This window comes from Chionomys nivalis, chromosome 3, assembly GCF_950005125.1.
Source record: "Chionomys nivalis chromosome 3, mChiNiv1.1, whole genome shotgun sequence".
In the NCBI taxonomy this organism is placed as follows: Eukaryota; Metazoa; Chordata; class Mammalia; order Rodentia; family Cricetidae; genus Chionomys; species Chionomys nivalis.
This window is the reverse complement of record NC_080088.1, coordinates 47,241,808-47,313,896: the sequence shown is the minus strand read 5'-3', so window position 1 is coordinate 47,313,896 and position 72,089 is coordinate 47,241,808. Positions and strand designations below refer to the sequence as shown.

The 72,089-nt window shown below is 39.9% G+C and overlaps 1 protein-coding gene and 1 pseudogene across 1 annotated transcript; both read right to left on the bottom strand.

The window, feature by feature from the left end:
• Window positions 1–17,061: 17,061 nt before the first annotated feature.
• On the bottom strand, window positions 17,062–23,707 carry LOC130870974 (cell surface glycoprotein CD200 receptor 2-like; annotated as a pseudogene).
• A 22,368-nt stretch (window positions 23,708–46,075) lies between these two features.
• Window positions 46,076–68,852, bottom strand: LOC130870973 (cell surface glycoprotein CD200 receptor 2-like). Its single transcript, XM_057763984.1, has 6 exons — window positions 68,620–68,852; window positions 62,653–62,852; window positions 60,803–61,120; window positions 60,441–60,689; window positions 54,876–54,990; window positions 46,076–46,253 (listed from the first exon to the last, which is right to left on the bottom strand). The coding sequence occupies exons 1-6, from the start codon at window positions 68,850–68,852 to the stop codon at window positions 46,076–46,078; spliced, it is 1,293 nt and encodes a 430-aa protein (XP_057619967.1).
• Window positions 68,853–72,089: the final 3,237 nt, after the last annotated feature.

Genomic DNA, 72,089 nt, shown 5'->3' with positions numbered 1-72,089 from the left:
TTCAGTGAAGGTCATAACAAAGCTAATAACTGTTGTATTTCTGACACAAAAACCAGAGATCAGAAACCAAATCAATTTGTTCAAAACTATCTTCTGGAAAGTGATGGAACTTTTCTGTACCCCATTGTCTTGACCACTCTTTTTGAAGCAGTACAAATTAGACATAGTTATCCAGATGGAATCAATGGTAGTTGGCACTAGACAGCCAAGAAATAAACGGAGAGCGGCTAAGTCAGACAACAGCTGTAGTCTGTCTTCATCCCAGATGCCCAGTCTATGCTTTGTTTGCCCAGCACTAGGAAGCTCACTGAGTACCACCTTCTCCAGAAGGGTGAGGAGCACAATTCCAAAAACACAAAACGAGGGGTGGGGGCAAGAGATTTGGGTTTGAATTCTATCTTAACCTTGAATTCTTTGTTTATTAGACAAAACTGACAAGACAACAAGATAATCCTTTCAGTGGAAGACAAATCATTCTGGTTTCTTCATGTGAGCCACCTGATATGCAGGAAGCTCTTACACACAGAAAATCAGGATTTTTTGTAAATCACCAGGCTAAAAGCGTCTGTTCTGATGCACTTTCTTGCTTTCTATTTCTCAGATATCTGCCACTTTTACATTTGTCCAGCTATTAAATATTTTCATTCAATTTGTTTTCCTGCAACATATGCAATGCCTAGTTTCTTCTTCTTTCTTTCTTTCTGATTCTTTCTGAACTTAAAAATCAAAATAAAAGAGTGTATTCTATTTAGCAATGATTCTTTCTTCCTCAGAAGCATGAGTTGTAGTGGGGAGACCATTACCTCAGCATGCTCAGACATTATTAAATTACTCAGGTCAGTAAAAGGGGTGCAGAAAAGGGGGTGGGCTGAGAAGACGTGAAAGAATGGACCTTTTGTTGGCTCACATATGACATTATTTAGAAACAGTTTATTTTGCTAATGTGACCAGATGACTCCCAGCCATATATAAAAACATCCGAAATCATAGCTATTTGCTTGACAAATGTCCTAAGACCAGTTAACCCAGACTGAAAGGTGTGTGTGTATCTGAGGGCAAACTTCGCTTGAGGGCTTCATTGTCTGCTGAAAGGAAGCAGCCCCTGGTGTTGGTGAAATTCCAACCTTAAGAGGAAAGGCAGTTGGTCGAGCTGGAAGTTAATAGGTTTGAATTTTTACTCTATTACTTCCTGAGAGGCGAAAGGAGCAGAGACCTTCAGCCCTTCATTTGACCAGCAGGCGTCATCACTCGGAGTTCTGAGAGGATCTAAGAAAATAGGAAAGAATACGGAACAGAACCAGATGTTTGGAAAAGTAAATATTAGGCAACATCTCAGCTGACTCAGTACATGAACTTGTGCATAGCTTGAAACTTCAGACCTTCATTTAAGAGGACAGATCATAAGAGAATAAAAGGAGGTGTTAGCCTTGACGTAAAGAGACATCTTCAGACGAATTTCACAACTCATTTCTTTTAAATTTTCATGTATGTATTTATTTTCTCTGTGTTTATTTATTTATTCAGAGACGGGGGCTGGCAGAGAGTGTATGTACACAACTGCTCCCCTTCCACCAGGTCAGCCCAAGGATAGAACTCAGGTCCCCTCACATGGTAGCAATCACCTTTACTCACTGAGCCGTCTCACTGGCCTTGATTCTTACTTTCTTGATATGCAGAATATCTTCCCCTTTCTACTTTTAGGTGTCACTATGTGTCATCAACTTTCATATTCTGTTTCTTTTTTTCCTGTTGTTAAAAATAGCAGTCATAGTTAAGCTGGTGTTTGTGTTTTCTGCAGTTGCTAACTCCTCATGGGAGGGATAGACTTCGAAGCGTATCCCAGTGAAAGAACTATAGCCAGGCTCTGCAGCTGTAGTCTGCTCTGTGCAAGGACAAACAGCAGCTCCCCAGGAGAGTGACAATCATTATAAGGTGATTATCTGTTCCTGGGAAAGTGTCACTACCTTCTCAGACCTTGTGCTTTTAAGTTTATTGAAATGGAAGACTGATGCCCCTGTTTAACTCCTAACTACCTTCACTTGAAAAGAGTGTGAGACATAATTTCTGAACACTTGAGACATGGAAGAATTTCAAGGCCTATTGCTTCCATTGGTACATAAATTAAATGATAAGGCTCAGAAAAGCCGGAGTTCTTCAGGGCTTCAAATCAATCATCTGGGTGATATTCCAGCACATGGGATATACAGTATACACAGAGCTTACATAGCATAGTCCATAAGAAAATATCTCAGATTTCAACTTCATTGAAGAGTAAATGCTTGAAGTAATTTTCCTTATCATCTTCAATTACTAAAAAATAAAGAAACAATTATGTCTAAAACATCACACAGTCTCTTCAAATTTTTGCTATTTGTGTGTGTGTGTGTGTGTGTGTGTGTGTGTGTGTGAGAGAGAGAGAGAGAGAGAGAGAGAGAGAGAGAGAGAGAGAGGAGAGGAGAGGTGTGGAAAATGTCTAAGGGTCAATGAAGGTACATGTGTGGTATGGTGCTTGTGTAGAGGTCAGACAAATTTTAGGTATCTGTTCTCTCCTTCTACCCGAGACAAGGTCTTCCTCATTTCCTTCATGTTGCGTACTCCAGGTTGGGTGACCCATGAACCTCTGTGAAATTCTCCTGTCCTTTTTCCATCTTCCTAGGTGTGCTGGGATTACAGGTGTCACCACCACACACACCTTTTACATGGATGCTGGGAATCAAGTTGGGTCATCACGTTTGTACAAGTGCCTTTACCCACAGAGCCATCTTGCTGGTCCCATAAATACATTCTTATTAAAAAATTTTAATACTACAGATAAATCTTAAGTCCTCTTCATCCCATCTCCTGGCAGGAAAGTCTGAACTGAAAGATAATGAGTTTTAGATTTGATTTTCATAGCTGGGGATGGTGATACACTGATATAATCTCCAAGGGAGACAGATAGAATTTAAAGCTAGCTTCTCAAAGGTAATTACTGCTATCAGTTAATTGGGAATCCTCCAGAATGTTTTCTTCCAATACACATAATATAAGCTATCCTAATTTTATTCAGGTTTCACAAAAGCTTAGAACTTCAGAGAAGAAGTGACTTAGGTAAGAATTATCTAGTCTAAACTGCACTTTATAGACTAAGGAGTGTCCCTGAAGCACAGTTTTAGAACAGCCTTCAGAATTCGGTTGAGTTATCTGGGTTTCATAAACAAATTCTAGTGTTTTCCCTGATAATCTACTAACAGGAAAAGAATGTAGAATTACTTTCAAACCATTGTAAAAGCTTCAATTTTTTTATTCATAAATAAAAGGCAATAAATGGTAAAAGTTTAGGACTATATATACTAAATTGAGAGATCTTCATATTTATACTATGTTATGAGACAACATAAAGGGAATTAAAATATCCTGAGGTAAATAATATATTATCAATACTTACTGTTCACCTTTTAGGTATACAAGTATTTCATGGAAGGTCATGTATGGTTTGGGTCTAAATGTACGTTTAAAGGCCCATAGCCTAAATGCTTAGGTTCCAGCCTGTGGAGACATTGGAAGGTGATACAACATTTAAAAGGTAGAGTATGTTGGATTCAGGATGGGTACCTGAAGAGGAATTGGAGATTCCTGTGTCCATTCATACCTACCTCCCTTCCTAGCTGACATAAATACACAGTCTTTCTTCACCACAAGGTTCCATTATCATGATGTATGATACTGTCACAGGCCCAAATCAACAGGATCAGTGGCTGTGGAACCCTCTGATACTGGGATCCCAAACAAAATACTGCTCTATTAAGTTGATCTTCTTAAGGATTTTGTCACTGCTACAGAAAATTAAAAAACACAGATGGCATTGCATTGCTAAGCATGGAAAAACAAGCAGGTTTGCATTGAGCCATGGTGACTATCAAAAGCCCTTCTCTTTTTTGACTGGCATTGTTTTGCAACGTAGTTGCAAAAGCTAAGCATCACTTGAGCACTGCATTTTAATAGTCATTCCGTTTTGCCCACCAGCACTTTTCTTAGCCAGCACAAAGGACTGAAAGGTTTACCTGTGTCATAAACTTCAACAAACAAGATTTTTCGCTACTCCTGGAAAGACAAGGATGGTAGTCAACCTGGGCTTAGGTGTCTTCAGAATTTAGAGCCAAAAGCGGAAAGGGGGTGGGGTTGGGGGCTAAACATTCTAACAAGACTTGGCAGCATAGTCTTAGTGCCTCTCTGGGTAAGTTACACGGCAAGAAGAGTCCACTGTGCAGTCATGAACTACATAGCCTCATGGAATAATCCATAGTTATCCTTGGTCTGAAGTTTGGTCACCTTGCAGCCTGCATGTGTTCGATTACAGTTCTTAGACAAATTCTTTAAGGTTTTTGGTTGCATTTTTCTATTTCAGTTTGTTAGAACTACTCAGCCAGACCACATGACTTGAATATCCTAAGACATGAAACATATGCTCACAATGAGGCCACAGAGGTTGACTCGCAGAGCCAATGCCAATTCTTTCTTGTAGGGAAGACTTTAGATGTCTGTGCAATATATTTATCTAAAAAGTAGCTGTTCATCCTGCACATCAGGCTGTCATGAGACAAATTAAAGGAGAGGGACAACCTTTTCCCTACTAGGATCATGTGACACCATCCCTCAGTTCCCTTGCTTCATGCCAGGGGAGTGCCATTTTAAAGAATTAAAGGTTCAAAAGAGGGCATAGGAATAAAGTATAGTTTTAAAAGGAACATACTTTCCCCTTTTCTCAAAGGGAAGAGGAATCGTCATCAGGTTTCTTTCAGCCTCCTCACAATACTGCAGGGTATCTACATAAGCAGTCAACTATATATGGTGGTTCGGAAAATTATTCTTTGTTTTCTACAAGACTGTAGCTATCCCCTGTTATCCCATAGCAGACTTCCTGGGACTATGGAAACTAGCCAGGAAGAAGGAAGCTTCCAGCATAGTTCCAGGCAGCTTTCCTTGTACTGAGCATTTGAACTGTGCTGTGCCTTCAGAAAAGGGGTCTTATAATTTATGAACTTTATTTCTTTCTCCCCTGTTTGTGAAGTCACTTTCCTGTTCCTTCTGGAGATTTACAATTCCTCAACAATTCTACTTCCTCCTTCTCATTCCCTTCCCAATAAAAAAATCTAGAAGGCAACAGTATTGTGGTGAGACTTTGGAATATAGTCCATTATCTGCCACTTCTGTTGGAACTTTGGTGTTCTTGAATGAAAACAGATGAAAATATCCATGTAGTATCTGACCTCATCAGATTAATGAGGTGATTAAGGAATATGAAATGGGTCTCCATGAGTATTGGCTTCTGTCTCCTTTTCCTAATTATCATTAAGGTTGTAGATCATCTAATTCTGGTCTGTAGTCACATGTCATTTGGAAGTGACAATTCTCTCTGTTCTGAGTTCTGAGTTCTCTTTGTTCTTTTTTCAAAGTTGGGCTAAGCCGTTCTGTCTCTGGATAAAGCTCAAAGTTCCCCCATCATTCCCATTACCATGGACATACTGTGAAGTCTACCACAGTAGACTATTTCCTGGAATCTCCATCATGAAAGGTCCAGGTCTCACATGATGTGTTGATCATCTGCCTTTTTTATCAGGACAGCTGGATACAGAGCTCTGCTATCTCAATATAATTATCACTACCATGTCCTACTTCCAGCTACCAATGATTTAATAAGTTCAAGGCTTACCTAAATACTTAATAATAAACCCCACATGCTAGCAAGAGTACCTCATAGCATATGACTGGTGAAAGTTCCAGTTCAGTCACTTTTCTATTGGTTCAAAGGGGTCTCCATGTATCTATAACGACCATGACATTTCACAGCACACTCTAGCACATCCTGTGTTCAGCATTAGGGATACTCCTGATTTATAACTGATTTGAGGTGCTCAAATGTTTGGCATGCCCTGATCTCAGTAAATCCCCTTCCCTTGTTGGACGAGCAAACAAGTCTGTCTGCTGATTCAGCTGGTATCCAGTCTGTGCCATGAAAGACTGATATTTGGGAAACGTTTTCTTTCTTTCTTTCTTTCTTTCTTTCTTTCTTTCTTTCTTTCTTCCTTCCTTCCTTCCTTCCTTCCTTCCTTCCTTCCTTCCTTTCCTTTCCTTTCCTTCTTTCTTTCTTCTTATATCAGATGCAATATTACATATTTAAACCCCCAAAAGTGTGTACTATAGACTGTGTTGTCCCCAAATTTATGTTAATATCTTAACCCTGAAGGTGATAGTAATAGGAAAAAGGCATTTAGAAATTGATTAAGTCATAAAGGTAGAGAGAGAGAGAGAGAGAGAGAGAGAGAGAGAGAGAGAGAGAGAGAGAGAGAAAGGAGAGAGAGATTCCGGAGAGCTTCTTGACTCCCTGAACTGTAATAACTAGGGATTTTCTGTGACAGGAGCCCAAATGGACTACATAGAAAAAATTCACACAAACTGTCTTCCTACTCCACTGATTTTATGACAGCAATAGAATTAATAGTGACTCAGTTACGCACAATGGAGTTAAATAAGAAAACAAAGTGAAGATGCATCTGAGACCGTGAAGAACAATGGTCTTTGTCTTCTATAACATATGTCTCGAACTGCATGACTCTTTTTAATTCTAAGCAAAAAGAATCTAGTTTTTTTTAAAGATTACTGATCAGACAAATAATACTGTAAATCTTAATTTTCTAATTTTTCATTTCATTATGACAACTCTGGAAGAGTCATAAAAAGCACATTTCAATGAAGAAATTCCAAATTGGCTTTAATTGAAAGAGATTCCTGAATTACTTGATATTATTAGAATTTCTTGGATTTGTTTAATGATTCAAGCTTAATATATTCAGCAAGCTCTTTGGGCTTCAAATGATTACCTCATCCCAAGTGAGTATACCTATCTCAGAAACAAATTGCTAGTAGCCCTACTTGACATTATGACTATGAAATCAACTTCTCACACCCAAGTTTCTTTTAAAAAATATTATTATTATTATTATTAATTATTATTTTGGTGTTTTAAGATAGAGTATGTAAGGGTAGATTTGTCTGTCCTGAAACTTGTTCTGGAGATCAGGTTGGCCTCAAATTCAAAGATCCATCTGCCTCTGCCCCTACGTGTTCAGATTAAAGGCATGCACCAGCATCGCTTGGCCTCAAACCCAAGTTTCTATCCAGTTTAAATTCCACTGTTGATGTCCCAGTGTGGTCCTGTCCAGCACTGACCAGTACCAAGGTGTACACCTGCAGAAATGTCAGTGAAGACATTGCAGCATCTGCTCTACTCACCACTGGGTCTTAAATGCTACCATGCCTCCAAGCCATGTGGGCCTGAGAAGAAGGACACATGGGAGGGAGCACAGTTCCCTACTGCTCAGCAGGTGAGTGTGCCATCTTCAGAGCTGGTCCTGAAGCCATGTTATGACTTCATATGACTGCAGCTGACCTCTTAATTAGGGGAGCTCAGAACCATCCCGTTCAGATCCAAGAACTCCTCAACCTGTGTGAAGTAATAAATCTGTTTTTGTATTAATTCACTAAATGTAGGGCTATGCTGTTATTCAACAATAGAAAACTGATATGCTCAGGTAAGAAAATTAAAGTCAGGATTTAGCGGGTTGCTGTTTACACGTCTTTCAGAATCATGAGTTCAAAAATATTGTGCTTTAATCCCTAATATGACAGACATCATTGGGATTTTAAGAGTTCTTGGCCTCTGAATGTTCCTTCTCTGTTTAGGAGGAGGGGAAGCTACTTGGTTCTGGTAAGAGGTAGATCCAAGACAGTTAAGACAATTGCTTATTTTGTACATGTCTCTGACAGCTGGGCTTTGAACAAGTGCTCCAGGCACTTGCCCATCTAGGGTCCTGAGTCAAGAGCTACGGATGCAGCTGAGGAGCTGAGGGGAGGTTTCCAAAACCCAGGGGCACCATGGTAACACTGTAACCTATGGAATTCCCTGTGGTTCAGGACTTGTGATATTAGTGCCTTTCCTTGGTAGATTGCTTCTTTCTCCTCATCTCCTGAGACTGAATTTCCAGCCACAGAGATCTTATGAGATATCAAATATTCCTCAATGAGCATCTTTATGGCTTAAACAGACTATTATTGTAAGCATACTGCATCATGGCAGGTGCAACAAAAGTCTCATGGGAAGAATCGGAGACATGAAAATATCTGAATTCAACAGGATGTGTCTCATTCTGGCTGACTGGATCTGTCTTCTAAACCACAGCTTAAAGGACAAAACGCCGAGTCGTGTTATGCAAAGACAAAGTCCAAAGGGCCAGACTCTAATCCATTATAAGTAAGCATCAATAGGTTTGAGCAGCTTGGGGTCTCAAACGGTAGTTGTGGGTTTCCTCTTTCCCCCAAGGGAAAGATGGAGCCACAGAAAGCTGTGGCAGCCCATGAGTACTGATGGAGATAGACCTCTGGGAGACAGATTTCAGTGAATCAGCTCAATTTTATTCCAGAGTGCAAGGAATATATAGGATTGGAGAGCCTGGGGGCAAACCGTAATTTCCATTAAGTGGCATGCTCCTGTCACAAAGCTTGGTATGTGGCAGCAGGGTCCTATAGCAGAGCCCCTTGCACAAGCCCTTTCAGCAGAGATCTGGGCCAAAGGTCAAGCTAAAGATGAATCAGGCTTCTGGTTTTAGAGACAGCTTTTAGATAAGGTCAGTTCTACAGTCCCAGGGACATTCTCCAGATGAGGCCAGGAGGCTTTGCTAGAGGGAGAGAACTCTGTTTTACTGAGCTTATTGAGATAAACTGTTAGGTCATGAGGAGGCAGAAACCTCCAGTAAGTCAGCAATGTCTTCCAACAGTTAGTGGCTTAAAAATGAAATGACCCTCTGGCCAGATGCTTCCCTTTCAATAACCTTATATGTAAATGTTTATTATCATTCTAAAGATAATTTTAAACTTTTTTCTGAACTTTGAGAAACAGAAGCATCTAGAGAAGAAAAGAAAATTTAATTGTAAAGCCTTCTCAGCTAAAGAAGGGACACACTATGACGTGCTTGGAATCAAAACTAGATATAAAAGTAAGAGCTAGTCATAAATATCGGACTTTATATTGTTTTCCAAAATAATTGAGGAGATGTATCCAGGACAGAGCTTGGATGCAATGCTTCGTTCTTCCTCTCATATGCTTTTAATTAATTCTTAAGTTACAAACTTTCATAAGTTCTGGTGGTGTTAGGATGCTAAATAAATCTGTAGGCAGGCCAGAAAATGACTTATGTGGAAAAAAATGAAGTAAGATCATGGCTTCTTGCAGGTTGCATTGGTCAGTAGGATCAGCTAGGTCTGAGTCTGCCTTTGGTAGCCCCTTTGCATGGTTTTCCTCCTTCTGCTGTTTTATGCTGTGCATTTCCCTGGGACATGTGAATGGCTGTATTCAGTACGCACTGAAGACAGAACTGATAGCCCAGGCATGCAAACCGCTCTCTGTTGTCTCAGCCTGTATTTCTATCAGATGCTGCTTGTCCTGTTCCCTCTCTCAACCATAGATTCCATCAGAAGGTTTAGTAGTATAATTTTATTTATGAAAATGACATCTTTAAAACTGCCACTGCCTTGATAATTAATGTGTAGGCTGAATATTATTTCACATGTGTTGGGCATGTATCGTTCCTATCTTGTAAAATTGGGCCTTGCCGGTTTTGCCTTTTTTTTCTTTTCTTTTTAATGGAAAGGGATGCGCCACTTTGTCCCGCATCAGTCAGTACCATCCGCTGACAGGTGGTTGGGAGGTAATGGGATTGGTGGCCTTAGCTGTGAGGGAACGGTAGAAAATGTTGCCAACAAGTGGCCTCCTTCACCTCTGCTGGCGTGGCTGCCTTTCCGTGCACATTTTACGACGCGTGGGGGAAATGACAGAAGACAGATGCTTCTTGCTGGCCTGGGAGCTGTTGAATCATTCTTTCTAGCCCCAAGACATTCACTGTAGCTTTTTGGAGCTGGTATCTTGGGCTGCTGCTTAGTTTTCACTGTCTTGTAAAGGATGTTGTAATTTTCCATTCCATGGACCAGGCAGATCTGTGGGAGGGTTTCTTCAAAGGCGATATGTTGTGAATGATATCCTCAGGCCAAGAGCTTTAAAAATTGGAAATGAAGAAATTTGGGGTTTGTAAATAAACTATGGGGTCTTGCAAGAAAAAAAAATACACAACCTTGCCTGACTCCTAGGTCCCACACAGCTGTTGACAGAGGTTTCTGTTCTACTCAGTCCTTCAGTTGTTCAGTCCCATAGAAATCACACAGAGGTCTGCATTTAATTATAAACTGATTGGCCTAGTATCTCAGGCTTCTTATTAACTCTTATAACTTATATTAGTCCACAATTCTTGTCCGTGTTAACCACATGGCTTGGTACCTTTTGTGCAGAGGCAGTCACATCTTGGCTTCCTCTTCATCTAGGTGATGACTGCAGACTGAAACTTCCCTCTTCCCAGAATTCTCATTGCCCTGCCTTTATTTCCTGCCTGGCTACTGGCCAATCAGTGTTTTATTAAAAATAATACAAGTGACAGGATAAAAGACCATTGTCCCACAGTGCACAGCCTCGCTTGGGTCTATAGAGGTGCTAATGTCCTTTTAAAGGCTGGACAGCCATATCATATTCGTTTTCCTTATAGTTTCTGTGGCTGCCTTGGAACCTCAGAAGGCTGCATAGAAGACAAGTTACCTTTCAGAAGGATGGTAAATCTCATCTTAACCACAGATCACTCTCCTCCAGAGGCCTCTGGCACTCTGTTTTCAGAAAAGAAACTGAAAAGTGTGTTGTACTCAAGCATTTTCTTCAAATTATTACAAAACAGCGTATGATCGGTCTCTCACATACAGCTGTCTCCCAGTCAGGATCCTTCTCTTACTCACAAGCAAACCATCCCAGCAGTTTGGAAGGTGATTTATTTTCTCTTTCCCTAAAATCCCTAATATTTAGTTGAACTTCACAATTCCCCTGTTTTGATATATTGTGTTCCCTTTACTGTTGATAAATATGAGTCTGTGGATGCTTTCTCTCTTCCTCTGGTTAGAGTTGTAGATACTCTTGATTCACCCGAGAGCTTCCCTCTGCAATGCTGGCCACCAGCTTCTTCTCTCTCTCATGATTACTAAGTCACTAGAGCAACAAAGTGGAAGGATGTACTGGCCATGAGAGCCTATCTATTTCTATCCATGTGTGAGCTCTCAGAGTCTCACGAAGGGGGGAAGGCAAGAGTAGCGGGGAACCATGCACTGAACGCTTTCCTGGGTGCTTGTGCAGACATGAGGTCCCTTTGGGAGCTGATAGGCTGAAAGATAAGATTTTTCAGCGTCCTTTGCAGAATCATTAATAACCAGATAGAGATGATCTTCAAAACCCTCTCTTCAGCTGGCCTAATAGTAAGAATTGTATTCTTATTTCATGGTGGGGGCAATACCGGCGTCATCAGTTCAGAGACAAAGGCCCACCTCTCCATCAACCTCACCCAGCAGAACCCCTGCCTGTCGCAGCCCTGTTTGGGCTCTCCGCTACATATGAGCCAGTGGTCTAGGTTCCTCGTTTGATCTTCAGATTAATGTTGGATGAATCGGTTAGAAGATTTGGACATTCTGTTCAGAGAACTTTATAAATAATTTATCGAGATTAGCTGGATTTGCAGAACATGACTGGCGTTCTCAAAAACTGTCTTCTGCTCCCAAATGATCCCGATGGAGACCCACCCTGACCCGCCCAGGCCCTCCTCTCATCCTGCGATGCCTTTCTTTCCCCGTCACCACCTTCATCAGCAAGGCCTCACACACATCCTCCAGTTCTGTCTTTTGCAGGTTGCCGTAGGTCTCTACGTGCTGCTCTCCCACAAGGACCTGTGCCTGGTAAAAGATTGATCTAAAACCTAGCTGGGCACCGCCCCGCCTGGCCCCGCCCAGTTCCACCCAGCTCCACAAAAGGTCTGAACAGATAAGTATCTTCCCCTTTTGTTTTCCGGGGATTAGATAACAAGTTATCACATGAACTGGGCCAATCAGACAAGAGAGATGAGGCAGGTGGGGGTATTCGGGCCTCACGAGTAAGAGGTGACGGCCAGTTCCCCGCCTCTGCGAGTGCCCTTGTCTGGCGTGGCCTCGGAAAGTAGCCGATAAGGCAGGGCAGCTGACTTCTTAGTAACACCGCATGACCACTGAATCTGAGAGTCTCGGTTTCCTCTTTTAGCAAATGAGGAAGTTGACCTAATTTATCTGCAGCTTCCTTCCAGCGTCAGAATACCATATGTGCCTCTAGATATGATGGGGGAGAGCCTAGGCAGTGGGAAAGGAGAGCTAATTTTACCCGAAGCCATTGACTCTAGCAAGCCGTTCTCTCCCATCTGAAGCAATGAGTACTAATCTTGGCTCAACTGAGAAGACAGTTTAACGACCCTCCTCCCCTCAAGTGTGAATATCCACTCCCAACTCATTTGGTAAGCAAGCCGCGTCTACTACAATTAAGAGAAAAGAGCAGTTCACCTTTAGGAACTTTTCTTCTTAAGTAGAAGTTTAGCGCCTCCTCTTCTTGTAGCTATTCCATGTGCCACCCAAGAAAAGCTACAGAGTTAATGAGGTGTAGGCTTGTTGTATGAAACAATAAAGAAATACAGGACGACTTTCCTGAGGCAAAGTTCACTTTATTTTGCTGTAAAATGGTAAAAAGAATTAAGCCGAAGCACCACCTAGTGGTTCTCAACTGGGTTGTACTTCCAGTTTTCCTCAGTCTGAGACCATATTGATTTTTGCGTAAGATAGTGTTGTGATAGGACTGGCCTGACCTGAGTGACAACATACTGTATAAAACAGGAGTTTACAAGGCCAGGCCTTACCCCGAGGGACTCCATTGCACAAGAGCATCAGACTCCTTGTGGGTGCAAGTGCAGAAGCAGGGCCAGCTAAACACCACCACCTGTCCAGTGACACTCAGGAGGCACAGGCTGATACTCAAGCCAGTCCCAAAAGTAAGAGTCACACCACCCTACACATTTATTAAAGCCAATGGGGATTACATGCAAATATTAGAGTCACATCAGGAAAATGAGGCCCAAGGACATATTGAATGGACCAGAATGAGGGAAGATTAAGACAACCTCAGAAGGAGACACCTAGCACTGTGATGGCAACACCCTCACCAACCTGTCATCCGATTACCCTGTGTGGGACTCAAGGAAACAACAGGCACAAAATTTCTGACTGTGAAAGGGGCTGCAGCTTGGCTTGGTCCTCGCTGCGGATGTGGCCTACTGTAACTGCCACCAGTCAGTCCATCCACCATTCGTCTATCTGGACCATTTGGCTCTGATTCCTCCCTGGTCTGCACCTGGCTATACAGCTTGACTCAACTCTCAGACAGCTGAACTCCGCCCCTGCAACTTGACTCTACAGTAGTAAAGGCAGTATATCTGACAGGCTTTCGATGGTTAGTTATTCAACCCTTCTTCTCCCTGAAGACTCTTCTAGCAATCCCTATCAGTTTCTGTTTGCGCCTCATAGTTAGGCCTCTTTGGAGCATCTTAGTCTGCTACAGCCTTTTTATCCCTTTGTACACATTCTGTAACCTTCACAGGTAAATAATAGAAAATGATGATGGATAGATAGATAGATAGATAGATAGATAGATAGATAGATAATAGATAGATTGATAGACAAATGATAGGTAGGTAGATAGATAAATAGATATATGGATGGATGATAGACAGATGATAATGATAAAGGTAGATGCATACATATACACACATACATATATGGATACATAGACATTTTCAGTGTGATATGTAAAATATGATCTGACAGTGAATATTAATAGTTAAGATTGGAACAAAAAATAGTAGGTTGCCTCAATCAGCTATCAAGGGACTTGGAACTACCTGGCAAATTGCTATCAATGGAACAGCATACTTTATGAATTTATTTAGTAAATTCTAATAATTTGGAAACACATGAGCAAGTTCATCTAGTTTCTGACATGGGGGCATCACAATATACAAACATTCATGAGCATGTACTCATATACACATATCTGTGTATATGTGTATGCGTGGCCAACAAAGGAAACTTTTCACATCTGTGTAGAGATAGGAAGATGAGGGGGTTGGATCAGGTGGCTGTGTGGTGTTCAGCTAACAACACATTGAAAACTGTGGCAGTGGGTGTTGAGTAGAGAAGCCACATTTGCTATTCTGACAAGTGATGAGTCCAGTCTATTTCAATTCCTTCCCACCCCAACCCCCTCCCCCCACCTGCTCAGATCCTTCCTGGGATCCCATGGCAGTTTTTATTCTCCCCAATTCTGCAACACAGACATGTCCTCAAATGTCTGGAGATTGACCAACTACTGGATCATCTTCTCACATCCGCAGATTTCAAACACTTTCCCACCACAAGCCTTCCTTATACAAGTGACACTTCTTCTAAGATTGCCCTGGAGATGACTCTCTGATCTACCATCCTTATCTTTCAAAACTATTACTCCATTACCTTTATGGGAAGAGCACAAATGATCCAGGACATGCACATGAGTAGAACACAACTAATTTTAATGGTAGTAAACTTCCCAAGTGACCAACTAAGTATTTATTTCTATTAGAATTAATCTCAGCTATGTATGAAGTAAAACTACAAAAACCAAATAGCAGTGCTATGAAAAACATGGCTTAGTCTCTATTACATAAAAGAACAATTGGATAGTCTAGGGCTGGTGGGGTTAAATCTATGGTCATCAGGCCCAAGCTCTTGCCTGTTCTGTTTTTCCTCTTTGATTAGTAGCTTCCATCCTTAGCATTATCCACGGATCAAGTAGTTCTGGGACCTCCAGGCATCACACCAGTACTGCAGTTCCATAGAGACACTGAAAAGCAAGAAAGTCCTTCCTTTTCTTTAAAGGAATGTCCTAAAAATAGCACACATCTCATTTGCTAGAGCTAATGGTCAGTCTCAGATGCAGAAGAAACTAAAAGAGACAGCTATGCCTGTCCTTACGAAATTGGAGTTATGTTATTGAGCAATATATGAGTTACTTATAAAATTGGAGTTACGTTTGAGCAATGTACGAGTTACTTATAAAATTGGAGTTGGGTTATTGAGCAATGTATGAGTTACTTAATGCCACAAGTGTGCTGCCTGGCAAAGAACCACAGGAACTCTATGGCCATAACTGTTCATTTGTCCAGGATCAGCATGGCCTCATATCTGATGATCTTGATTGGGCTTGCTCAAGGGTCTGAGAGAACACTAATTCCTGGATCCCTGAGCTGGCCTCAACAGAGAAATGAAAGGTTTGACTAGCATGGACCAACTGTGTTCTATTCTCATCCTCCAGTGTAACATGAATGGGGTGCCTGTTTGTTGGGGTTTTTGTCCCGCCCCCCCCAGCTGTTTAGTCCCAGAGAAAAATCACACAGAGATCTCTATAAGTTATAAAGCTGATTGGCCCATTAGCTCTAGCCTCTCACTGGCTAACTCTCACATCTTGATTAACCCATTTTCCTGATCTATGTTAGCCATGTGGCTCAGTACCTTTTTCAGTGGAGCAGATCACATCCTGCTGCTTCAGTGATCTGGGCAGGAGTGGGAGGAATCAGCTTCCTCCTTCCCAGAATTCTCCTGTTCTCATTACATCATTTCTACTTCCTGTCTGGTTTTTCCACCTATACTTTCTGCCTGGCCAGTCAGCATTTATTTAAAACATGATTGACAGATTACAGACAATTCTCCTGAACCACTCCAGTGGGTAGGTCACCCAATTTCCCATAGAATAAAAAGTAGAAACACTCAGGACCTTTTGAGACCTAAACTCAAAATTAAAGAACAGCCATTTCTGTATCTTTTTATTGGCTAGAGAAAACTACTTGGAGTGAGTAACCAGAGCCACGAACTTTGAGGTCTAGTACAAAACATGTCGGAGAGGTTGAATGAAGATAGAATCAGGAAGAGAATTGTCTTCACAAGTAGAACAGGGAAGAGAGATAATGAGCCAACCTACTTTCAATCTCTGCCCTGTGTTTTCTAGTCTGTTACAGAATTATATCTCTTTCCTTTTTCTATCCTGACTTAAACATGAAGACATTGCAATGAAAGAGGAGATAAAAAGAGCACATTCCTTAGATGTGTTTGACAATAATGAATTTATTTACTGCTTAATGCATGGTAATTTCCTACTATTAAAGTAGACAATAATCTTGATAGCATTCTTCTACTCTTTATTGTGTGCAGAGATTTTCTAATCTCAAGCCTCATCTTGTAGTGATGAGGCAAGCAGACCTGCTTTTCATTCCGCCCTGTTCCTGCAAAGCTAGCTTAGCCTCAGAATAATTACACAGAAACTGTATTCATTAAACACTGCCTGGCCCATTAGTTTTAGCCTCTTATTGGCTAATTCTCACATTTTGCTTTAACCCATATTTAGTAATCTGTGTAGCACCACGAGGTGATGACTTACCAGGAAAGATCCTAACCTGTGTCCGTCTTGGATAGGAGAATCATGGCATCTGCCTGACTCTGCTTTCTTTCTCCCAGCATTCTGTTCTGTCTTCCCTGCCTACCTATGTTCTGACCTATCAGGCCAAGCAGTTTTCTTTATTAACCAATGAAAGCAACAGATAGATAGAAGATCTTCCTACATCATCATCTTTTTCTTCTTGATGTACAGCTATTAGTGTTTACCAGTATCTTACCCTTACCCATATTGATCCATCCTAATCTCTGTGTAAGTCACAATGCAGACAGCAAGGGGAATTGAGACAATGGGGCTCAAAATAGTAAGGGGATTTTCAGTGTTATCTTCATTATACTGGTAGTACCTTCCCTGGGTCCAACTTTTAAAATGCAGAGATACTGCTAAAAAAATGGCTCCTAGCTAGCTATTTAATGATTATTACAAAAGGCAACTGTCTAGCTACTTGGTAGCAAGCAAGCAAAGAAGGCCAGTTAGTGGACTGACTTGAAGATGTTGCTTCTCACAGCACCTGAAAGTGTAACATTTATGATCACATAAAATGAATCTAGGAACAGGAAGTTGGTGGAAGCCATTCATGGAGGATGTGGGTGAAGGAAATACACTCAGCACTGTTGTTGACCTTTTGCTAAGCCATCTTCTTCTTCAGCCTGAGAAATGGGGAAGGTAGAGAGTAGATAGTAGTTCATAGCATGTATGATGATAAGCACTAATATTTTGCCTGTATAGTCATACTGCATAACTGCCATCATCACATGACTTCTAACAAATGTGAAGACATTAGGAACATGTAAGCTGGATGTCAACAAAGGTGACTGCAGATGGTTGTTTTCTTGCATTGTGTCATCAGATTTATGGGCTTCAGAAATTTGGATTTTCACTTTCTAGAAATAAACAAAAGTAAACAACAAAAATACAATTAAACAAAAATAAACAGAAACTCATAGATAGCAAGAAACTTGTAAATAAGCTCATAAAAGTTTTAGAAACTTCATTTCTACCTCTGATTCCTGAGAGAGAGGGTTAGGCTAAGTCCCTCCTCAGTTTAAACTGTGGCAAGGCAGACGCTCTTGCCAGTGCTGTGGGTACTTATGCCTGAGCTTTATTATTTAAAGATAGCCTGGTGCTGAAGAAGAGTAGAAGGAAAAACCACACTGGGGTCATATAACGTATTTTTCCAGTTCACTGTAAACATAAACTTATGACAATGTTTTTTTTTTCCTAATTAGTCTTACTATTTCAGTTTTCTGTTCCAACCTGAAATAATTTCTCCTCTGGAAGAAAGCAAATCCTAGGATGAGCAGAATAATCCCCAGGAGGGAAAGTTTCACATAGAAAATGGTCAGCAGGGAAGGCAGCGTGCTGGTGACACCTGTAACTACAGGCAAGGGTAAAGGACAAGTCAGTTCAATGATGGTTATAATCAAGGAATTGAGATTGAACAGCTGTAAAATCACTTACAGTAATCATATTGTTTTATGGAATGTCAAAATCAGAAAACCTTATCAACTATAATTCAAATACTACTTGTATATCATTATTTCAAGATCAAATTTAGAAATCAAGTCCAGATTTTGTGATTGATAGACACTAATATTTGACAGTGAATAGTATTGCTAATACTTCCCATAATTTATATAAAAGAAAAAGTTCCCATGTAAACTTTATTTTTATAAAAATATAATTGTATCCTTTCTACCCATTCCTCTTTCTTCTTCCAAACTCCTCTATTTGTACCCACCGCCCAATGTTCCCTCTCAACTGCTAAGCTCTTCTAAATTGTTATTGTTGCATATTTATACATAATATATAATACAGTCTGCTGAGTCCATTCGGTGTTATTTGCATGTACATGATTTCATGACTGACTACTTGGGATTGGATATAGGGCCATCTCTGAGGGAAGACTATTTCTTCCCCTTCTCAGACCCCTTAGTTAACTGTAGATCTTTGTTTAGGGGTGAGGCTGCATGACATTTTCCCCTTCCAGGTTTGTATATTTATTGTTGGTTTATTTGTTCAGACCTTGTTTAGGCAGCCATATTATTAAAGTTTCATGGGTAAAGCTTTCCAGTCATTTCCAGGAGACACAACATTATAGTTGATTTCCTGGTCCTATGACTCTTATAATGTTTCTGCATCCTCTTCTACGATGCTTCCTGATCATTAAGTGTAGGAATTCTGTTGTAGATGTATCCATGGGGACTGAACATCCCATGATTAACATTCTCTGCATTTTCACCATTTACAGCATTCTATAATGGTTTCTGCCTATTATAAGAAAGCTTCTTTGATAAGGGTTACAAACCACACTTATTGGTGGATAAAAGTTTATTAGAACTATTATGATAGTTTAATGAAGAATTGTAGTAGATTAATCTCTAAGATCAAAGACCTCACTTTCAGTAGCTGGCTAGGTTTTCAGTATGAGGCATGCTTTTCCTTCTGTTGAGTGGGACTCAAATATAATTAGACAGCTATTGATTGCTGCCAAGATGTGACTGTCACTATTGTTGGTCATTTTTGTGGTTCATAAGTTTCTTAGTTAGGTGGTACTAACAGGTGGTTCCCCTTTGAGTCAACTTGTACAGAACCTTTGTTGATACAAAAGTTAGTCCTCAGGGAGGATATTGTCAGGTCAAATCTAGTTTAGATCCTTAGTCCTCTTTCTGAGGTATATCCCATGCAAATTTTAGTTTTTTTTAAAAGGCATTATTCTTTTTTATTTAAAACAATATCTTTGAGAATTTCATACAATGTGTCTTGATCATATTCAACTACAACTCCTCCTTCTAACTCCTACAAGATCCATATCCCATGTTGTTACCCCACCAATTGTGTCTCTCACTTTTTTTTTTTGATAACCCACTGAGGTTTTTTTGTTGTCAGGATTGTTTTAGATGACTTACAAGACTTCAAACAGTGCTAATTGAGGATGACATGCTCTATACATCTGAAGAATCAAACTGGTTACTCAGCACTAGCTTCAGGTCAGGGATAGATGGGATTAGGATAGAACCATGTTGATCTACTAAAGGAAAGAAGTTAAAGGAGAACTTCTCAGGGAAAGGGAGCGACCTGAAAAACCACCTTAGAATGAATTAACCTGAATTCTATTGGGATCACAGAAGGAAAATGTGGAGATCAGATGATGATCAAATTACAAATTACAAAACCCAATTACAGGTGTTTACATCAGGTGATGTGTCAGGCTTCGACAATGCACAACTGAGCAACATAGTTCTTACTTTTATGAAGAGCTTATTATACTGAAGACAAAGACATGGCTTTTTGAGGTACATTGAAAAATACAAAGTCAGTGTGGTGGCTCATACTTTTAGTCCCAGCATTGAAGAGGCAGAAGAAGGTAGATCTCTGTGAGTTCCAGGTTGGCCTGGTCTACAGTGTGACTTCTAGGTCAGCTAAAACTATGTAGAGACACCATACTTCAGAAAAATAAATACATAGAAATAAAAATGAAATAATAGATGGTCTTCTCCATTTATTGAAACATAACTTCTGGAAGAATTGTCACCATAAATTAAAAATATCTTTGGTGTGCCAGGAAGATGATAGATTTCCTGAAGCTCTTAGAGAGCTTCATCGAGGAAACTATCACCAGAAAGATCACTTTGTGATTAGAGAGTTGGGACTTGGGGTCAGAAACTACTACCACCACCACCATTGAACCTCTTGTGAAAGAAGAGAGGCAGAGATTGAGTTAATCACCAATGCTCGATGAAAAGCCATCATGACCATGTAACAAAAGCTTATTAGCAATCATAAACATCACTGTTTAAAAAGTGTCTGTATGGGGAACTAGAAAAACAGAAATCTTTGAGATAGCATGAAGTTCTAAGCTCCATCCTCCATAGAGGGCCCTGAGAATCTCTTCAATTTGTCTGCCCCTGTGTTGCAGCCTTCATAATAAACCAGTAAAATAGCAAAGTGTATTTTCAGTTCTGTGAACCGTTCTACCATATCACTTACCCTGATAAATAGATTATGGAAACATCCTGAATTTGTAGCTTAATGATAAGAACTGCAGGTGATAGTTAACTGAAAACTTGTTAGTGGTGTCTTAAGTGGGTCTGTTGTCCTATTTAGCTTTAATTGTCCACTTCACACAGCCTAAAGCCACTTAAGAGACCAGTATATGGGTGGCACCATTCCTGTGAAGAATAGTTAGATAGAAGATAGATAGATAGATAGATAGATAGATAGATAGATAGATAGATAGATAGATCAAGCTTAGCATGGATCTGAGTAACTAACAAGCAGCTAGCTAGCCCATGTTTTCTACTTCAAGATTATGATTGAGTTGTCTTGACTTTCCTCTTTCCTCCCTTAAGTGACTTTTGGCCACATTTATCACAGATAGAAGGAACTTCAAATATTTGTCTTTCATGGAAAAATAAGTTAAATAAATTATGTTTTTCTCGTTAAACAAGAAAAGGGTACTTACATTGATTCAGTGCTATGGGCATAAGCTTGCTGCCAGTCAGATAGGAGACAAAACAGAAGACACCAGACACATTGTTGTGCTCCATTGGCATGTACTCCTGACAGTCGCAGTGCCATTGCTGTGTGATGCAGTCACCATTTTACAATCCCCATCTGGAGTCCAAAAGATCTGTGCAACTGGCTTGCCTGCAATTGCCTCACAAACTGTAGTTCTGTTTTCCCCTTGAACTAGGATTACTTCTGGGGGGATTGTGGGGGATAGAAGGGAAAAAATTCAGCCTTGTCACAAATTACAAAGGCATTTGTTTCTATCTAAAATCTGGTGACCTAAAATACCACAATATGTAACATTGTGACTTACCTATCACATGGAAGCTATATTCTTGTTGGAAATTCTTCATGAGTGTGTGTATTTGACATGAATAAAGCCCGTCATGACCGAGGGCCACTGCATTGATCTGAAGGTCAGGACTCTGGTCAGGAGTGGAGGCCCAGGTGATTCTCTCATCAGTGCAGCCTTTACTGGTCTCGTTGTTTTCTACTCTGTAGGATATTTTGCAGGGAGGCTGACTTATGAGAGCTATTTCCCATATTATAAATTTTGCCTTTTTTGATGGAGTTCGAGGGCAGTGCAGTATAGCCTTTGTGCCTATCTGTACAGACACTGTAGTGCTACCTAGATACACACACACACACACACACAGGGAGAGAAAGAGAGACAGACAGACAGACAGACAGACAGAGAGAGAGAGAGAGAAAGAGAGAGAGAGTAAGAGAGAGAGAAACAAAGACAGCTCTTAATAAAAGACTTGGAGTGTTATATTTACCTAAAATTAATTACATGAATTTGTATTAGAATGTCTTTTGTTCTGGCAACCATATCCTAAAAACAGTATAATTACAGTTCAAAATATGCATTATTTTTAAAACAAATCCAAATACTAGCCAACTGTGCCATCTGATACACATTTCTGGTGGATCAGTGTGTATGTAAAGTATTTGAAGTTAACACAATAGTTTTGCTATAAATCAGAAACAGAAAATTGCTTCTCAGTCTCAGCTACAGTCAAGTTAGTCAGTCAGTCATAAAAACACAATAAATTTGCATTAAATTACAAAAATTTTGGTGGTAGACAATATTGATGTCATCATACAATTCATGATCCTCATGAAACAAATCTTGTGCTTGTCTCCTAAGTTTTGATCAGTACCAAAACAATCAGCAAGCCTCCTCCTAAGGACTGAGATAAGCATTAATGTGGAAAATATGAAGACACTGTCATTAAAAGTAATTCATGTCAGTTACATTAAAGTAGTTAGAAATTTTTGTTTATTTTTATTTACAGATTACAAATAAGCTAAATCAATTGATTTTAAAACATTTTATACAACTTCCCCAGCCTGACCATCTCATGAAAACTAAAATAATAAACAGTAGAAATAAAAAGTTGTTATAAATATTTGCTTCCAGTGAAAAGGTATGAATGTTTTTAAAAACATAAAAAATTTATAATTTTATTGAAAATGTGTAAAATTATCAGACATAATACTTAGATATGTTATCCTTCCTATTAGATAAGTATAAATTCACAGACAGGTCAGCTCTAATTTTTGCCCATAGATTTTGTTTCTATAGTCTATGAGAATTAAATATGCAAGCTGACTATTGTGCTCACGTATAGAAAGTTTAAATTAAACTTCAGAACCTGTAAGCTTCTCCTGCTTTGGAACTCATGCAGTTCATACATTGGCAAAAGGCAACATGACTGATAAATTTACTGAAGGGTGTTTATTCCATCAGAGCATCTGTTCCAGCTCACCTGCAACAACTGTGGGAGTCAGGACGACCTCACTTTAACGTAATCAGAAATGATGGAGGAGCTTTTTACATGAAGGAGTCTTAGCTTTGCTAAAAGCTTTCCCCTTTCTTGTTGTTCAGTCACTTGCCTCCTGAGGCAAGACAAAGCAAACCTCACATCTTATGACCAAATAAAAGCCACATAACCAAATAAGAAAAAAGTGGGACTTTAACACAGATGTGAGAGGAAATTTAACCCATGGTGGAGGTTTGAATGGGAATGGCCCCACAGGCTCATATGCTTGAATGCTTAATTACTAGGGAATGGAACTGTTTGAACGGTTGTGGATTCGATGTGCTTTATTCGGGCGAGCATGGCCTTGTTGAAGGAAGTATGTCATCAGGGGTGGACTTTGAGCTTCAAAATCCCATGCCAGGTCCAGTTAACCTCTTCCATCTCTCTCTGATAGTGGATCAGGATGTAGCTGCCAACTACTTCCTCAACAATATGAGTGCCACCATGGCCCCACCCTGATGATACTGGACTAAACTTCTGAACTATAAGCAAGTCCTCAATTAAATACTTTCTTTTGTAGGTGTTGCCGTGGCCATTGTGTCTCTTCACAGCAAAAGAACAGTGACTAAGACACCCATGGTCTTTCCATCGCTGCAAGTTTACAAAGATTTAGAGGCACACAAGGATGCGCCTTGCTAGGGAAACAATGAGCAGTCCAATTACTCCAGACCCGTGACAGCACAGTACTTGGACCACTAGATGCTTTTACTAAGAGGAAGGCTGGAATACTACAGCCAGGGTGTCAGCTACTTCCTAATCAAGACCCACTCTCTATCTCCTCAATGACGGCTACTACATAAGGAAGAATATTACCAAATGGAATAAGATATGGATCATCCTGTGGCTCCTGATGGTGATTATACTGTGGATCCTGATGCTGATAAGCCAGTGATTCCTGCCATTTTCCTGCCATAATTGAATGACTTGACTCTAGAAAATATTTAAAGAAGAGAACATCTGTTTTGTATTTTCCTGTAGAGTAAAAGTCTTCTTTCTCAATAAAGTCATATTCAACACAATAGATACCCATTAACCTTCACTAAAATTACTCACCAAAAAAATCACTTTAAAACATTAGATGTTCCCAAATTGGAGCAATGGTCTGAGCTCTTAAGGTCCAAATGAGGAGCAGAAGGAGGGAGAACATGACCAAGGAAATCAGGACCACGAGGCGTGCACCCACCCACTGTGACAGTGGAACTGATCTATTGGGAGCTCTTCAAGGCCAGCTGGACTGGGACTGAATAAGCATGGGTTGAAACTGGACTCTCTGAACATGGCGGACAATGAAGGCTGATGAGAAGCCAAGGACAATGGCACTAGGTTTCGATCCTAATACATGAACTGGCTTTGTGGGAGCTTAGCCTGTTTTGTTGATCACCTTCCTGGGCCTGGATGGAAGTGGGAGGACCTTGGTCTTCCTGTAGGGCAGGGAATTTGGACTGCTCTTCAGTATCGAGAGGGAGGGGGAATGGACTGGGGGGAGGAGAAGAGGAGTGGGGATGGGGGAGGGGAGTGGGGGGAGGGGGCAATGTGTGGGAGGAGGGGAGGGAAATGGGAAACGGGGAGCAGTTGGAAATTTTAATTAAAAAAGAAAAAAAAACATTAGATGTTATAACATCTGAGGATGAAAGTATATTAACATTTTGAAATTCAAAATTGCAAGATATTAATTGTTTCCCACATGTAAGATAACTTATTTAACCAACAGTATTTTATAAGGGAACCCTCCCCTTTTCCCATGTACCAACCAAATCTCCAAGAACAGCCTTAGTCAGAGTTGAGTATCATCCTCATCCAAAATAGGTTACAACTTTTCTCCATATTCCAAATTCTAATTAATTTTGTTTGATCATATGGTAAGCATCTTACCTAGGCTATGTGTAGTTTTTTTCCCCAATAAATTTAGAATCAGGATTAATAATGATTCATCTATTATCTTCCTTCCTTCATTTTAGTTGATTTGCAGTTACTACCTACTTTTTCTCTATTTTTGGACAACAAAGATGTCATGGCCTCTGCTACTTTGGTAGACACGCTAATACCTCAGAACTCCACACCCTTTCTACTCTTGTTGAAAATTCTATCTTTTGAGAAACCATTCCTCTTTCATTCTCGAATGTTTGAGTATGATGGAAGATGAATTTCAAATTCTGTGCTAATAGCAACCCAAAGGTGGATAATTATATTAATTTTAAATAAATAAAATTTGAGATCAAGAAAAGATATCAAGGATAAAGGTGGGCCTTGTAGAAAGATGCACCACCAATTCTCCTCCAAGAACAAATCCCAATCATTAGCTTGTAGGTACATAACAACAGAGAGTTGAGCTGAAAAAGCCAAACCTGTTATAAGCTGTTAGAAGAAAGAGGGAAATTCAGTTTTGTAGCTTAGAGATTTTAACATCCCTCTATTAGAAAGGGAGAAACCAACAATAGGCACAAAATCAGACAGATGTAACTGAACATAGCAACTCTGTCACCAGCTCAGTATAACTTATGTCTCTACAGAAGACTTCCTATAGTAGAATATATCTTTCCACAAGCTCATATGGAGCTTTCAAGAACATAGATTATATCCTGAGCCACAACACATAATACAGTTTTTTATTTGTTTTATATGTATGGGTATATTGCTTGTATGGGTCTATGTACAACATTTACATACCTGGTGCCATCAAAAGCCAGAAAAGGACTTTAGATCCCCTGGAACTAGAGTCACAATTAGATTATACTATTATATAGCATAATATTATACTATATTGGAGTCACAATTAGATTATACTATTATTAGACAATTAGAGCATACTGGAAATCAAACCCAAGTCCTTTGAAAGAACAGCCAGTGCTGAAAAACACTGATGCATCTTTCAAACTCAACATATTAGCACATTTTAAAGAATGGGATCATACCATGACTGCTCCTTGACTATAGTGGAATTAAAATAGAAATCAACAATAGTAAATGGACCCCACAAGTATTATGGAGATGATGTCATACCAATTTTTTAAATAATGATTTCAAAAGAAGAAATCTTGAAAAATTTTTAAGTATTTTGAGCTAAATAAAAATAGAAGTTATCAAAACTTGTAGAATACTAAAAGCAGTGCTTAGAGGGTAAGTTTTATCCTTGACTGCTTATACTAGAGAAGAAAAATTTATCTAAAAATCAATAATTTAAACTCCAACTTCCAGAAACTTGAGAACTAAGCAGAAGAAAAATTAGAGTCAAAAGTCAGTAAACATAGGAGAATAGAGGATATCAACAAAGCTAAAGCTGATTCTTTCAAGGGATCAATAAAGTTAACAATCAACTTGCAAGACTAGTTAAGAAAATCAATCAACTAGCCAAACTAGAGGGTAAAATATCAGAAGATATGTATTACTAACATCAAATAACAAAAACAACAATATTTGAATTACAACGGACACTAAGAGAAAAGTTGGAGACTACTATAAAGAATTGTATTACAAGAAATTGGATGATCTAGATAAAACAGACAAAATCTTTTAATGACACAATCTTCTGAAATTTATACAAAGAGAAACAGGGGAAAGAAGGAAAGGGGAAAAGAGAGGGAAAAGTGAAGAAAGGAACTAGAGTCTATATTAATAACAGAAAGATTCTTCAAAAACAAAGAATGTTACTAGAAACTTTTAAAACTGTAAAATCTTAATTGTCATCATGAAGTACATACCTAGTAGCAGAGCTTAAAACCACATAAAGCAAAATTTAATTTAATTAAAGAGATGTAGATGGGTTCACAGTCATAAATGGAGGTGCTGACACTTTGTCCTCAGAAATGATGGACAATCAGAAGTGTTCATACCACTAAGTGCCTATCTAAAGAAAGCAGAGAAATCTCACACTAGAGACTTAAAAGCCCACATGAAAACTCTTGAACAAAAGATGCAGACTCATTCAGAAGGAGTAGATTACAGGAAATAATCAAATTATGAGCTGAAATCAATAAAATAGAATCAAAGAAAGCAATATAAAGAATCAATGAAACAAAAAGCTGGTTCTTTGAGAAAAATCAACAAGATAGATAAATACTTATCCAAACTAACCAAAAGGCAGAGAGAGAACATCCAAGTTAACAAAATCAGAAATGAAAAGGGGACATAACAGACACTGAGGAAATCCAGAGAATCATTAGTTTATACATCAAAAAGCTGTACTTCACATAATTGGAAAATCTAAAAGAAATGGTCAATTTTCTGGATAGTTATCATATACCATAAGTTAAATCAAGACAATTTAAATATACCTATAACTCCCATGGAAATAGAAGCAGTCATCAAAAGTCTCCCAACCAAGAAAGTCCAAGGTCCAATAGTTTCAGCGCAAAATTCCACCAGAACTTCAAAGAAGAATTAATACTTACACTCCTCAAATTGGTCCATTCAATAGAAACAGACTGAACATTGCCAAATTCTTTTTATGAGGCTACAGTTACTCTGATACCCAAACCAAACAAAGACTCAGATAAGAAAGACAATTACAGGCCAATCTTCCCCATGAACACTGATGCAAAAAAATACTCAATAAAATACTGGCAAACAAAATCCAAGAACACATCAAAAAAATCATCCATCATGATCAAGGTGGCTTAATCCCAGCTTTTCAGGGATGGTTCAACATACAAACCCCATCAATGTAATCCACCATATAAACAAACTGAAATTTAAAAAAATGCATAGATTCTGAAAAAGCCTTTGTCACAATTCAACACCCGTTCATGATAAAAGTCTTGGAGACAGTAGGGATACAAGAAACATATCTAAACATAATAAAGGCAATATACAGCAAGCCAACAGCCAACATCAAACAAATGTATAAAAACTCAAAGTGATACCACTGAAATCAGGAACAAGACAAGGTTGTCCATGCTCTCCATACCTATTCAATATAGTACTTGAAAACAGCAAATGGAAATCAAGCAGACACAAATTATAAAAGAAGAAATAAAACTCTAATTATTTGCTGATGATGTGATCGTTTACATAAGTGACCCCAATAATTCTACCAAAGAACTCGCACAACTCAAAAACACCTTCAGTAATGTTGCAAGATCAAAGATTAATTCAAAAAATCAATAGCCCTTCTTTATACAGGCTGAGAAATAAATCAGAGGAACATCACCCTTCACAATAACCACAGATAACATAAATATCTTGTGGTAACTCTAAACAACCAAATGAAAGACCTGTATGAAAAGAACTTTAAAACTTTGAAGAAATAAATTAAAAAAGACACCAGAAAGTGGTAAGATCTCACATGCTCTTGGGTAGGTAGAATTAACATAGTAAAAATAGCAATTTTACCAAAAGCAATCTACAGATTCAATGCAATGCCCATCAAAATACTAGCAAAATTCTTCACAGACCTCAAAAGAATAATACTCAACTTCATATGAAAAAACAAAAAACCCAGGACAGCCAAAACAGTCATGTATAACAAAGGAACTTCTGGAGGCATCACAATTCCTGACTTCAAACTCTACTATGGCACTACATTAATCAAAATAATTTGGTATTGCTATAAAAACAGAAAGGTGGACCAATTGAACCAAATCAAAGACACTGATACTAATTCACACACCTATGAATACCTGATTTTTGATAAAAAAGCTAAAATAATACATCTTCAATTAATGGTCCTAACATACCCGGATATCAACATGTAGAAAATAGAAATAGATACATATCTATCTCCAAGCACAAAACTCAAGTCCAAATGTATCAAAGACCTCAATATAAATCCAGGCACACTGAACCTCATAGAAGAGAGAGTGAGAAGTAATCTTGAACACTTTGGTACAGGAAACAAACAACTTCCTAAATATAACACCAGTAGCATAGACACTGAGAGCAACAATAAATGGGACCTCCTGAAACTGAGAAGCTTCTGTAAGGCAAAGGACACAGTCAATAAGACAAAATGGTAGCCCACTGAATAGGAAACGATCTTCACCAACCACATATCAGAGAGAGGACTAATCTCCAAAATATATAAAGAACTCAAGAAGGTAGACATCAAATTACCAAATAATCCAATTAAAAATGGGGCACAGATCTAAACAGAGAATTCTCAATGAAAGAATCTCAAATGGCCAAAAGACACTGAAGGAACTGCTCAACATCCTTAGCCATCAGCGATATACAAATCAAAACAACTCTGAGATATCATCTTACACAAGTCAGAATGGCTAAAATCAAAAACATCAATGACAGCTTATGCTGGAGATGATGTTAAACAAGGGAACACTCTTCCATTGCTGGTGGGAGTGAACACTTGTACAGCCATTTTGGCAATCAGTATGCTGGTTTCTCAGAAAAGTGGGAATCAACCTACCTCAAGATCCAGCAATACCACTCGGGAATATACCCAAAGGATGTTCAATCATACCACAAGGACATCTGTTCAACTATGTTCATAGCAGCATTATTCATAATACCCAGAACCTGGAAACAACCTAGATGCCCCTCAACTGAAGAATGGATAAAGAAAATATGGTACATTTATACATTGGAGTACTACTCAGTGGGAAAAAACTATGACATCTTGAAATTTGCATGCAAACAGATGGAACTAGAAAAAACTGTCCTGAGTGTGGTAACCCAGATCCAGAAAGAGTAACATGGTATGTACTCACTCATAAGTGGATACTAGCTGTAAAGCAAAGGACATTGAGCCTAAAGTTTATGATCCTAAAGAAGCTAAGTAACAAGGTGAACCCTAAAAAAACATATATATATATATATCCACCTGGTAAATGGAAATAGAGAAGATCACCTGACAAAATTGGGATCATGGGGGTGGGGAGAGAAGGGAGGGTGAAAGGGGATGAGAAAGAAAAAGAGGGGGTGGAGAATTTGAGGTAACTAGTCGAGATGGAAGAAGGACACAGATGAGAGCAAGAAAAGACATATCTTGATTGAGGGAGCCATTATAGAGCTAGCAAGAAACCTGGAACTAGAGTAATTCCCAAGAATCCACAAGGATGACCCCAGCTAAGACCCTAAGCAATAGAGGAGAGTGTGCCTGAACTGTCCTTGTCCTGTAGTCAGATTGACTAATATCTTAAATATCACCATGTAACCTTCATCCAGCAGCTGATGGAAGCGAACCACATCAGAGCAATAGGATGAGCTCCCAAAGTCCAGTTGAAGAATGGGAGGAATGAGACTATGAGCAAAGAGGTCAAGACCATGATTGGATCACCCACTGAAGCAGTATACCTGAGCTAATGGGAGTTCACCAACTTCAGTCACACAGGAAGGAACCAGCTGAATGTCAGTGGCAGTTGTATGGTCAGACTTTGTACTGACTTTTTGGGAACCTATTCTCTTTGGATGGATACCTTGCTCAGCCAAGATATGGTAGGGAGGGCCTTGGACCTTCCTTAAAACAATGTGCCTTATCCTCTCTGAGGAGTGGATGGGTGGTGAAATGGGGGAATATGTGGAGGGAATGAGAGGAGGGGAGGGAGTGGGAACTTGAATTTGTATGTAAAATAAAAAAGTAGTTTGTTTTCTTTTGTTAAAAAAGAAAAGAAAAGAAATAAGAAAAGAAAATATGGTACATTTGCACAATGGAGTACTATTCAGCAGTGAAAAATAATGACTGTTGTCGATAGTTTCCGTCCTGCCCAGTTCCTGCAATCATTAAGTCCCAAAGAAATCACACAGAGGTCTACATTAGTTACAAACTGATTGGTCCACTAGCTCAGGCTTCTTGTTAACTCTTATAACTTACATTAGCCCATTATTCTTGTCTATACTAGCCACATGGCAGTCACATCTTGCTCCTTCTGTGGCTGGGTCAGGACTGCAGACTCCATCCTTTTCCCAGAATTCTCCTGTTCTCCTTGACCCACCTCTACTTCCTGTCTGGTTGTCCCACCTATACTTCCTGCCTGGCTACTGGCCAATCAGTGTTTATTTAAAATATAATTGACAGAATATAGACTATTGTCTCACAGCAAATGATTTCTTAAAATTTGTCTGCAACTAGTGGCTGGAACTAGAAAAAAAACATCAGATCCAGTAAGACATAGTATGTACTCACCCATAAGTGGATATTTGATGTAAAGCAAAGGATAACCAGCCTATAGTTCACAACTTCAGAGAAGCTAGGTAACTAGGAGAAGCCTAACAGAAACATACATGGATTCCCCTGGCAAGGGGAAATAGACAAAATCTCTTGAGAAAATTGGGAGTATGTGTATGCAGTGGGGAGAGGGTAGAAGTAGAGGAGGAAAAGAGAAAGAAAAATGGAGGGAGGAGGTGAACACAAGGAAACAGGATGGTCGAGATGGGGGAAGGACAGAGAGGGAGAACAAGAAAAGAGATATCTTGATTGAGGAAGCCATTATAGAACCAGAGAAAACCTTGGCACTAGTGAAATTCTCAGAAATCCACAAGAATGACCGCAGCTAAGATCCTAAGCATTAGTGGACAGGGTGCCTGAACTGGCCTTCCCCTGTAATCAGATTGATGATGTCATCATCAAGCCATCATCCAGCAACTGATGGAAGCAGATGAAGATATCCACAGCAGAGCACTGGGCTGAGCTCCCAAAGTCTGGTCAAAGAGAGGAAGGAGCTATAATATGAGCAAAGGGGCCAAGACCATGATGGGGATACCCACTGAAACAGCTTACCTGAGCTAATGGGAGCTCACTGACTCTAGACTGATAGTGGGTGAATCAGCATAGGACCAAAACAGGCCCTCTAAATGTGGGTGACAGTTGTATGGTGAGGACACTCTATGTGGCCATTGTCCATAAGACCAGGATTTATCCACACTGCATGAACTGTCTTTTTGGAGCCCATACTCTTTGGAGGTATACCATGGTCAGCCTAGATATAGTAGAGAGGGCCTTGGTACTGCCTCAAAGGAATATGCTAGACTTTGTTGACTCTCCATGGGAAGCCTTACCCTTTCTGCAGATTGGATGGGCTTCAGGATGCAAGGAGGGTGGAGGGATCGGGATCAGAGGAGGGTGTGGAAACTGGAAATAATACGTAAATTGAAAAATGAATGATTATTTTTAAAATATAAATTAATTGATAAATAAAATTAGACAGAAAAGTAGTATAGACATTGGATATATTAATAACAATATCAATTATAGTCATCAAAGAGACACTTATAAAACAGTTCCAATGTAAGAATACATATTTTTAAGTGTCCTAGTATGGTTATCAAAGTTGATTATGTGTAGGATCACAAAACAGATCTCTACATTTAAGGTTAGAGGCCAGCACGATGGCTTAGCAGGTAAAGGCACTGGTGGCCAAGCCTGAGGACCTGAGTTTGAACTCTGGAACTCACCTAGATAAAGAGAATAACTCCTATAGTTGTCCTGTGACCTCCACACAAATGTTGCACACACACAAACACACACACATTATGTGCATATATAGCTTTTAAAAATTTGAAGATTGTTAAATTAACTTCACGTAAAGGCCTCTCATGCTTCCTTAATTGTTGAAAATGAATTATTAATAGTGTATTTTATGTCAGACTTCTATTTTATACATTTTGAAGTAGAAGGAGATAAACTTGTATTTTTGTATTTGAAGTAAAAATCAATTTGATTTCACATTGATCAGCCTGCTTAGGAACTGTGGTTCTGGTGAAACAGAGCTAGGACTAGAGTTCTATCATCTTAGCTAGCAGGCTGGCCTGTGCCATCTTTGTAATAGTTATTTCAGACTCTGGTCCTTTTCTTGACCACCTCTTTATATTAATAACTTTTAATAGCTTTACTTCAAATGCTTAAGACTCAGTCATCTATGACACAAGTCTATAAACTGACCTGTTTCCAGGCCACCTGTAACTTTTTCACTTATAATAGAGGACAGTCCCTTCCTATCTGAGTTTAGTGCCTCTGCTTCACTCTGGATCCCACTGCTCCCTTCTCGGAATTCCCTCTTCCCCTCTCTCTCTCTCTCTCTCTCTCTCTCTCTCTCTCTCTCTCTCTCTCTCTCTCTCTCTCTCCCCTCTCTCCATCTGTCTATCTATCTATCTATCTATCTATCTATCTATCTATCTATCTGTCATCTATCATCTATCTATCTATCATCTATTTATCTATCTATTTATCTATCCCTTTCTTTCTTTCAGGGGTACAACCTTAAATATGGGAGAAGAAAGAAATATACTAAAACATTTCATTTTGGGCAGTCACTCATCTTCAAAGTCATAATAACAACTAACAGAATAAGGTCTTTGGAAGAATATTTGTAAAAGACCTGCTTATTATAAATAATCATCTTAAAGCAAGTGTTAAAGTTTTTTTGTTATCCTGCTACAGCGGTACATGCCTGTGATCCCAAGAGTTAGAAGATTGAGGCACAAGGATTATCATAGGCCAAAGTTAGCCAGAACAGTGGTTTCAGTTCCTTAAAACCTAAGAATGTCACACTTACCAGGCACCAAAATAATGATGGAGATCAGTAACCCCAAGACCAAAGTCCTCCCAACAGCATTCATCTGGAGTGGTTTCTAGTTAAACACAAATCACCATGAGCTCTGGATGGACTCAGTGAGTCTGTCCCTTGAGGTCAACGTTGTTTGTACTAATTTAAATCAGCAGATTTCAGGGTTACTTTTTTTTTTTTTATTTTGCCTATCTTTATCGTCATCTCCATTCTGTGTGCTATTGGATGATTAAGCCTGCACAGGAAAAAACATCAAAGATGTTTTTTGAGTGTTTGAAAAACAAGGCAAAGCTTAACTCATTCATTAATTCACAATATTAAAACATTAAGATATACTTTATGACAATTCCCCCTTTAAAGCAATATTTTAAAAGGATATATCACATACTAGAATATAAGCAAATATTGTATTGCAGCTTATGAATCTTTACATAGACATGAATTTGAACAAGCATTTGCAAAATTTCCAAACCGAGGTGCTGACATTTTGCTAATTCAAAGTTCCTGACACACTCTTCCTTGGTTTTCCTTCCCAAGAAACAAACGACACAGCTCTGACATCTCTCACCACTGGCCTGTGTAGTCAGTCAGTTACTGAGGTCCAGAGGAAGGCAGTGCTTTGAAGAGTTCATCCCTGCATGCTGGTTTGGACCTACCAAAGAATTTATCATCATTTATTCATAAGTTTCTTTGTGAATTTGAATTACTTTATTAGGCGACTAGCATATATAAACAAGAATTCTTGATTTTTATATACTTTTTTGGTTTCTATGGCACCCATTTTGTTGGATATATACCTACAAATAAAGGGGATGGATCATGAGATAGTGAGATTTTAAATCATTACTTGTTGTTATTGGTTAACTTGCCTGTCTACCCCCTCCTTTTTATCTTAAAATTATGTCTCAATACCTGAAAATGTAACCTTATTTTAAAATAAAGTCTTTTCATCTTTTCAATTAGTAAAAATGAAACTATATAGGGTTGGGATAGATTGGGCTCCAGTCCAGTGTAACTGGCATCCATATGAAAAATGAACGAGCACATCCATGCATATGAGATACATACCTGTGAAGACAAAGGCAAAGACAGAGGCCTGTTTCTTCTACAAGTCAGAAACCAACACAGATGCCACAGCCCCTAGAAGCTAGACAACAGGGAAAGACAAGTTCTTCCTTCCTGGATTAGAAAACTTTGACTCCTGTGATGACAAACCAGAGCACAAAGACACTTGGAAAGTAGAAATGTTCTTCCTTCCTTACAGTTCCATGAAGGGAAAAAACCACTGTGCAAAGTCACAAAGGCATAGGCTCAGCAATAGGGGAAGAGTGAGCTGGATGTGTAAGAAATGGCTCATGTGTGAAAAAGGGGTAGGGGTGGGGTAGGACTCCTGGGTTGGTTAGCTTGAATAACATTGCAAAGACCTGGGCATGGTTGTGTTTAGTATTTCCTGCTTTTATAAAAAAAATAGATCCTTTTCTCATACAGTGTATCCTGATTTCAGTTTCTCTTCCCTCTAATCCTCCCAGTTCCTCCCCACCTGTGCTCCCAACCATATCTACTCCCTTTCTGTCTCTCAGTAGAAAAAAAAGCAGACTTCTATGATATAATAACAAAACAGCAAAATAAAATATAATAAGATAAAACAAAGTCCACCACACTGAGGCTGAACAACAAAATAAACAGAAGAAAAAGAACCCCAAGAGAAGTCAGAAGAATCAGAGACCTACCTGCTCACATGCTCAGGAGTCCCATAAATACAGTAAACTGAAAACTATAACACAAACACTGAAGACCTGGGGCAGATCCCTGTGGCCTTGTGCTTGCTGCTTCAGTCTCTGTAAGGTCATGTGAACTTTGCTTAGTTGATTTAGAGAGTTTTGTTCTCCTGGTGCCTCCATCCCTCTGACTCTTCTACTCTTTCCATCTTCTCCGCTACAGGGCTCCTAGAGCGTTGAAGGGAGGGATTTGTTAGGGGCATCCCATTTAGAGCTGTGTTCTAAAATATATCTCTGTCTCTTTCTCTGTCTGTCTGTCTGTCTGTCTGTCTGTATCTGTCTCTCTGTGCATCCCTCTGTGTCAGTCTTCCTCTGTTTATCTCTGTTTCTGTTCCTCCCCCGGTCCCCCCGCATGCACGCGCGCGTGCATATGTGTGTATGTGTGTGTGTGTATGTGTGTACTGGCTGTGGTTTTCTGTATTTTTTCCCATCTGACAGGAGGAAGCTTCACTGATGTTGGCTTAATAAAGCACTGATTTATGAATATAGCAGAATATCATTAGGAGTCATTTTATTGTTACTTGGGTTTTTCAGACCAGTACTATTTGGTTTTATCCTCGGTATCTGGGCAAGCTACTCTCTGGTCCTAGGTCACTTAAGCACTGTTAGGTATTAGTTTTACCTCATGGAGTGGGACTTATGTTGATTCTGACATTGGTTCGGTACTCTCAGAAACTTTGTGCCATCATTGGCCTAGCCTATTTTGCAGGCAGGACAGATCAAAGGTTTTGTAGTGGCTAAATGGAGCTTAAGTTTCTCTTTTGGTAGCCTGCAGAGTACCTTCCTATACCAGACCCTTGAATGTGGGGCTGAAAGTTCAATTAGGCACTAGGTTGATCTCTCCATGTTCAATGAGTTATGTGGATGTTGTCTTCAGGGCCTTGCTGTCAATTTGTGTAGCTTATTTTCTTGGCAACAAACCAAGTTGTTTGGGGATTTTTTTTACCATGGGGCTCCTTTGGCTAAGAATTCAATTGGATGTAAACCTGATTCCAGTATAGGAATCTTCATTTGATGACAAGAGATGGCTAGTTGGGACTCCATTTCCTTCATTATTTGGAGACTTCATTAGGATCACCTTCATATATTTTAGGAGTTTCCACCTTTCTAGGTTTCCATACCACCTTTCAAATGCCCCTAAATTCTAGCCACCATCCCTGAATTCCATGTTCCCTTCTCCTCTCTACCTTACCCTCCTGTTCCCTCCCCCCACACCCAGCACACCCATAAAATCTATTCTATTTTCCCCTCCAACAGAGATTCATGTCCCCCCAAGTCCTTTCCTCTAATCTATTATAGGTATATGGCACTCAACATGGGGCACTGAATCTACAGAAAGCCTGAGAAAGCTTGGGAAAGAATAGAGTAAAGCATGTTTTCTTGGTAGCAGCAATTTCTCAGGTCCACTCTGTTTGCTAGAGGCAAGCAAGTGCTCTCATCTAAGACAGGCTTCCTGACTCAGCTTTAGCTGCAGCTCATTAAGAGGTCCTGCCACAAAACACTTAAATGGTATTGATAAAAGCTGAATGCATGCTTTTCGGTTTTCAGGCTTAGCAGGAAAAAAACTGCACCGTTTAAAAATGCCAGTTTTCTGGGCCGTCCGGCCAGGGCAAACTCTGACTTTCAAGCAGGCGGTTCTGACTATGGGAGCTTTTGAGTATTGCTTAATACTGTTGCAGCTTGCTTGCTGGCAAGGACCTTGAAACATTGTAGAGCTGCGGCAATGAACAGGGCTCTGGCGGGTACTTTAGCAACAAGGCTAAAATGGCAGAAAGCTAAGGAATGGGCTGAATCCAGCGTCAAAGCCACAGCTTTAATCCTACCTATATTGCTTGGTAAATTAAAGACTCATGTGGTCAGAAAAATAGAGAGATATACAGTAAAGAGAGATTCAAAAACAAAGAAAACTTCTAAATGATTTACAGTGTGTTAAAAATATATGCAGGCTAAAAGTTAAAGTTTTTAAAAGTAAAAAAAAAAATAAGGAAGAAAGAAAATAGTTGGGTGTGGTAGTACACACCTTTAATCCCAACACTTGGGAAGCAGAGGGAGATTGACCTCTGTGACTTCAAGGTGTGGAAGCACACACCTTTAATCCCAATGCCTGGAAGGCAGAGATAGAAGGATCTCTGAGAGTTCAAGGACAGTCTGGTCTACAGAGTTATTCCAAGACAAAGATATACAGAAAACCTGTCTCAAAATAAAAGTAAAAATAAACAAAATAGAGGTTAAAATAAAGTCACACGAAGATGGAAAATACAATGAGAATCTTGATACTATATGCTATTATGTTCTGTTTGAATTGTTTGAATGCTGAGAAAGGAGCAACAGATGCTAAAAGATACTTGTTTATAAATGCTGCTGAACTAATCCAAGATAGATATTTTCAAAATATCTTGACTTCAGAATTTCGATCTAAGGATATGATACTTTGGAAAAGAGTTTCTTCTTTTGTTTTCACAGAGGATGAGACACTGTGGATTGCTTCTATCACAATATGGTATGATAGACTATGCCCTCCTGAAAGGTGGCTGTGAACACCTTCAAAAAATTACTTTGCTCAACTGCCGACTGAGATGAACCTAGCACACAGGTTATACCCTCAAAGACCTGATTAACAGCACCCACATTCAGCAGGAAGCAGTTTGGAGAGAAATAACTGTGCCCATATTCCCAAATATTGCTTATAAATGTTCTTTTACATTTAAAGGGGGATATGATATAGATATGAATAATTTGCATTGATATGGATTTTGCTTTAGTGATTTAAATTTAAGGTCAATTTTGTTATAGGTATATGTATTTCTGACCTTGATTAAGGTATTGTGATTGTGTAGTTCATTTAAAAATGTAATGTATAGAGTCCCTGGCTCATTGGGGCATCCAGGAGTTCCTGTGTAGGTGCCGAGAAGTTTCATCGGGACGGGTGAGTGTGTGCTATCCTGGGGCGGACTGTCCAGGTAGAGAGCACAAACACCCCTCCCCCAGCTCCTGCTGCAGGGCTTGCTCTCCTACACACCCGCCCCCACCCCCACCCCCAAACCTGCCTTGTCTGCAAGGTCCTTAGCGGTGGAACAGTTTCCTGCCATTTCACTAAGGCTACCAACCCAGAGCAGTGAGTCCCTGACCAGAGGGCAGGCCTCAAGGTCCCCGCCAGGGAAAGCGGGCCCCTGCTGCTGGGGCTGCAGTCTCTGCTGTGATCTGCTGGACCTGCTCTGCCTGCGCCCTACTTCCCTTAGTCCCTGGCTCATTGGGGCATCCAGGAGTTCCTGTGTAGGTGCCGAGAAGTTTCATCGGGACGGGTGAGTGTGTGCTATCCTAGGGCGGACTGTCCAGGTAGAGAGCACAAACACCCCTCCCCCAGCTCCTGCTGCAGGGCTTGCTCTCCTACACACCCGCCCCCACCCCCACCCCCAAACCTGCCTTGTCTGCAAGGTCCTTAGCGGTGGAACAGTTTCCTGCCATTTCACTAAGGCTACCAACCCAGAGCAGTGAGTCCCTGACCAGAGGGCAGGCCTCAAGGTCCCCGCCAGGGAAAGCGGGCCCCTGCTGCTGGGGCTGCAGTCTCTGCTGTGATCTGCTGGACCTGCTCTGCCTGCGCCCTACTTCCCTTAGTCCCTGGCTCATTGGGGCATCCAGGAGTTCCTGTGTAGGTGCCGAGAAGTTTCATCGGGACGGGTGAGTGTGTGCTATCCTAGGGCGGACTGTCCAGGTAGAGAGCACAAACACCCCTCCCCCAGCTCCTGCTGCAGGGCTTGCTCTCCTACACACCCGCCCCCACCCCCACCCCCAAACCTGCCTTGTCTGCAAGGTCCTTAGCTGTGGAACAGTTTCCTGCCATTTCACTAAGGCTACCAACCCAGAGCAGTGAGTCCCTGACCAGAGGGCAGGCCTCAAGGTCCCCGCCAGGGAAAGCGGGCCCTTGCTGCTGGGGCTGCAGTCTCTGCTGTGATCTGCTGGACCTGCTCTGCCTGCGCCCTACTTCCCTTAGTCCCTGGCTCATTGGGGCATCCAGGAGTTCCTGTGTAGGTGCCGAGAAGTTTCATTGGGACGGGTGAGTGTCCAGGTAGAGAGCACAAACACCCCTCCCCCAGCTCCTGCTGCAGGGCTTGCTCTCCTACACACCCGCCCCCACCCCCACCCCCAAACCTGCCTTGTCTGCAAGGTCCTTAGCTGTGGAACAGTTTCCTGCCATTTCACTAAGGCTACCAACCCAGAGCAGTGAGTCCCTGACTAGAGGGCAGGCCTCAAGGTCCCCGCCAGGGAAAGCGGGCCCCTGCTGCTGGGGCTGCAGTCTCTGCTGTGATCTGCTGGACCTGCTCTGCCTGCGCCCTACTTCCCTTAGTCCCTGGCTCATTGGGGCATCCAGGAGTTCCTGTGTAGGTGCCAAGAAGTTTCATCGGGACGGGTGAGTGTGTGCTATCCTGGGGCGGACGGTCCCGGTAGAGAGCACAAACGCCCCTACACTAAGGCTACCCAACCAGAGCAGCGGGCAGGCCTCAGCAACCCCCGAAAGGGAGCGCAGGCACCTCCAGCTTGTACTGCAGTGTCGCCTGTGTTCTACTGGACCCCGCCCGACCCCTTGCATTCGGCCTTCTTTACGCGGGTCATTGGAATACCACGCATCCATGTTTTGGTGTTGAGGAGTTCACCTGGAAGGGAACGGTTCCTGCCCCTACACTGAGGAGATACACCTAGAGAGTTAGTCACAGCAAAGACTGGTCCAAGACATCTGGCCTCTCCTGGCTCCATTTGAAGGAAAAGATGGGCAGGCGCCAATGCAAGAATTCCCCCAACAACTTGAAAGGCAACGTGACATCACCAGGATCCAGGAATCCCGAAATGAGAAGTCTAAACCCTAATACAGAAGAATTAGAAGAATTTGACTCAAAAGTGAATTTTATGAAAATAATAGAGGACCTTAAACAGGAGGTGAAAAACTGCCACAACCAATTAGAGATTACAAACAAAAAGGTAGAGGAAATGAATAAATCTCTCAAAGATACCCAAGAAAACCAAGAGAAACAAGAAAAAGTAATCAAACAGGTAAGGGAAACGGTTCAAGACTTGAAGAACGAAATGGAAGTAATAAAGAAAACACAAACCGAGGGAAGGATGGAGATGGAAAATTTGAATAAACGAACAGGAACTACAGAGACAAGTACCACCAACAGATTACAAGAGATAGAAGAAAGAATCTCAGACACTGAAGATACCATAGAGAAAATAAACACTCTCATCAAAGAAAACAGCATAACCAACAAATTCTCATCACAAAACATTCAGGAAATCTGGGACACAATAAAAAGACCAAACCTAAGAATAATAGGGATAGAAGAAGGAGAAGAAGTACAGCTCAATGGTCCAGAAAATATATTTAATAAAATTATAGAAGAAAACTTTCCCAACCTTAAGAAAGATATTCCTTTGAAGGTCCAAGAAGCATACAGAACACCAAATCGACTGGATCAAAAAAAAACATCTCCTCGTCATATAATAATCAAAACACAAAACATACAGAATAAAGAAAGAATATTAAGAGCTGCAAAGGAAAAAGGTCAAGTTACCTATAAAGGTAAACCTATCAGACTTACACCTGATTTCTCTATGGAAACCATGAAAGCCAGAAGGTCCTGGATAGATATACTGCAGAAACTACGAGACCATGGATGCAAGCCCAGACTACTATACCCAGCCAAGCTTTCGTTCACTATAAATGGAGAAAACAAAGTTTTCCAGGATAAAAACAAATTTAAACAATACGTAGCCACAAATCCAGCCCTTCAGAAAGTAATTGAAGGAAAATCACAAACCAAGGAGTCCAACAATGCCCACAATAACTCAGACATCTAAAGACCCTTCACCAGCACAACTTGAAGAAGGGAAACACACAAACTCTACTACCAAAGGAAAGAAAGAAAGAAAGGAAAAATGACCGGAGTTAACAACCACTGGTCATTAATATCACTTAATATCAATGGACTCAACTCACCTATAAAGAGGCACAGGCTAAGAGATTGGATACGAAAACAGGATCCAACATTCTGCTGCTTACAAGAAACACACCTCAACCACAAAGACAGACATCTACTCAGAGTAAAGGGCTGGGAAAAGGTTTATCAAGCAAACGGACCTAAGAAACAAGCAGGTGTGGCCATACTAATTTCTAAGAAAGTTGACTTCAAACTAAAATCAATCAAAAGAGATGGAGATGGACATTTTTTACTCATAACAGGAACAATTCACCAGGATGAAATCTCAATCCTGAATATATATGCCCCTAATATAAAAGCACCCACTTATGTAAAAGAAACGTTACTAAAACTCAAGGCAGTCATCAAACCACACACACTAATAGTAGGAGATTTCAACACTCCTCTCTCACCAATGGACAGGTCAATCAAACAGAAACCTAACAGAGAAATAAGAGGATTAAGGGAGGTAATGAATCAAATGGACTTAACAGACATCTATAGAACATTCCACCCAAATAGGAAAGAATATACCTTCTTCTCTGCAGCTCATGGAACCTTCTCGAAAATAGACCACATACTCGGTAACAAAGCAAACTTACACAGTTACAAAAAAATATCGGTAACCACCTGTGTCTTATCAGATCACCATGGATTAAAGTTAGAATTCAACAACAATGCTATCCCCAGAAAGCCTATGAACTCATGGAAACTGGACAGTCAACTACTGAACCTCACCTGGATCAAGGAAGAAATAAAGAAAGAAATTAAAGTCTTTCTTGAATTCAATGAAAACGAAGACTCAACATACTCAAACCTATGGGACACTATGAAAGCAGTGCTAAGAGGAAAATTCATAGCATTAAGTGCCCACTTAAAGAAAACGGAGAAAGCACACATTGGAGACTTAATAGCCCACCTGAAAGCTTTAGAAAAAAAAGAAGCAGACTCACCTAGGAGAAGTAGAAGACTGGAAATAATCAAATTGAGGGCTGAAATCAACAAAATAGAAACACAGAAAACAATCCAAAGAATCAATGAAACAAAAAGCTGGTTCATGGAGAAAATCAATAAGATTGATAAACCCCTATCCAAACTAATCAAACGGCGGAGAGAGAATACGCAAATTAACAAAATCAGAAACGAAAAGGGAGACATAACCACAGACTCAGAGGAAATTCAGAGAATCATTAGATCTTACTACAAAAATCTGTATGCCACAAAATTGGAAAATGTTATAGAAATGGACACTTTTTTAGATAAGTACCATATACCAAAGTTAAACCAGGACCAGGTGAACAATCTAAATAGACCTGTTAGTCGCGAAGAATTAGAAGTTGTTATAAAAAACCTCCCCACCAAAAAAAGCCCAGGTCCAGATGGCTTCAATGCAGAATTCTACCAGAACTTCCAAGAAGACCTAATACCTATACTCCTTAATGTATTTCACAATATTGAAACAGAGAAGTCATTGCCAAATTCCTTTTATGAAGCTGAAGTTACTCTGATACCAAAACCACACAAAGACACAACCAAGAAAGAGAACTACAGGCCAATCTCACTCATGAACATCGACGCAAAAATACTCAATAAAATACTGGCAAACCGAATCCAAGAACACATCAGAAAAATTATCCATTATGATCAAGTAGGCTTCATCCCAGAGATGCAGGGCTGGTTCAACATACGAAAATCTATCAATGTAATCCATCATATAAATAAACTGAAAGAAAAAAACCATATGATCATTTCATTAGATGCTGAAAAAGCATTTGACAAAATTCAACATCCCTTTATGATAAAGGTCTTAGAGAGATTAGGAATACAAGGGTGGTTCCTAACTATAATAAAAGCTATTTATAGCAAGCCGTCAGCTAACATCAAATTAAATGGAGAGAAACTCAAAGCTATTCCACTAAAATCAGGAACACGACAAGGTTGTCCACTCTCTCCATACCTCTTTAATATAGTGCTTGAAATTCTAGCAATAGCAATAAGACAACATAAGGGGATCAAAGGGATTCAAATCGGAAAGGAAGAAGTTAAACTTTCATTATTTGCAGACGATATGATAGTGTACATAAGCGACCCCAAAAACTCCAGCAAAGAACTCCTTCAGCTGATAAACACCTTTAGTAGCGTTGCAGGATACAAGATCAATTCCAAAAAATCAGTTGCCCTCCTATACACAAAGGATAAGGAAGCAGAGATGGAAATCAGAGAAGCATCACCCTTCACGATAGCCACAAATAGCATAAAATATCTTGGGGTAACCCTAACCAAGGAAGTAAAGGATCTATTTGACAAGAACTTTAAGTCAATGAAGAAAGAAATTGAGGAGGATACCAGAAAATGGAAGGATCTCCCTTGCTCTTGGATAGGGAGGATCAACATAGTAAAAATGGCAATTCTACCAAGGGCAATTTATAGATTCAATGCAATCCCCATCAAAATCCCATCAAAATTCTTCACAGATCTTGAGAGGACAATAATCAACTTTATATGGAGAAACAAAAAACCCAGGATAGCCAAAACAATCTTATATAATAAAGGATCGTCTGGAGGCATTACCATCCCTGACTTCAAACTCTATTACAGAGCCTCAGTATTGAAAACAGTTTGGTATTGGCATAAAAACAGAGAAGTCGACCAATGGAACCGAGTAGAAGACCCTGATTTTAACCCACAAACTTATGAACACCTAATTTTTGATAAAGGAGCTAAAAGTATTCAATGGAAAAAAGAGAGCATCTTCAACAAATGGTGCTGGCAGAACTGGTTGTCAACGTGTAGAAGAATGAAAATAGATCCATATCTATCACCATGCACAAAACTCAAGTCCAAATGGATTAAAGACCTCAATATTAGTCTGAACACACTGAACCTGATAGAAGAAAAAGTTGGAAGTACTCTACAACATATGGGTACAGGAGATCACTTCCTACGTTTATCCCCAGCAGCACAGACATTAAGGGCAACATTGAATAAATGGGACCTCCTGAAACTGAGTAGCTTCTGTAAAGCAAAGGACACTGTCACTAAGACAAAAAGGCAACCCACTGACTGGGAGAAGATCTTCACCAACCCTGCAACAGACAAAGGTCTGATCACCAAAATATATAAAGAACTCAAGAAACTAAACTTTAAAATGCTAATGAACCCAATAAAAAAATGGGGCACTGATCTGAACAGAGAATTCTCAACAGAAGAAATTCAAATGGCCAAAAGACACCTAAGGTCATGCTCAACCTCCTTAGCGATAAGGGAAATGCAAATTAAAACAACTTTGAGATACCATCTTACACCTGTCAGAATGGCTAAAATCAAGAACACCAATGATAGCCTTTGCTGGAGAAAGAGGCACACTCATTCATTGCTGGTGGGAATGCAAACTTGTGCAACCACTTTGGAAATCAGTGTGGCAATTTCTCAGGAAATTTGGGATCAACCTACCCCAAGATCCAGTAATACCACTATTGGGAATATACCCAAGAGATGCCACATCAAATGACAAAAGTATCTGTTCAACTATGTTCATAGCAGCATTGTTTGTAATAGCCAAAACCTGGAAACAACCTAGATGCCCTTCAATGGAGGAATGGATGAAGAAAGTGTGGAATATATACATATTAGAGTACTACTCAGCAGTAAAAAACAATGACTTCTCGAATTTTGCGTGCAAATGGATGGAAATAGAAAACACTATCCTGAGTGAGGTATCCCAGACTCAAAAAGAGGAACATGGGATGTACTCACTCATAATCGGTTTCTAACCATAAAATAAAAGACATTAAGCATATAATGTGTGATCCTATAGAAGCTAAATAAGAAAGTGAACCCAAAGAAAATCATATAGTCATCCGCATGGAGAGGGGGAAGTAGACAAGATTCCAGGGCAAAAACTGGGAACTTGCGGGTGAGGTGGCATGGGGCAAAGGGGAAATGGGATGAGAAATATGAGAAGGGGAGGATGGGAGGAGCTCGGAGGATTGGGATGGTTGGGATATAGGAAGGATGGATACGGGAGCAGCGAAGTATATATCCTATCTAAGGGAGCCATCTTAGGGTTGGCAAGAGACTTGACTCTTGAGGGGTTCGCAGGTGTCCAGGAATATGTCCCCAGCTGGTACCTTGGGCAACTAAGGAGAGGGAACCTGAAATGACCCTATCCTATACTGATGAATATCTTGCATATCACCTTAGAACCTTCATCTGGCGATGGATCGAGGTAGAGACAGAGTCTCAATTTGGAGCAACGGTCTGAGCTCTTAAGGTCCAAATGAGGAGCAGAAGGAGGGAGAACATGAGCAAAAAATCAGGACCACGAGGGATGCACCCACCCACTGTGACAGTGGAACTGATTTATTGGGAGCCCACCAAGGCCAGCTGGTCTGGGACTGAATAAGCATGGGTTGATTCCGGACTCTCTGAGCATGGCGGTCAATGAAGACTGATGAGAAGCCAAGGACAATGGCACTAGGTTTCGATCCTAATACATGAACTGGCTTTGTGGGAGCTTAGCCTGTTTGGACGCTCACCTTTCTGGACGTAGATAGAAGGACCTTGGTCTTCCCGCAGGGCAGGGAATTTGGACTGCTCTTCAGTAACGAGAGGGAGGGGGAATGGAGTGGGGGGAGGAGAAGAGGAGTGGGGATAGGGGGAGGGAAGTGGGGGGAGGGCAATATTTGGGAGGAGGGGAGGGAAATGGGAAATGGGGAGCAGGTGGAAATTTTAATTAAAAAAGAATAAAAATAAATAAATAAGTAAAAAAAAAAAAATAAAAGGCAAATTAACCATTTGAGTCAAATGACCTTTTCACAGGGGTCACCTAAGAAGATTGGAAAACACAGAGTTTTATATTATGATTCATAGCAGTAGCAAAATTATAGTTGTTAAGTAGCAGCAAAATCATTTTATGGTCGGTGGTCAGCACAACATCAGGAACCATACTAAAGTGTGTGTGTGTATTTCCCAATAACAGTGAAAATAAGACCCTTCTAGAACTTCCCACTTTGTCTCTCTCCTCACAACCTCTTTTTCTAATCACTTTGTGGTGTTTAATATTTCAACAGCTCTCTCAACTGTTTTCATCAAGGGGAACGGTCCACATATACAAAACTGTAAATACCAGGCTGCCATTATAGTCACAGGACAAACCTGCATTGATGCAGGTGCTTAGTGCTGATGTCAATTGGCTCAAAAAACGGTTGTGCTGTTGCTCTTTTCTCAGCAATTTAGCATTTTGCCCTTGGGCACTGAAATGGAATAAAAGTAAATGGCACTCAAAAAAAAATGTAATGTATATAGGTTGTTAATGGATAATTATCAAAAATAGTCAAGCTTGTAGTCATGTTAGTTAAGATTTTCTAGATGTGCATGGATATATTTCAGATAGGCATTCATCATATCTTTCAAAGGCTAGAGAATATGGCATTTTAAGTGTTTTAATAACTTAGGGCTTTTCATGACAATGAGACACGTCTGCTTCTGGCAGCACCAATCTACTTCAAGAAGAAAGAAGATGGACATTGAAAAGGCACCTTATGGAGTTTGATAGCCATTTGGGCAAGAAACTGCTCTTGCCTGGACTGTTGCATAAACTGGACACAAAGAACCCACAGAGAGAGGACTGCTGAACTTGCCTAAAGGTGAGATGATCTTTTGGGGTTCCTGATTCATGAAAGAGTCTGCGAAACATTCTGCAGGACACAGCAGATAGTGACTGAACTGCCGCCTTTGAAATTTCCTTCTTCATGGAAATGTCTGCTGGAAACTATGGGCCTGTAGGCCAAAGATAGATGCCCCAATGGTACAGAGAAACTTTGGGTGACTGTCAAGGCAGTGAGATGTCTCTGTCATTTCTAGAGTTTTGAAAGTTGCTTACTTCTCATTTACTTAGGTAATATTATATCCTTCTGGAGTCTTTGATGGAGTTGAAGAATAGTTAGTTATAGTTTTCCTTAGTTATGATAAAGATAAAATAGATGTAAATATTGTAATTTTTACTTGATAACTGTTTTGTTATATGTAATTTTGCTATGTTAAAGTTAAAGCCTTCTTTTTTTGTTTAAACAGAAAAGGGGGAAATGATGGAGAAAGGTCATTGGTTAAAAAATAAAGAAACTGTTTGGCCCTCATAGGTTAGAACATAGGTGGGTGGAGTAGGCAGAACAGAATGCTGGGAGGAAGAGGAAGTGAGCTCAGATGCAGGGCAGCTCCTCTGAGAGACAGACGCCATGCTCTCCTCTCCAGAGCAGATGCAATGAAGCTCCGACCCAGGATGGACGTAGGCTAGAATCTTCCCGGTAAGCGCACCTTGGGGTGCTACACACATGAATAGAAATGGGCCAAGCAGTGTTTAAATGAATACAATTTGTGTGTTGTTATTTTGGGGCATAAGCTAGCTAGGCGACCAGGAGGTGGGGCAGCAGGAACACAGCCCGCAGCTCCCCCACTACAGGTATACCCTAGATCTATTGATTATAGTTTGATTACCATTTATTTAATTTCCAATGTCCACATATATGTGAATAGAATACATAGCATATATAACTTTCTAGATCTGGGTTACCTCACTCAGCATGCTAGTGCCATTTTTCTAGTACCATTCACTTGCCTACAAATTCATGATGTCAATTATTTAAGACAGCTGAGTAATAATACTCCATTGTGTAAATGTACCACACTTTCTTCATTTTTCAGTTGAAAGATCATTTTGGTTGTTTCCAATTTCTTGCTATTATGAACACAGTAGCATTAACATTGTAGGGCAAATGATCTTGGGATAGTATGAAGAGTCCTTTGAGTACAAGCCCAAGAGTAGTATAGCTGGGTCTTGAGGTAGAATGATTCCCATCTTTCTGAGGAAACAACATACTGATTTCCACAATGCTTGTATAAGTTTGCACTCCCACCTGCAATAAAAAAAAATGTTGAGCTCTTTCCATACCCTGACCAGAATGAGCTTCACATGTATCTTAGACATCCTGACAGGTGTAAGGTGGAATCTTAGAGTAGTTTTGATTTGCATTTTCCTGATGGCTAAGGATGTTCAACATTTTTAAGTGTCTATGGTACCCTTGAGTATCCTCTATTGAGAATTCTCTATGTAGATCTGTACATTAGTCCTCTATCAGATACGGAGTTGGCAGAACTCTTTTCTCATTCTATGGGCAGCCAATTTTTCCAAAGGATGGTGTCCTTTGCATTACAGAAACTTTTCAGTTTCATGAGGTCCCATTTAATAGTTGTTCATCTTCTTGTCTTCGCTACTGGTGTTCTGTTAAGAATATTTCCTGTGCCAATGCGTTCAAGGCTCTTCCCCACTTTCACGTCTATCAGGTTCAATGTATCTGGTTCTATGTTAAGATTTTTGATTCATTTGGTGTTGAGTTTTTGTGCAGGGTGATTGATAGATATAAATCTGTTTGCATTCCACATGCAAACATCTAGTTTGACAAACATTGTTGACAAATGCTATCTTATTTTCAGCGTGTATTTCTGGCTTTCTTATCAAACTCAGGTGTCCATAGGTATGTGCATTGTGTCTGGATTTCCAATTCAATTCCACTGATCAACATGTCTGTTTTTATGCTAATGTCATGTGGTTTTCATTACTTTAGCTTTGAAATACAATTTGAAAACAGAAATGGTGATAGCTCCTGCAGTTCTTATCTTTTTCAGTATTGTTTTGGATTTTGGGGGTTTTGTTTTTCCTTATGAGGCTGAGAATTGCCCTTTCATGAGCTGTCAAAAATTGTATTAGAATTTTGATGGGGATTTCATTGAATCTGTAGATTTATTTTATTAGGATCCCTTATTTTATTTATTTATTTTTTACTTTGTTAAAAATAAAAGAACCCTACTGATCCAAGAACATGGGATAAATGTCTATCTTCTGATATCTCCTATTTTTTTTATTCAAAAAATTGTGTGTCACATAAGGTTTTCCCTTGCTTGGTTAGTTACCCCCAAGATATTTTGTATTATTGTAGGTTACTGTGAATGATTACTTTCTCATTTTTGTATAGGAGGGCTACTCATTTTCTTTCTTTCTTTCTTTCTTTCTTTCTTTCTTTCTTTCTTTCTTGTTGTTGTTAATCTTGTATTCAGCCACATTACTGAAAGTGTTTATCAGCTGTAGGGGCTCCGGGATAAAATTCTTGGACCCACTTATGTATTCTATCATATGAGCTACAAAAACCAAGTCTTACTTTTTCCTTTCCAATCTGTATCCCGTTGTTCTCCTTTTGTTGTCCTAGTGCTATAGCTAGGAATTCAAGTACTTTATTGAATAGATATGGAGAGGGTAGAGAAACTTGATTTGTGGTTAATTTTAGTGGAATTGCTCTGAATTTTTCTATGTTTGAGTTGATGTTAGGTATGAGCTTGCTGTAAACTGCATTTACTGTGTTAAGGTATGGCATTGGTATTCCATGACTTTATTTTTAGATTCCTTTTTCCCCAGCCCAATCAAGGTTTCTTCCTGCCTTCCTCTCCAACCTCCCCTCTTTCCCTCACTTCAACTTTTTCATTCTCTTCAGAAAAGTGCAGGCCTCCCGTGTATATCAGCTAGTCATGCATATCAAGAAGCAGTGAGACTAGGCACCTCCTATCCTATTAAGACTGAATGGGGTGACCCAGTAAGAGAAAGGGTCCCAAAAGTAGGTAACAAGAGTCAGAGTCCTTCTCCCTCTGTTAGGAGTCTCACCAGAAGACCAAGCTACACAACTGTTGTAGCATTTTTGAAATAGGTATGGCCTTGTTGAGGAAGTGTGTGACTGTGGGAGCAGGCTTTGAGGTCCCCTTTACTTGAGCTATGTTCAGTGTGAGTCAACTTTCTGTTGTCTACGAGATGTAGGACTCTCAGCTACTACTCCAGCACCACATCTGCCTGCATCCACCACGCCCACATGGTGAAAATGAACTGAAACTCTGAAACTGTAAGCAAGCCACCCCAATTAAATGTTATAATTTATAAGATTGGTCATGGTCATGGTATCTCTTCATAGCAATAGAAACACTAACTAAGAGAATTACATTTAAGAGAAGAACAAAAATAATCCAGAAAATCACATGAATAGAACACAACCAATTTTAATGATAATAAACTTCCAAATTGACAAAGTAACTACTTATTTCAATTAGAATTAATCCCAGCTATTTGCAAAGTAAAAAATCAAATCACAGTACTGTGAAAAACATGGTTTATTCTCTCTTACACTAAGATAGTTCTAGGACTGGTGGGGCAAATCTATAGTCATCAGGCCCAAGTTCTTCCATTTTTCTGTTATTTTTCTTCATTAGTAGCTTCCATCCTCAACATTATCCATATATCAAGTAACTCTGGGGCCTGCAGGTATCACACGAGTACTGCAGCTTCACAGATAACACTAGAAAGCAAAAGAAAACCCTTCCCTTTCACTAAAGGGCTGTTCTGAAAATGTCACGCTTATTATTTCCCAAACTCATGGTTAGGATCAGATGCAAGGGAAACTGAAAGAGGCTACTAGCTGTTTCTCTCCTTACATAACTGGAGTTATGTTATTGAGCAATGTGTGTATAGAAGGAGCTGTGGGCCGGCCTGGGAGCTGCGGGCTGTGTTCCTGCCACCCCAGCTCCTGATAGCCTGGCTAGCTTATGCCCCAAAATAACAACACACAAACTGTATTCATTTAAACACTGCTTGGCCAATTTCTATTCATGTGTGTAGCACCCCAAGGTGCGCTTACTGGGAAGATTCTAGCCTACGTCCATCCTGGGTCGGAGCTTCATCGCATCTGCCCTGGAGAGGAGAACATGGCGTCTGTCTTTCAGAGGAGCTGCCCTGCATCTGAGCTCACTTCCTCTTCCTCCCAGCATTCTGTTCTGTTTACTCCACCCACCTATGTTCTAACCTATGAGGGCCAAGCAGTTTCTTTTTTAATTAACCAATGACCTTCCTCCATTATGTGTGAGTTACTTTATGCCACAAATGTGCTAGCTAATAAGCAACCACAAGAACTCTATGGCAATGACTGTTTATTTGTCTAGGGTTAGCAGGGATCATCATGTCCGAAGATTTTGATTGAGATTGCTCAAGGGTCTGAGGGAAAGCTCACTCTTGGATCCCAGAGCTGACTAAACAGAGAGAGGAAAGGCTTGACTGACATGGATCAACTGTGTTCTATTCTTATCCTCAAGCAGGTATGTCATCCATATTCGCATAGAATGAAAAGTAGAAACACTCAGGACCTTTTGAGACCCAAACTCAAAACTGAAAAAATGTCATTTATGTATCTTTCTAGTGGCCAGAGAAAACTATTTGGAGTGAATGAAAACTGTCCATAAACTCTTTATGGAAAGAACTTTGAGATCTACTAGAAACAAGACAAGAGAGGTGGGGTGAAGATTCAGTCGTGAAGAAAAGTGTTTTCCACAAGTAGAACAGGGAAGAGAGACAACAAATCCAGCCACTTGTTCTCTCTTCACCTGCATTTCCTAGTTCTCTTACAGAATTACAGTACTAGATCTCTTAACTTTTTATACACTGACTTAAACACGAAATTGTTGTGATGAAAAAGGAAATAAGAAGAGCTCATCCCTTAGATGTGTTTTAGTGACAATTATAAATTTATTTATTGCTTGACACATACTGATTTCCTACTATCAAAATAGGCACTCATTTTGATATTAGCACTGTTCCTTGTTGTTAGTAGTTTTTACTTTTATGTCTTTGCTCTTTGCACTTTTGGGGGCTCACCACCCAGCTCCCAATAAATCACATGGAGTCTTATTATTTATAAATGCCCGGCCATAGTTTGGCTTGTTTCTTGACCACTTCTCTTAACTTAAATAGTCATGTCTACCTTTTGTCTCTGGGCTTTTACCTTTCTAGACACCCTTCTTTACTTCTTATTCCACCCCTGCTGTGCAGCTGGGGGCCCGGCCCCTCATGTCCTCCTTCCTTATTTTCTCACTTCTTTGATGCGCCTTCCCATATTTCTCCTCCTATTTATTCAATCTGCTTGCCAGTCCCACCTATTTTTCTCTATCCAGCAGTTGGCTGTTCAGCTCTTTAGTAGACCAATCTGGTTATTCATGCAGGAAACACAGCATTAACCAGATGAATTAATTAACCACAGAATTAGCCCAATGCAAAAAAAAAAATTGCAGCACATCTTCGCATCATTAAACAAATGTTCTGGAGCAGAAACAAATGCAACACATCTGAACAAATATTCCACAAGTCAATAAAAATTCCTGCTATTTATTGTGTGCAGAGATTTTCTAAGTGTGCACCAATCCATAAACTTTTTCTTCAAACAAACTAGCCTATGTTGTCGAGGCTTCCTATAAGTTAGTGTGTTCATAGGACTAAACACGTGGGTTTACTACTCCTGGACAGACTCATAAATTATCCCAAATACAATCTTCTCTTCTCCCTAGTCACAAATGAACATAAACTACTCTGAGAACAGAATTGTAGAATAAAGCAGTAGCTTAGAGCAGCACACATTTGTTCTCTGCCCTGGCATGATCAGCTACACTAGACTGTGAAATGGACAGGACTTGAACTTTTAAAGAAGCACCTGAGGCTGCCATCCAGGTGTCCTCTAGAATCAGGCATTCATTTTCTACCCAGACTTTTAATAAAAAGTAATTGCTGAAATCACTTGCCACTTTACCCAAGAAATAATTCTTTTAACTGGAAATATATTTTTTATTATAGGACTACTATCTGTGTCACGTAAATATAAGGTCTTGGTTTACAGTTATTAGGGTTCAGCAGTATGTTACCCTTATCTTCACTGACCACTCTAATCCCTGTGAGACACATTGGAGACAGCAAGGGGAATTGAGTCAATGAGATTCTAAACAGCAAGGGGATTTCCAGTGTTATCTCCATGACACCGGCAGTGTTTTCTCTGGGTTCAACTTTTAACATCTACTAAACTACAGAGATACTTATTTAAAAAATGGTTCCTTGCTATGTATTCAATGATTAGTTAAAAAAAAAAAGACAACTGTCCAGTTTCTTGGTAGCAAACAAAGGAAAAAAGCTAGCTAGTGGCTAACTTGAAGATTTTGCTTGTCATGGTATCTGACAGTGTAACATTTATGATCACATAAAATGTGCTAGGAACAGGAAGTTGATAGAAGCTAACCTGGAGGATGTGGGTGACAGAAATCTATCCAGCATGGTTGCTCATCATTTGCTAAGCCTTCTTCTTTGGTTTGAGAAGTGGGGAAAGGTGATAGTAGATAGCCAATCATAGCATGTATGGCGGTAAGACCCAAGGTTTTCTCTGTATAGTCATACTACGTGACTGCCCGCTGACATACGACTTCTAACAACCATGAAGACATCAGGAGCAGGTAAGCTGGATGTCAGTGAGAAAGCTGATGGCAAATGGCTGTTTTCTTGTGCTGTGTCATCAGACTAATGAGCCCAATTGACTATGTCCATTAAGATCATTTTGAATGTCCAAAGCATTGCTGACTCTTTTGTCCTGCTGGTTGATAGTCTCAGCCATCTGCACAGTCTGTGAGAGAGCAAGTCCAGCAGCAGTAGCTGTGATGGCAAAGCTCTGCTCCAGCTGCCTTCTTGCCCCAGCCGCACTCACTCTGGATCCAAACTGCTGCATGGAGTGGAGCAGAACTCAGGGAAGTAGGCTCGCTGCTCCTGAACCACCGAGGGGGCCCCATTTAAACAATCTTTTAGAAAATTTGGGTGTTGTCAACCTGTTTGGCTACTTCCTGCTGAGCAGAGGTGCTGCATTCTTGGGGGTATTTCATATCAACATCTCATGGGTTCTCAGTGATTCAAACCACATGAATTTGCAATGAATCCACAGGTTCTCATCCTCTGTGGAGACAAAAGCAGAACCTCATTTCCAAAGCATCAAATCCTTAGGCCCATATTTTAAAGTCAAAATACCTTTCTTAGAAGTTCCCAGAATAAAATGTTTTTCTCCAGTCCAGAACACAAAAGACAACACAATCAACACAATAACATATCTCTACATATTCTATCTTTTGAGGCCCTCAATTCACCTTCCTGCCTCTTCTTTAATGCTTCCCTATTGGCCAGTCTGCCAGATGGCGCCCCTCAGAGCATCTCTGGGTATGAATAAACACATACTCATTTTAATCTGACTTGGCTTGTTCCCAGTCTGGAACATTTAAACCCCCTCCTGCACAAAATCTTCAGCTGTTTTCCTTGTTACTTCTATGCCTTGTTGCTTTAAGAGTTTCAGTTACATTTTGAGGCCTTTCAATTCACCCTTCTGCCTCTTTATACTTGCTTATCTTTTGGAAGATGTCCCTCGGAGTTATCTCTGGGGATGAAAAATAAACACTTTCCCTTCTCCAATATGCTCCTCGATTTAGCTAGAGGATGGAGTGACCCCGTTCAGGTGTCCCCACTTTCCAGATCTCGGTGGAACCTCCACTTGCTGTGGTCAGCGCAGCCTGGATAGCCAAGACTGGCAGGGGGTGCTGGGATTGACACATGGAGGCTTCTTTTCAGGTGGAAGAACAGCAACCTTTATTTTGCCCAGCAACCTTTTATACCTCTACTGCTTCTGTGGAGACCCACTGGCCAGAAAGAACGCAAACATCCTTGTCAATTACAGACCACAAGCAAGTTCCACTGTCGGTCAGGGGGAGTGAGGGCAGCTGGATCACAACAGAACTGCAGTAAGGCAGACATTTTTGACAGTGCTGTGGGTACCTAAGCCTGGCCTCCATTATTTAAAGAAAGCCTGGTGCTGTAGAAGAGCTGAAGGAACAGCCATGCTGCGGTCATATAACATACCTTCCCAGTTCATTGTGAGCTCAAACTTTTGACAATGTTTTCATCTAAGGAGTCTTAACATTTCAGTTTTTATTCCTACCTGAAATAATTTCTCTTCTGGAAGAAAGCAAATCCTAGGATGAGCAGAATAATCCCCAGGAGGGAAAGTTTCACGTAGAGAATGGTCAGCAGGGAACGCAGTGTGCTGGTGACACCTGTAACTACAGGAAAGGGTAAAGGACAAGTCAGTTCAGCAATGGTTCTCATCGGGGAATCAAGACAAACAGCTTTAAAATCACTTACAGTACTCCTAATGTTTTAGGGAATATCAAAACCAGAAACCCTTATCAATTATAATTCAAATTAAATGACATTCAAGTATCATTATTTCATGATCTAATTTAGTAACCTAGTCCACTTTTTTTTTTTTTTGGATTTTTCGAGACAGGGTTTCTCTGTAGCTTTTGGTTCCTGTCCTGGAACTAGCTCTTGTAGACCAGGCTGGCCTCGAACTCACAGAGATCCGCCTGCCCCTGCCTCCCAAGTGCTGGGATTAAAGGCGTGCGCCACCACCGCCCGGCCCTAGTCCACCTTTTGTGCTTAATAGACCCTGACAAATATTTTACAGTGAATAGATGCACACTAAGTATTGTTAATACTTCCCAGTTATATAAGGAAGGTTTCATGCAAATATTAATTTATTTTTATAAAAATATGATTGCATTTTTTCTACCCATTCCTACTCCTTCCTCTAAACTTTCAATGCTTCCTCTTAAATTCTTAGCCTCTTTTTTATGAATTGATTTAGTTGCATATTTTTATACAATATGCAAATGCAATCTGCTTTGTTTATTTAGTGTTGCTTGAATGTACATGATTTCAGAACTGGACACTTAGTATTGAATAACCAATACTTCATACCCCCCCCTTCTCAGTAACCCTTAGTTACCCATAATTCTTAGTCTAGGGATGTCTTAGTTAGGGTCTTCACTGCTGTGAAGAGAAAAACTGAGCATGGCAACTCTTATAAAGACAACATTTAATAAGAATGGCTTGTTTACGGTTTCCAGAGGTTTGCTCCATTTTCATCACAACATGGAGCATGGCAGCATGCAGGCAGACGTGGTGCTAGGGTTGAAAGTCCTACACCTTGCAGGCAAGAGTAAGTCAGCTGCCTCAGTAGATGGTTTCTGAGCATAGGAAACTTCAAAGCCCACCTCCACAGTGAGACCCTTCCTCCAAGAAGACCATACTCACTCCGGCATAGCCACACCTTCTTACAGTGCTGTTCTCTGTGAGATTATGGGATCCAATTACATTCAAACAATTGGGGTAGTCACCTATCTGATCATAGGATATGGCCAGTTCAGGCTATGTATCCACTATTGCTAGGGGTTCTTAGCTGGGATCATCCTTGTAGATTCGTGAGAGTTAACCTTGCATCAGGTTTCTGCCTGATCCCCAAAAGCCACCCTTTCAGTATTCCCAACCTTCAACCACTCCCCAAACCAATTCCTCAAGCGCCCATGCTCACTCACCCCCAGTCCACCCACGACATCCCTTCTATTTCCCCTTCCCAGAGACATCCATGTGTCTCAACTTGGGTCCTCCTTGTTATCTAGCCTCTCTGTGTCTGTAGGATGTAGCATGATTATCCTTTATTTTACAGTTAATATCAGATCCACTTATGAGTGGATCCATACCATGTTTTTTTTCTAGTTCCATTCATTTGCCTTCAAATTTCCTGTTCCTCATTGTTTTAAACAGAAGACTAATACTCAATTGTGTAAGTGTATCACGTTTTCTTTATCCATTATTTGGTTGAGGGGCATCTAGGTTGTTTCCAGATTCTGGCTATTATAAATAAAGCTGCTGTGAAAATAGTTGAACAACTATCATTGTGGCATGATTGAGCATCCTTTGGGTATTTGCCCAGGTGTGATATAGCTGTATGTTGAAGTACATTAATTCCCAGTTTTCTGATAAACTGCAAAATTGATTCCCAAAGTGGCTATAAAAGTTTGCACTCCTATCAGCAATGAAAAGCTGTTCCCCTTGTCTACATCCTCTCCAGCATAAGCAGTCCTTCCTTTTTTTAATCTTATCCATTCTGACAGGTGTCAGATGGAATTTCAGAGTCAGTTTGACTTGCACTTCTCTATGACTAAGGATATTGATCAGATCCTTAGGTGTTTCTCAGTCATTTGAGATTCTTCTGTTGAGAATTTTTTGTTTAGGTCTGTACCCCATTTTTAAAAATGGATTATTTGGTTTGTTGATGTCTAGTCTCTTGAGTTCTTTATTTATTTGGAGATCAGTTCTCTGTCAGATATGGGGTTGGTGAAGATCTCTTCCCATTCTGTAGGCCACTGTTTTGTCTTATTTAAATTATCCTTTGCCTTACAGAAACTTTTCAATTTCAGGATGTCCCGATTATTAATTTTTGAGCTAATGGTGTAATATTAAGGAAGTTGCGGAGACAGAAACTTATAGTAAATTTCCTGGTCCTATGGCTCTTTTAGTGTTTTTCCACATCTTCTATACTATTCCCTGAATATTAGGTATAGTAATTATGTTGTATAGGTATCCTTGGGAACTGGACATTCTATGATCACTGTTCTCTGCATTTTGACCATTTGTGACATTCTATAATGGTTTTTGTCTATTACAAAGGAAAACTTCTTTGGTAAGGGTTAAGAGCCACACTTATTGGTAGGCATAAGGGTATTTTTAATTCAGATAAACATTACTCTGGTTCAACCTAGGAATGTAGTACATTTGTCTCTAAGATCAATGACCTCACTACCCTTGAGTAGCTGACTAGGTTTCCAGTACCAGGCATGATCTTCCTCCTATTGAATGGGCCTTGAATAAAATTGGACAGCTTTTGCTGTTGCCAAGATGTGATTACCACTATTGAACCTTGGGGACCAGCCTTGCTGGTCATTGCTGTGGTTCATAATCTTCATATATAGTTGGCACCACCAATTGCTTCCCTTTGGGGGCACCTTGCACAGTACTTTGGTGACTATGAAAGCTAGTTCAGGGAGGCAGTTCTTGGGTTAAATCCAACTTAGACTTCTAAGTCCTCTGTCTGTAGAGCATCCGGTGCAAATTTTAGACCTTTGAAAGGCATTATTATTTTTTCTTTTTTTTTTTTTTTTTTTTTTTTTTGATTTTCGAGACAGGCTGGAGAGATGGCCCAGCCCTTAAAGGCTAGGTTCACAACCAAAAATATAAGGCATTATTTTTTTTTCCTGTAAATGCTTTTATTGTGATAAAGTTTTGTATTTTAAATAGGAGTAAAACTTTTTGTGTACAACAATCTCTTAAAATCTTTGTATATTACAATGGACATTGACTACCTGAAAAAGATACTGAGGACTTCTTATTATGAAGTATTTGGTAAGATCTTTAGCCAAAACACTTATAATCAGCTACACAACAATTTGGGTTTCCTTTCTGTATCCTGTCAATGTATTTTGTTACCATTATTTAATAAAGAAGCTGCTTTGGTCCTATAACAGGGCAGAATAGAACAAGGCAGAAATTCTAAGCAGTGATAGAGGAGAAAAGAAAGTGGAGTCAGACTCCATGTATCTGCTGAAGGAGACAGATGCCCTGGAACCTTACTGGTAAATCACGAGTCTTGTGATAAAATACAAAATAATAGGAATAAGGCGATTTAAGATGTCAGTGTTAGTTAACAAGAATCCTGAACCAATAGGCCAAGCAGTGTTAATTAGTATAGTTTCTGTGTGATTATTTAGGGTCTGGACAGCCAGGAATGAACAAGAATCTTCTGCCTATAACACAAGACTATTTCTTTTTTTTTTTCCTTTTTATTTATTTTTTATTCTTTTTTAATTAAAATTTCCACCTGCTCCCCGTTTCCCATTTCCCTCCCCTCCTCCCAAATATCACCTTAGAACCTTCATCTGGCGATGGATCGAGGTAGAGACAGAGTCTCAATTTGGAGCAACGGTCTGAGCTCTTAAGGTCCAAATGAGGAGCAGAAGGAGGGAGAAGATGAGCAAGGAAATCAGGACCACGAGGGATGCACCCACCCACTGTGACAGTGGAACTGATCTATTGGGAGCCCACCAAGGCCAGCTGGTCTGGGACTGAATAAGCATGGGTTGATTCTGGACTCTCTGAGCATGGCGGACAATGAAGGCAGATGAGAAGCCAAGGACAATGGCACTAGGCTTCGATCCTAATACATGAACTGGCTTTGTGGGAGCTTAGCCTGTTTAGACGCTCACCTTCCTGGACGTAGATAGAAGACCTTCGTCTTCCCGCAGGGCAGAGAATTTGGACTGCTCTTCAGTATCGAGAGGGAGGGGGAATGGTGTGGGGGGAGGAGAAGAGGAGTGGGGATAGGGGGAGGGGAGTGGGGGGAGGGGGCAATATTTGGGAGGAGGGGAGGGAAATGGGAAACGGGGAGCAGGTGGAAATTTTAATTAAAAAAGGCATTATTTTTTTATGTAATAAAAAGTCTTGAGAATTTCATACAATGTATTTTGATCATATTCACCTACAACTCCTCCTCCTAACTCCTACCAGATCCATGCCCAGCTTTGTTACCCCACCAACTTTTGATCCTTGTTTTTATAACACAAGGGCTTCATTTTTTTTTTTTTTTTTTTTTTTTTTTTGGTTTTTCGAGACAGGGTTTCTCTGTGGTTTTGGAGCCTGTCCTGGAACTAGCTCTTGTAGACCAGGCTGGTCTCGAACTCAAGAGATCCGCCTGCCTCTGCCTCCCGAGTCCTGGGATTAAAGGCATGCGCCACACCGCCCGCCCGGCAAGGGCTTCAATTTATGTTGTCCATTAATCTGCTGAGTTGGGGCCTTTGAAGAACAACAGCCTTAAAGCTATCTGACACTCTCTCCTCAAGAAACTGTTAACTGTCCCTAATTCCTCATTTTTCAGTGCATGGCACGAGGAAGACACCATGCCACAGAGCTCTTGTGAAAGGATTTCTGTTAAGGGAAAAGGAGCATAAAAGGAAAGATGGAAGGAAGGAAGGAAGGAAGGAAGGAAGGAAGGAAGGAAGGAAGGAAGGAAGGAAGGAAGGAAGGAAGGAAGGAAGGGGAGGAGGGACCGACCTTTATGAACAGTAGCATCAGAAAAGAGAGGCAGAGAGGGGGGGAAAGACAGAGTAACAGGCAGAGAAGCAGAGTTGGGAGACTGACAGTCAGAGGGGAAGAAAGAGAGGGGAGGTAGATAAAGCAAAAATACATCTTCAGTTCTGTGAACCATTCATTCTACCAAATCACTGACCCTGATACATAGATTATGAAAACATCCTAGCTGATAAAAACTGCAGGTGGTAGATAACTGAAAACTTGTTACTAGTGTCTGAAGTGGATCTAATGTCCTAGTTAGCATTAACTATCTACTTGACACAGCCTAGATCTACCCAAGAAGCCAGGGCACTAAGGGTAGCCCCACTCCCTGGGCAGGTGAGATAGTAGCACAGATCCGAGGAGCTGGTAAGCAGCTCCATGGTTCCTGCTTGAGTAGTCTTGACTTTCCTCTCTCCTCCCCTAGGTAGCTTTGGCCACAGTATTTGTCACAAACTGAATGAAATTAGAACACTTCTTTTTCGTGAAAGAACAAGTTAAATATCAATTATTTATTCTTTAAAAGGGGGACACTTACCTTGATTGAGTTCTATGGACAGAGTCTGGTTGCCAGTCGGATGGGAGACAAGGCAGAACACAGCAGACACATTGTTCTGCTCCCAGGGGTATGTGCTCCTGACAGCCACGGTGCCATTGCTGTGTGTTTCCTGCTTAGTGACGTGATCCCCATCTGGAATCCAAAAGATCTGTGCAGCCGGCTTGCCTGCAATTGCCTCACAAACTACTGTTCTGTTTTCCCCTGGAAGCAGGGTTACCGCTGGAGGCACTGTGGAGATGGAAGCAAAAAATGATTCAGTCTGGTCCCAAACCACAAAGGCATCTGTTTTTATCTAAAAGCTGGTGGCCTGAAATAGCACGATATGTGAACATGTCACTTACCTAGCACTTGGAGGTCATGTCTCCTTAGGAAATTCCCCTTAGGTGTTGCTATTTCACATGAATAAAGCCCATCATGACCGAGGGCCACTGCATTGATCTGAAGGTCATGACGCTGGTCAGGTATGAATGTCCAGGTGATTCTCCTGCCCATACAGTTGGCTTCATTGTTCTCCTTTGTATCAACTCTGTAGGATATTCTGCAAGGAGGCTGCCCTCTGGGGGCTATTACCCATGCTATTAATACTGCTTTTGTCATTGGAAGAGCAGGGCAACACAGCAGAGCCTTTGCACCCATCTGTACAAACAGTGTAGTGTTAACTGGACACACACACACAAAGAACAGGAAAAGGAAACCTGTGTTAAGTCTGTCCACAGCAGCGTATGTGAAACTACACTAGAGCTTTGCTTGGCTTATGACTGTATTCCAGAAATACGCGATTTTTCTCATAATTCTTGTTTTTATATGTTCAATCTATAAAAATTAAATATATTATTTACCTTCTAATGTGAAAATTCAAGGCCTGTGGGCTACATGCATCTTATACCATAAAACCTCTCACTGCCCGTATACTGACTTAGAGTCCATGATGGATACAACTTTGCTGAGTGGTGATTACTCAACAAATTATCTGTTATAGTCACCTGTGACAAAAGAGTCAGTGATGTCACCACTTTAACAGGAGCAGAAGTCTCTGTGAATAAACCTTGACTCTGATAAGCATCTCAACTATACCATTTCAGTGGCACTTGCCTCTTTGGGGCCTCACAAGTCACATCAAATAAAGGTCATCTAACTAGATGACAAAGGGTTCTTTAGCACAGACTTGGGAGGGTGCTAATCTCATAGCCTCTCTTACTCTAAGAAAGCAAAGGTGCAGAGGCCATCGTTCAGGTCCCTCCTGCCATAACTCTCACATCACCAGATTCTTCCACTCCTCCTAAGTCTCTCCAGAAGCCCAAGCATTTGGTACTGTTTCTTAGCAAGGTGAACTCTCCATTCCCTCAGTGCTGGCCAAAGATAAAGAAGAATAGTACCTTCTGTCATGGGTAATGAACCCCTCTGTGTCATTTGATTCCAATCCATACATGAGTATCTTGACTCTAGAAAATATTTAAATAAGAGTTTTAAATACTTAAATGATTATAAAATAGTAATTAGAAGGTGTATCATCATATGTCAACATCTTTCTCAACATCTTTTAAAAATAGATTTATTACATCCTAATCAATTATTTCCCTTTTATGAGCAACCTTATTTTGTCAAATAGTTTGTAGAGTAGCTCTGCTTGCCTTCTTCCAACCCCTTGCCTAGTAGGCATAATGCATGAGCTGACTTGATTAAACTCTTTTCTCCAGATGGAGAATTGCTGGGAAGAAGGGAAGTTAGGCAGATGCCATGCCTCTCCTCTCCAGAGCAGATCGCCATGGAGCCAGCCGCCAGGTCAGACATGCTGAATCTTTCCCGGTAAGCCACCACTTCATGGTGCTACACAGATTATTAGAAATGGGTTAATAAAGATATGAGAGTTAGCCAAGAAGAGGCTAGATATAATGGGCCAGGCAGTGTTTAAAAGAATACAGTTTGTGTGTTGTTATTCGGGTGTAAAGCTAACCATGAGGGAGCCAGGAGGATGGAAAGCAGGCCTGCCGGCAGCTCCTTCTATAGCCCACAGGAACAGAATTTCTGCCAGGCTGCCACCCTAATGGCTGCTGCAAAGTAGGCCGGTATTTCTGGATTCATAATGGTTGGCTGAAATAGCAGTTGATTAAGGTGTAGACACAGGGCCGAAATTTAATCAACATTTGATGCGTCAATGTGTGGCATGATCACAGGGACAGAAAAGTCATACCAGCTGATTCTGCTGCAGTTGCTGTCTGGGTCTCTGTGCATGAGCATTCACAAGAATCAGCTGCCATTTGAAAGGACTCTGGGAAAGGAGGTTCCTGCTTGGGAATTGTGGGAGGGACTTGAGTTTGCTGGCCAATAACAATCACAAACAGTGAGAAGTCAGCAGATTTGGTGAGATACCTGCGAAGTCCTTTAAGAATTCTTAAATAATATTAAAAAGAAAAGTATTTCCAACTTTAAGAATGGGGACTATCACAATGCAGGGCATGAGGACCCTGTGTAGTATTACCATGGATGGTATGAAAATATAAAATCTAAATGAAGGGATACACTTTTTAGCAGGAATTGACCTACTGTCGATTTTAATTACTATCAGTTTGGTAATTAATATTTTATCCTTAAAAATGTAGTTTGATGAATGTGAAAAATAAGATAATTTTATTGATAAGATATAAGCCTATTATTGATAAGATATAAGCTTTAGAAATACTACTGATTAAGATAGATAAAAGCTTTAGACAGATTTACCGATAAATAAGAAATAAGAAAAATTTGGCTAGTTGAATACAAGTCTTAGATGGACTTTCTATGGAAAAGATACAAGTTTTAGAAAAATCTACTAAAGAAAAGTGAAAATATTCACACACAAACAGACGAATTTAGAAAAAAAGCTACTGCACCTTTCTTCTTCCCAGAATTCTCCTGTTCTTATCATCCTGCCTTTACTTCCTGCAGTTGGCCTGGCAACTGGCGAATGAGCATTTTATTAAACCATACAAGTGACAAATATTTACAGTATACAAGACCATTGTCCCACAGCACTGCCCTCTTTTGTTTATTTTTAAAACAAAAACTCTGAATCTAATCTCCTTTGTTTCGCTTTCTTTCTGATCATTATCCAGAAAAACTTGTAACCAACACTCTAAACAAAGAAAAATATCTATAATCCATCTTGTGGCAATGTGGGTGTAATTTTCTAGAGTACTTTTTGCTGATTGTGAGCACTGGTTTTAGAGCAGAATTCTACCAAACATTAAACAAAAGCTAGCACCAATACTCCTCAAATTATCCTACAAAATAAAAACAAAGAGAACATTGTCCAACTCATTTTACGAGGCCACATTCACCCTGATACCCAAACCACACAAAGACTCAAAAAGAAAGAGAATTACAGACCAATTTTCCTCATAAACATAGATGTAAAAATACTCAGTAAAATAATTGCAAATGAAATCCAAGAATACATAAACAAGATCATCAAACATGATCAAATAGACTTCAGCACATAACTACAAGAATGGTTCAACTTATGAAAATCAGCCAATGAAATCAACCATATAAACAAACTGAGAGAAAAAAAAAACTACATTTCATTAGATGCTGAAAAAGCCTTTCATAAAATCCAACACCTCTTCATTTAAAAAGTCTTGGAGAAATAAGGAATACAAGGGACATATCTAAACATAACAAAAGCAATTTACAGCAAGCCTGTAGCTAATATCAAATTAAATGAATAGAAACTCAAAGTATTTTCCTAGAATCGGGAAAAAGGCAAGTTCCCCACTCTGCAAACCTATTCAATATAGTACTTGAAATCCCAGTTAGAGCAATAAGACAACTGAAGGAGATCAAGGCAATACAAATAGAAAGGGAAGAAATCTAAGTGTATGTATTTTCAAATGTTATGATTGTACACATAAATGAGTCTGAAAATTCCACCAAGACTTCTATAGCTGACAAACACTTTCTGGAAGCCATCTGGATACAAGGTTATCAAAAACCAAAAATGAATAGCCCTCCTATATAGATGATAAATGGATTGAGAAAGAAATCAGGGGGAAATATCATTCACAGTAACCTCAAATAATATAAAATGTCTTGGGGTGACTTCATCCAAACAAGTGAAAGCCTTGTATGACAAAAACTTCACGGTTTTAAAGAAAGAGTAGAAGAAGTCAGATGACAGAAAGATCTCCCACGCTCATAGACTGGTAGGATTAACATAGTAAAAATGGTTATCCTACTAAAACCAATGGTTCAGTGCAATCCCCATGAAAGTTCCAACACAATTCTTTACAGACTTTAAAAGGACAATATTCAACTTCTTATGGAGAAACAAACAACCCAGGATAGCTAAAGTAAACCCTGTACAATAAAAGAACTTCCTGAAGAATCACTATCCCATATTTCAAATTACAGTAATAAAAATAGGCTAATTTATCAATGGAATCCAACCAAAGACCCAGAAATAAATCCACACTCCTAGGGACACCTGATTTTTGCTGTAGAAGCCAGAAATACACATTGGAAAGAAAAAAAAGCATCTTCAACAAATGGTGCTGGTCTAACTGAATGTCAGCATATAGAAGAAGGCACATCTATGACCCTATACAAAACTCAAGTTCAAGTGGATTAAAGGTCTCAACATGAATCCAGACACACTAAACCTAGTAGAAGAGAGAGTGGGGAATAGTTTTGATAGTACTGGTATTCAGAAATATTTTCCTTAAAAGGACACTTATAGTATAAGCACTAAGATAAACAATCAATAAATGGGACCTAAAGAAACTGACAAGCTTCTGTAAGGCAAATGACACTATCTCTAGGACAAAATAGCAGCCTATAGATTCAAAAAGATTTTTACAAACTTCACATCTGACAGAAGGCTAATGTCCAAAATATCTAAAGAATGCAAGAAACTAGATAACAACAAACCAAATAATCCATTAAAAATGAGGTATGGATCTAAACAGAGAATTCTCAACAGAGGAATCTCAAATTGTTAAGAAACACAGAAATATTTAACATCTTTAGCCATCAAGAAAATACAAATTAAAACTACTTTGAGATTCTATTTCAGACCCATTAGGATGGGTAAGGTACAATATAAAAGTGTGTCAGCTCATGCTGACAAGGATATGGAATAGGCAACACTTATTCAATGCTAATCGGAGTATAAACTTGTACAGCCAGTATGGAAATCAATATGGTGATTCCTCAGAAAATTGGGAATCGACCTACCTCAAGACCCAGCTTTACCTCTAATGGGCATTACTCTAACCCAAAGATTACTCTACCATAACACAATGACATTTGCACAACTCTGTTCATAACAGCTTTATTCACAATAGCCAGAAACTGGAAATGCCCTAACTGCTCATCAACTGAAGAATGGATAAAAAAAATGTTGTACACCCATCCAACTACTAACCAGGCCCAACCCTGTTTAACTTCTGAGAACAGATGAGATCGGGTATGTTCAGCATGGTTAATGCAACATCCTAATTGAGAAACTTCAGTAAAGCAGAGGACACAGTCAATAAGACAAAAAAAAAAAAAAAAAAAGCAGTCTAATGAATGGGAAAAAAATCTTCACTAACCCCATATCAGACAGAAAACTGATCTCCAAAATATATAAAGAACTCAAGAAATTAGACATTAAAATAACAAATAATTCAATTAAAAAATGGGGTACAGATCTAAACAGAGAATTCTCGACAGAAGAATTTGAAATGACTGAAAGACATGATGTAAGAAAATGTTCAATATCCTTAGCCATCAGGGAAATGCAAATCAAAACAATTCTGAGATACCATCTTACACCTGTCAGAATGACTAAAATCAAAAACACCAATAATACCTTATGCTGGAGAGGATGTGGAGTAAGAGGAACATAGCTCCATTGCTGGTTGGAATGTAAATTTGTACAACCACTCTGGAAATCAGTATGGCGGTTTCTCAGAAAATTGGGAATCAACCTACCATAAGACCCAGCAATACTACTCTTGAGCATATACCCAGAGAATGCTTAACCTTACTACAAAAACATTTGTTCAACTATGTTTGTAGCAGCATTGTTTGTAATAACCAGAACCTGGAAACAACCTAGATGCCCCTCAACCAAAGAATGGATATAGAAAATATAGTGCATTTACGTGATAAAGTACTACTCAGCAGGAAAAAGAAAGATGTCTTGAAATTTGCATGCAAATTGATGGAACTAGAAGAAACCATCCTGAGAGAGGTAACCCAGACCCAGAAAGATGAGTATGGTATGTACTCACATAAGTGGATACTAGCTGTAAAACAAAGGATAAGGTTCACAACCCCAGAGAAGCTAAGTAACAAGGAGAGCCCTAAAAGAAGCATACATAGATCTCCCAGGGAAAGGGAAATAGACAAATATCCTAAATAAATAAATAATAAAAAATTAAAAAAAAATGGAGTGTGGGGGTGAAGGAGAGAAGGCAATGTGGCAGGAGAGAAGGGGGAAAAGAGGAGGGCAGAGGAGAACTAGGGGGAAAGGGATGGTTAAGATGGGGGAAGGAAAGAGATATCTTGATTGAGGAAGCCATTATGGGGTTAACAAGAAACCTGGCACTAGAGAAATTCCCAGGAATCCACAAGGATGACCCCAGGTAATACTCTAAGCAGTAGTGGAGAGGGTGCCTGAACTGGCCTTGCCCTGTAGTCAGACTGATGACTATCTTAAATATCACCATAGAACCTATATCTATCAACTGATGGAAGCAAATGCAGAGAACCACAGTGGAACATCGGACTAAGCTCCAAAGTCCAATTGAAGAGAGGGAAGAGTGAGAATATGAACAAAGAGGTCAAGGCCATTCTCTCTGGAGGGATACTTTGTTGAGCATAGATATGGGGGCAGGGGGGAGAGCCTTGGTTCTGCCTCAAAGCAATGTGCTAGACTTTGTAGACTCCTCATGGTAAGCCTTACCCTCTCTGAGGAGTGGATGTGGGGTGGGGGAGGAAGGTGGAGGCAGTAGGAGGAGGGGAGGAGTGAGAAATGGATTTGGCATGTAAAATAAGAAAAGATAGTTTTTAAAAATAATTTTTAAAAAAAGAAAAGAAAATGTACATTTACACAAAAGAGCATTACTCACCTGTTAAAAATAATATTATAGAATTTACAGGCAAAAGAATAGAACTAGGAAAACAATCATCCTGAATGAGGTGACACAGATCCAGAAAGACAAACATGATATGTACTCATTTATATCTAGATATTAGCTGTTAAGAAAATGATAATCATAACACAATCCAGGGACCCAGAGAATTTAATTAAGAAGGGGAGTTCAAAGGTGGGGTGCATAGATATCCCTGGAAAGGGGAAATAGAATAGGTTTTACTGGAGGACAGGGTAAGGGTGGGGACAGGAAGAGGAGGGTTCAGGTGGAAGAAATGGAAGAAGAGAGTACTTGGGGAGATGACCTGAACTGGAAGGTACTTGGAGGATAATAAAGAAACCTGGTTCAGTGAAAACTAAAAGTGACCCTTGTGAAGTCTCTCAGTAATGGGGAACACAAGCTGGAGCTGGCCATCTTCTATAGTCAGACAAGGCTCCCGGGAGTGAGACTGTATGAGAGAAGAAAGAAAAAAGGAGTAATAAAAAAAGAAAACAGATTTTTTTTTTTGCAAAAATAGATTCTGATTAGTTTCCCATCTCCCAACTCCTTCACACCCTCACCTACCCAAATGCACACCCTTTCCTGCTTTCTCTCATTAGAAAATAAACAGCAGACTTCTGGGTTTGCATGTGCTTCCCACTTTCCTGTCTCCCTGCCATGCACTTGGCCACCCGAGAGCACCATATTTAATAAAATGATGGGCACTTTAATTTGGTTTGATCCGACCTAATTGGATTTCTTTGCGTCAGCAGAGCAGCCCATCTTAGGATTTCTTCCTAACAGTAACTATAAAGGAATGTCAATAAAAAAAAAAACAAAAAAACAAAAAAAACAAAAAAAAACAAAAAAAAAACAGCGAAGTAATCACCTACCTACCTAGAAGCAGAAACAAAACTAAAATGCTGGTGATATGTGCATGCATATGGAGTGTTAGTAGTGTTGACTTTCACTGACCTGTGCAGATCTGTGTCTGTGGGACCTGGGTAAGAAGACCTAAAAGGACGGAGCAGACTACAGTCTAATGCTGTAGACAACCTTACTTCAGTTTCATTGTACTTTCATACATTCTTATTGATATGAGAATGAGTGATGGCAGATACCAGAAAACAGTACTGCTTGGAGGAGTGCACTGGATGAGGAGAAGAGGAAGGTCCAAAAAACGCTGGATAGACAGCATAAAGGAAGACTGTGGAATCTTGGGTATTACAACAGCACAAGGACTGCCCAGGGTAGGAACAGCTGGAGAACTGCCATAAACAGGCTGCCCATGCATGCTTAAGCATTGCCAGAACGAGAGAGAGAGAGAGACAGAAAGACAGAGAGACAGAGAGAGAATATTCTTTCATATACAAAGAAATAGTGATCCTGGGAAGACTGCTTGAGTTCATAAAAACATGTAAATAATTGCCAGTAAGCACATAATAAATATTGACAAAGCAGACCTTTTCCAGAATCTTCTTAGGACAGACCAATTTAAATACAAATGCCTGGCACATACTAAGATTGTATCTGGGAAAGCATGAAAGCAAGGCAGAAGGCCATATCCAGATTCGGGGGCCACTGAGGACAGCACTCAGCAATCCATTCACCAAATTGGCTTTTATAGTTACGATCTGACATGCAACAAGAATAAACATGTCTTATAAATTAAATATAAATATTTAACACTAGAGTCATGAAATCACATCAAAGAACAACCCAGGAAACAAAATGCACTTGAGGTAAAAGGCCCCCTGCCTTTCCTCCTTGAGCCTCTCACTGTTCCCCATGGGTCATTCTTTTAACCGTGTCTGACAGGGAGTTACAGGATTAATGGTGATAATGTGAAATGCCATGTAACTACACCAAAAACTTCTGGCAGCAAAATATTAACTACACAACCATGGGAGAGGGGAATGAAGGAGAGGGGACAAAAGAAAACTGTGTCTATAATAATAAAAGGAAAATTATTCAAAAGCACAAAGGGATACTAGTCATTTTAAAATTTGTACAGTGTTAACTGTTGTTACTAAGTACATACCTAGTAGTGAAACTTCAAAACACATAAAGCAAAATTTAATTAAATTAAAGAGGCATATAGATGGTTTCACAATCATACATGGACCTTTTGACACCTCTTCCTCAGAAATGGACCAAGCAATCAGAACTTTAAAAAGTAGTATAGACCTACAACATATTAATAATAGTACCAATTATAGTGACCAAAGAGATATACATAAAAATATTCCAATGTACATAATGTATATTTTTTCAAGTGACCCAGGTACATTTATCAAAGTTGATTTTTGTGCTAGATCATCATACAAATCATTTAAGAAGGTTAGGGGCCATCAAGATGGCTCAGCAGGTAAAGGCATATGCAATCACAGCTGAAGACCTGAACTTGAACCCTGGAACCCAAGTAGAAAAAGAGAACAACTCCTACAGTTGTCCTGTGACCCTCATACAAGTGCTGTGTCCTGGAAGCACACACACACACACACACACACACACTAAATACATGTGTAAGTTGTTTTTAAAAACTTGAAGATGGTTAAATTTACTTCATGTAAATGCTTCTCGTGTTTTCTTAATGTTGAAAATGGATTATTGAATTTTGTATTTTATGTCAGACTTATATTTTATACATTTTGACATAGAAGGAAATACACTGGTATTTTTCTCTTGGGAGAAAAGTCAATTTGCTCTCATGCTGATCAGTCTGCTTAGGATCTGTGGTTCTGGTGAAGCAGAACTCAGACTAGAGTTCCACCTCTTTAGCTAACAGCCTGTGCCATCTTTGAAATGGTTTTTTCATCGGCTCTGCTCCTTATCTTGCCCCTCTTTCCACTGGTAACTTCCAACAGCTTTACCTCATATGCTTTAAGACAGACTCCATAGTCTATGACACCAACCCAAAAACTGCCCTGCATCCTGGCCAGCTCGTCCCTTGTTCCCTTATTATAACGGAGGACTGTCCCTTCCTACCTGAGTCCAGTGCCTCCACTTTACTCTGGATCCCAGTGCTTCCCTTCTTAGAGATTTTTCTCATTTTTTGTTTGTTTGCTTGCTTGTTTGAATTTTTGTTTGTTTTTGTTTTTTGATATGTGTCAATCTTACGGATGGGACAAGGAAGACATCTTAGTAAAATGCTTATTTTAGGGAGTTTCATGTCCTGAAATTCATGATAATGACTAACAGAACAATCTATTCCATGGAATATTTGTAGAAAACATGCTTATTGAAAATAATCAGCTTTATGGCATTTTAGAGTTCACGCCCTATGCTGGGATGCCTTGGTGCAGGGAGGAGAAGCAGGTCCTTCCCCAACTTGATATGCCAGGCTTTGTGACTCCCCATGGGAGGCCTGCCCTTTCTGATGAGTGATGGGGAGGGGGTAAAAAAGAAGTGGAGGAGGAAGCCTAAGGAAAGGCAGGAGGGGAAATTGTGGGTGGTATGTAAAATAAATAAAAAATTAAAAATAAAAAAAGTTTTAAAGTATGAATGTTAGAGTGGCTGTGTTACCTGCAACAAACCTGTACTTCCAGAGTCAGGAGACGAAGGCAGGAGGATTATCATAGTCCAGTGTTAAGCTGAAAGATAATTTTGTTTCCCAAAAATCTCAGAATGTCACACTTACCATTCCCATCAGGTGCCAAAATAGTGAAGAAGATCAGTAACCTCAAAGCCGAGGTCCTCCCCACAGCGTTCATCTGGAGTGGTTTAGTTAAACACAAATCACCATAAGCTCTGGATGGGCTCAGTGAATCTGTCTCTTGAGGTCAATGTTGAGCTTAATTCACCAGATTTAAAGGTGACTTTTCTTCCTCATTTTGCCTAACTTATCTTCATCCACATTCTCTGTGCTGTTGGATGATTAAGCCTGCACAGGAAGAAATAGCAGTGATGTTTGCTGAGTGATGAAGAAAGAAGCGAAAGCTTAAATTAAAACATTAAGATATATTTTTATGGCAGTTCCTCTTTTAATGCAATATTTTTAATTTACTTTTATTTTTTTGTTTCTGTTTGAGCTTATATTTTCCTCACTCCCCTTCCACCCTCCCTTTTGCCCCCAGTACTCCTAACTTACTCAAGAGATACTGTTTTTTTCTCCTTTCTAGGCAGACCCATATATTATATCTTTCTTAGGGTCCTCTTTGTTGTCTAGGGTCTCTGGGGTTGTGGACTGTAGGCTGGTTATTCTTTGCTTTATGTTTAAAAGCCATTTATGGGTCACTACATATTATAATGTTTTTTCTGGGTCTGGGTTACCTCACTCAGTATGTTTTTTTTTTATTCTTCCATTTGCATGCAAATTTTAAAATGTTATTTTTTTTACCACTGAGTAGTACTCCACTGTGTAAATGTAACTTATTTTCCTTATCCATTCTTTCACTGAGGGGCATCTAGGTTGTTTCCAGGTTCTGGTTATTATGAATAATGCTGACATGAACATAAACATAATTGAGCAAGTGTCCTTTGCTGCTATGATTGAGCATCCTTTGGGTATATGCCCAAGAGTGGTATTATT

Coding starts and splice junctions, on each gene's coding strand:
- LOC130870973 (XM_057763984.1), bottom strand. CDS start 68,852: ATGCATGGGCAGCCTGTTTATGGCAGTTCTCCAGCTGTTCCTACCCTG. Junction 54,991..60,440: donor GTCCATAGAACTCAATCAAG/GTAAGTGTCCCC, acceptor CTGTAGTTACAG/GTGTCACCAGCACACTGCGT. Junction 46,254..54,875: donor CAGAAGAGAAATTATTTCAG/GTAGGAATAAAA, acceptor ATTCCATTTCAG/TGCCCAAGGGCAAAATGCTA.